The sequence below is a fragment of the Haliotis rubra genome, unplaced genomic scaffold (assembly GCF_003918875.1).
Source record: "Haliotis rubra isolate DU_JTF1 unplaced genomic scaffold, ASM391887v1 Scf601, whole genome shotgun sequence".
Taxonomy (NCBI): domain Eukaryota; kingdom Metazoa; phylum Mollusca; class Gastropoda; order Lepetellida; family Haliotidae; genus Haliotis; species Haliotis rubra.
In genome coordinates this window covers 361399-433487 of record NW_025767304.1, presented here as the reverse complement: position 1 = coordinate 433487, position 72089 = coordinate 361399, and the positions used below count along the sequence as shown (strand labels likewise).

The 72089-nt window shown below is 39.8% G+C and overlaps 2 protein-coding genes across 3 annotated transcripts; both read left to right on the top strand.

Annotated features, from left to right (window-relative positions):
- Positions 1-39113: 39113 nt before the first annotated feature.
- LOC124255520 (arylsulfatase B-like) lies at positions 39114-40580 on the top strand. The gene has a single exon (XM_046689456.1). It carries the CDS (start codon positions 39114-39116, stop codon positions 40578-40580), a length of 1467 nt encoding a protein of 488 aa, XP_046545412.1.
- Positions 40581-41900: 1320 nt separating this feature from the next.
- On the top strand, positions 41901-70077 carry LOC124255514. 2 transcript variants are annotated; one of them, XM_046689451.1, is made up of 7 exons: positions 41901-43446; positions 44104-44183; positions 45536-45652; positions 47063-47167; positions 65606-65818; positions 66760-66996; positions 68716-70077. In XM_046689451.1, the coding sequence occupies exons 2-7, from the start codon at positions 44123-44125 to the stop codon at positions 68943-68945; spliced, it is 963 nt and encodes a 320-aa protein (XP_046545407.1). In that variant the 5' UTR covers positions 41901-43446; positions 44104-44122; the 3' UTR covers positions 68946-70077. The 2 variants fall into 2 exon arrangements, with proteins under 2 accessions (XP_046545407.1, XP_046545408.1); XM_046689452.1 differs by lacking the exons at positions 41901-43446; positions 44104-44183; positions 45536-45652; positions 47063-47167 and adding an exon at positions 58973-59194.
- Positions 70078-72089: the final 2012 nt, after the last annotated feature.

The window sequence follows — 72089 nt, the reverse complement described above, 5'->3', positions numbered from 1 at the left end:
ACACCATACACAATTTAATAACTATGTACATTTCGTTTTAGAGTAAAATATAAGAGGTAGTTTAAATGAATAACATTTTTACAGGAATAGGAGTCGTCTTCTAAACATGTTATTCACAGTGGTTGATAAAATTAGCGGGTCTGACGACATTAAAATACTTAATAAATGCACATTGTTATCATACTTAAAATCACCATTTATAAGATGATATCTAAGATCCTGATAAAAATAACAGTGCAAAAGAAAATGTATCTCGTCTTCCACACAATTACAGAAAGGACAAATTCTCTCACACAGAGGGTTGGGGGGTTTGCTGTAACGACCTGTTTCTATACGTAACTTTAGATTACCGCAGCGTAGTTTGGTGTGTCTCCTTTTGGTTGAGTTTTGATTGCATTTCTTCTGTAACAACTTCTATCATGAAATCATAGTTCATATCCAGGTCCTGTTGTTGCACAATTTTTTTCTCTGTATGATCGATCCATTCCTGAACTTGTTCGAGGTGTTTGTTGTTCACTAAGAATTCTTGCGGAATATTGTTTACATCATATCTGGAATGCTGTTTGACTTGGAATTTCGGTTTCTTTGAGCTGTTTTCTGTATCACCATGGCTTGCTGGCATGTTCAAGTTCAGATCCCAAATCAAGATGGAATGGTCTGTAAGACTGTAGGAGGGGTGAGGTTGGTTGTCGATGAAAGTTCACTAATTCTGTACACATTAAAGTCCCTGACATATTGCAGTTGTTCATACGGGGTGACGACATAGTCTACAATGGACTTTCCTTGTCCGCTGACGTACGTGAATTTTGTTTCCCAATTCTTCCATTTAACATACACAACCCACTTGTTGATAAACAGTCAATGACAGCTTTACCGTTGGTGTTTAGAACAATATCCATTATTTCTCTGGGCTTAATGTCGTCAACTCCCTCTATTATGTCTTGTAAGGAGCCACACCGAGCATTAAAATCACTAAACAGGTAGATTATTCCTTTATTTTGATATGTATAGAACTGTTGTTGTAGATCTTGTAGGAACTGTTCTGTATCTGTTGTTCTAGATGATCCCATTGGGGGGAGATAGCAAACACATAGATAAAGGTCAATATCAGATTTTCTATTCACTTTAATCCACATTATCCCTTCAGTGTCATAGTCTCTAAGTCTAATTATGTCTTCTTCTGGCTCTTTTTTCACTAGGAATCCAATACCTCCTGAACCGCGTTTGGCACCTTTATGTAAATTCTTTCTGTTTTGGCCATACCAACAATAACCATTCATGCAAACTACCTCATCTCGCTCAAGAAACGTTTCACAAATTCCTAAGATGTGAAGATTTACAAGGTCAATTATATCACATTTGAAATTAAAAGCGTCACAGTTTGTAGCGTTTCGTATGAAGCCTTTGTTTTGAATGTGTCAATATACACTTTTCCTGTTTCTTTACTAGTTTTAAGTTTATGTTCTGACTTCAAAATCTGTGCCACTTGAGAATTATTTTCAACCTGGCATTCTATATGTCCTGGGTTTTCTCTGTAGCCTGGGAGTCGATCACACTTCACAATCTTGATCCCATTTAAGTTTAATGTTCTGTGTATGAGGTTTTGTACATTTTGGTTCAATAGTTCTCTAGTCTCATTTCTTTGCTTTTCTTGTAGGCCTTTAATCACTACTTTGTATTGTTCTGTTGTCATTCCTTTGTTTTCCGTATTTTTCACAACTTCTGCATAAGATTTTTCAAGGTCATTGACTTTTTCTTGGATTTTGTCAAAGTCTCTTTGAAATTCTTGCTATACTTTCCCCACTTCATGTTCTATTGTTGTTGCAATTAGTGCAGTGAGTTTGGATTCTAGGTTGTTTTCCAAGTCATCCATGCGTTTCCTCAATGGAGAGACAGCAAAGCCTAATTCCTTTGATAGTTCAGTGACTGCACTTAGTATAACATTGTCTGTATGTGTCTTTTGGGTACTATCACTTTGTTTTGATTGATGATTTATCGGCGTTTCAAGCACTCCGTTGTCTGTTGTGTGTACGTCTATCTCTACCATGTGAGTTGAACCTGAGTTTTTTAATTTCTTGTTTGCAGTCAACACTTTGCTTGGATTAGAGTTACCTTCATCAGAGTCCTTAAGGAAACTTCTTTTTCTGCCAATAGTTTCATAGTTGTCCGACTGCATAGGCTCAACTCTAGCCGGGCCTGGCGACGCCATTACACTGTCGACGAATTCGGTAGCCGACATCATTTTCCTTGTATGTAGGTATTATTGTATATATCTGACTCCGAAACGAATGAGTATAGTGAATTTTGGTACCTTACCATTGTATATATCTGACTCCGAAACGAATGAGTATAGTGAATTTTGGTACCTTACCACTCATAAGTCGGAATATTTCTTCGGAGCTCTGTACTCGTGCTTCTTGTGTTAGGGGAGGTAATCGATGATATGATAATTGAAGCTTCGAGGCAAACAGCTTCCAAACATAGAACACTTGCCATATATGGAATGTAAACAATTGCTCCGTACATCGAAACCTGTCGCACGTGGTGTTGTCGGTGTTTGCCGAACTGGTTTCAATCACAACTTGTGCGTAGGATATTCGTAAAGAGCGCTCCAAGGGAAATAACTCTTTGAGGATCGCTTGAAATAATGTTCCGCAGGTAGAGGGCACGAGAGTTGATTTCATGCAACGTTGCATTAATTCATTCAAACTTTTAATTTAACATTGTAATCTAAATACTTATTTTTTGTGAATAAATTATATGGTAGCTTCCCTGAGGGCTGATAGTATTGTTAAGAAAAATGCATTATTTATTTTAGAGAAGTGTGGTGTGATATGGTGCCTTTAATATATACCAATAGTATGCTATGTTGGATATAATACGTTTCGGGTGAAAACCAGTGGCAATCATATTTCGACAACCCCAATCAATGCATCCATTGTATCCAAAGGAAATATTCTGTGAAATACTATTGATTCCGTGAGCTTACGCTCTTTCTAGTTTGGGGAAGTGAAAGAATCCGCGATTTAGCTTTTCGGGCAATAACCTAGTTCTACGCGGGTCTATTGTAACACAAGATCAAAGACTATGAATCTATTCTATCATTATGTTTACTCAGTTCATTATGTAACACGTAATGGCCACATTGCCAGTTGCAAATTGATTTGGGGATATTGATTGGATAGTTTAAGGTCTAGCTGGTCTTTTGCAGTCCAGCTGGCAAACATGTAACACTATTGACAGACTATCTTGACTGAGAAATGTATTATTTGCTGTGTACTACATTGCACAAGACATTTTGTAAGGTCTGTGCTTTGTTTCATAATGTGACCCCTGGTCACCTTGACCATCGCCTATATATCAAAACAACTTGAAAGTAATGAAGATCACACACCTACCATGTTAAGTTGGATCTTAATTGCTTTAAAAAACGAATTTGATTAAAGTTACACATCCAAGACCTGTGTATAATTCCCCAGAAAAAATCATGGTTGACATATAGAGGGCGTACCATTTCTGACACATGAGTAACACAAACGACGGCTAGTGCTATTCCCAACTTCCACTTGTACAATGGGATTTTTTTTCAGGTTATCAACGAACCTCCTCTGCGTATATTTACGCCTATCGCACGATGATCACTTGGTATCATCCCCATCTTACAGTGATTCATGAAAACATGCTCACGATACAGTCGAAATCAAACAATAGAACAGGTTCCAACTTGGTGTCGAAAGGGTTTTGTTTCCTCTATCGAAGATAATTTAAGTGGATTCATATATTTATCGGTGACCATGACCTTTGACATACAGAATATAACGTGTGGCGTGGGTCAACATTAAGACAAACAGATTTCTGTTTCAAATTCGTCATTCGACCTGCTGTGATGTGTTAATATTAACACGTCCTGTGCTATTTGTATTCAATATGTCTCAAGACGTTTCAGTAATTTACACCACTTGTCATTTTCTCGTGATCCCCCCCCATCATGTATGAAGAAGAAGCAGAAGACTAGATTACACAATTACATTCGATTACAGTGAAGTACTTACCAAGCTTTTTCATGCATGGAGCACATGGATTTACATATATGTACATTCCTTGATCGGGATGTATGCACACCCAATTTCAATAGTCTGATTGGAGTAAAAAGCCGTTGGCGACAGATATGTGAAAGGCATAGAAAGAGCTTATTACATGTATGTTCACATCATAAAAAGCCAAGATCTTGAGATCGATGTATGTTTGAAAGAAAGGTGACGTTTTGGTCGAACATGGAGTGTTTCGACAATACGGTCTTATTGGCAATATTATATGGTCATCCGCAATGCCACCTATCTGTCTAACTATTCCGGTCAAGGGGAATTAATTATATTTTCGGTGGTCCTCAAAACTTGATGTCTAGATGTTCCAATGTAGATCTCTATCGTCTATACACCATGGTCTCTGTTCTTCTGTATTACTGGCGTAACAATTTTACCAGAGTCTGCTCTGTTAGTACTAATTTCTGCCAAAGTACAATAAATGAACAATTATTTTTTAGAAAGAAATATTTTGTTTGCAACACGAACAGGAATTCTGAAACCAAATTGACAATAAACTCAGCTTCATGTTGGAAAGGAAATTCTACATTTTCTGTAAATATATGACTAGCTCTTTGTTTTATAAAATACTAGTTTGAATTCAAACATGTGCGACAATGAAGTGATTACACAATGTTGCAATACCAGCTTTGTTCTAGTATTTCAAATCACCTGCATTATTGCATTCATATGTCTTACATAAAAAGTTCAATAACAAATGCACTAAGAAGCCTTTCACATTTCATTTTATTAATATTTATTTACAAACGTCAGTTATATTTTTTCATAATGCTTGTGAAATACCAAAGCTACGTTCAACTGATAAAAATGATAATGGTGTTTTTGTTTCCATCTGCAATATCAGCGGAAGGAGATACTGACGATGGCTGTGAAAGAATAATATTAAATTCTAAAAAAGAATTGTTAGTCGTCTTACAGAAATTGCCTTCCGGAAGATTATGTCATCAACTCCTTTACTTAAGTATGTTTATGTTAATGGGAAACATGTAATGTTGAGCTGGAGTAAGTTTCAGTTTTATATTTAGGTACATCGAGGTTTTCTAATTTTGGAGTATGCCGAACATGGTCTTTGTCTTGTAAGTAGGAAACGTTTAGGTGTGCGTGCATAACAGCAGTCTGCGCTAATAAATACGAGATATATTCGTCAACAACTGCAAAATGTATTTTGGGCCGAGATCAAACGTGCGGGTAAATAATATAGTCACCACAAGTTCCAGAAACCTATGATTATTGGTACTGGAATGTTGGTTCGCTATAATTACGTTTCTAGGTTTGTTAGCTCAATCAATACCGGTGCTCGTGGGTTGCACCCACATGGTAAATGTTTCCGACCAGCATCAGGCTTGTCTGTCTAATCAAAGGTTTCGGAATTCAAAGAAAGGGGTTTGGTCCAGTATTTAATAAATATTGTACAATAGTTACGAAAGAGTCCAGATTCAAATTTCCTGAACACCTTCATGACGTTACAAATGACATCGAAAGAATTGATAATTGATCACAGGGACATGGATGAGTTTTCCGCAGAACAAATTTCACTGGGCGTAATAAGCAATTTGGCGGTGAAAATAGATTTCCTATTAATGCAACACCCACGTTTATGCATAATCACTCGCAGTGAAGTCTATTTCTGTAACGGAAAACACCGGCGTCGATTAAATGGTCAATCATGAATTGATACACTCATTATACGAATATATATATGATTGTATTTATCTCCGTTAGATTCTCAATTTCGATTGAGGTTGTTTGTTAATTGTGACTGACGATCATCTACCCAAGTATTTGGAACGTGTCTGAGCCAACGGAACCATCGTCTTTGTAATTACCTTTCATATAGGATGCCATTGGTGCAATACATCGTTCTATTACCCTAATGGAAAATAGGTGTAGAAATAATCAGTTTCATTTTAAGTGACTGACTAAATAATATACCCGTCAAGTACTTGGTTAGCACTGGTCTTCAGCAACCCGTGCCTGTCGTACATGTGTCGTATAGCGATCGGCTGGTCAGGCTTGAAGACTAGCTTGGTGCATGACATCGTATCCCAATGGGAATCGATTCGTATGATGTCGGTCACTGGATTTTCTGGCCAAGACTCGATTCTTAGGAGACCTTCGCCCAATAGCTGGAATATTGATGAGATAAAGCAAAAACAAACAAAGCGACTAAATGAAAGTTGCCAAGTTCCTTCTCAGGGACAACACAGCCTCTAATACGAGACAAGCGATAACGGTGTACGCGTAAACGAACACAAGAGGTAACGTCCTAGCAAGAAACAAAGTTGGCTTTGGGTTCAAAATAATAACATTATTCTGGTGCTAAATATAAGATGAACCACAAACCATTTTGAATGCATCGGTTAAGCTTACAAAAACGCTTAACCAACATCGGCAGAAACATCTAATGTGGTTTTCTTGTCTTTATCCAATTCCATTAAATCTATATCCAATGCCAGTACACTGAGCCAACCGGAGATTGTTTCCTCCCCTAGCGACGAGTTCTAGGCAAGGTAACAACAACGCAACCAATATTCTTGACAAACATATGTGAATGAACCATGAATTCTCAAAGTGGACGAACACTTCGAATACCGTAGAAGGTTCCTTCTTTAATACACAGAATGATCGTCAACAGTAGTCTACTGTATCAAATCTACAAGAGTCCATTGCCAAAGCATCCGGGATAGTATTAATTCTACTTGCAGGTGTAATTATATTTGCTGAATACCCACTGTGTTAACTAACTAAAACGCTGCCTTTGTATTTCTGGAATAATCTTGGTCTTTATTCAGATTACAACATTGTGACTATTTGTGGTAATGAATCGCCATGAGTGTGGATGTAAAACTGTAGATATTAATAAACTGTACGGCTCTGAGGAAGGTAAATGTACATTTGTACAGCTGAATGTTCATGTTATTATTGGGGCAGGGGCACATGTATACAGCACTGTAAAGCTGTTCTGCCTCAACGGAATCTTACTAGAAGTGAGCACTTGTTTTGGTTGATCTAATGTGACATGAAAATATGCAATAAATACCTTTCCCTTTGAAAGTATTTAATTTGCTTATAAATAAAACATGATGACACTAAGTATAATTGAAGCTTCCTAGAAGTGACAACTTGTTGTGGTTGATCTCTTGTCAGAGTGGTACAACCATATGCAATAAATACCTTTCCCTCTGGAATGTACTTTTTTGCTTATAATTAAATCATGATGATATGAAGTATCGACATGAGAAGCGACAAATTACAGGTTTTCTGTGGCGAACGAAAGCTATTCAGATGCAAACGACATTTATTTCATTTACAAATTAATATGCAAAAATATATATAAAAATATAAGTTATTTTGCAAAAGTCACGCTATCCGTTTAACGTTTTAAATATCTACATATGATTCATTCTACCGTGTTTTGTGAAATCATGAATTTATTATTCAAAACATGCATATCATATAAACTTTTAAAATCATAAATACCTTTTGTTTAACGCATAGGATCCGATGGAGACCATCTACTACCAGTCAAATGTTTAGACTCACGTAAAGCACTCACTATATGTTATGTATATATATGTGGTTACATCGAAGATGAATTTATCCACTAACTTGGGGGAACCAACTTCAAACCTTATGCAGATGAATTGCACGAGGACCATGCATCAAATTGCTGAAAAGCATGTACAAATATCGTGCATGTGAACTGCTGCGTTTTGTTGAGAATTCAACAATTTTCACTGAGTTACATCATTTATTGAACTCATTACAATAATCTTTTCAGCGTTACGAATTTGTTTTACAATACATCAGTTCATGTGTAATCAGTATCTTTAAACAGTAGGGAACATTTTGCAAAATCTAGTTTAGAATAATTGACTGAAGTAAGTGGCTACATTTACACTAGTGAGTCTAAACTTTTGCTGGGTAGTATATATGTTAATCTCATGGGAATTTGAAAACGAATAATTGGACACATTATTCATCATGAACATAACGTGTCTGTGCGCAGTGTTGTCAAATGACTATATTACAGGTGTGATGTAGAAAAACAGCAGATGATAAATGGCCATCTGAGACTGATATTTCTTATTTACAATTTATACATATCGTTTATATCTTCTCTCTTCTTGCATAATGGCTAAATCAGTTTGACAAACGGGCTTATGGTAGTTAAAATGCAAACTGCTTATGCCTAGCGCTAAAATGAATAATTCAAATCTAAAACTGTTTAAATAAATGTCGCTTGGGTAGCAAAGAGATATCAAATATAGTTATTTTGTTTTACATCATAGTTATAAGGACACATTTACAAGCCGTTATTGTTTTAACTTTTAATTTAATATGGCGTGGCGTGTTCCTTATGTAAAGACAAAGACCTAAAAAACAATGGTTTTAGGTTTCTGTTTAGGAACAATCGAACAGAAGCATGCGAAAATGATGCATTTAGTACGCTGCACATTTTGTGTATGTTATCTACTGAATAAGACTTAGTGTGCTTGTTTGGTTTCACCCTGCATTTTGGCAATATTTGTACACAATCACTCTTAGGAACCCGAGGAATTTGGGAATTCGAACTGGGGCTTCTGCGGTGGAGACAACCCAGCACCTCCCAAATACCGACGTAAATAGAGCATTACCAGAATGAATGGTCACAGTAACAACTTGTGGACTAAGCTATGTGTTCATTCTGTTATAAATCAACCCTATCGTTCGGGTCAGTAGCAAGGGTCACATTCTATAACAATGCACTTGGTAATATTGCTGACTTGGTTGACACATGTCATCGTATTCTAGTTGTGTATAGAGTTGTTCATGCTATTGATCATTGGATTGTCTGGTACAGAAACGATTGTTTACAGGTCGACGTCATATAGCTGGAATATTGCTGAGTGCCAACCAATCAACTTCTATTCCTGCAAGAGTGGTGAGGTCAAGAATACAACATCTACATAGCAACATGTTTGTAAGTTTGTGTGTGTGCGTACGCCTTAGTGCGCGTGTGTGTGTCTGCGTGAGCGCGAGTGTTTGGGCTTGTTCAAGTGAAAAACTATAACTAAAATATTCACTAAAATATAACATCCCATGCAGCAGTTTAACATTCCGACATAACGTATTAATTCTTTCATCCCCTTAACGGCGAGCTCTGGAAACGACGGTAGTAGCATCTTTCAACGGCATGGGGATACAACCTGCTGACGAGACCACAGAGGCGGTCCGTTTCCAGTAAGTGTTCATAAGACAATAAGGTTGCATTTTACTGCACACAGTTGAGATGACCGATCAGTGGCACACGATCAGTGGATCCTAACACAAGTGAGGGATACAACCATGCGATCGAATTTACAGACTTCCCCGCGTCTTCAATAAAAGAACATATGTGGACAGCTTAATTATATCATTTTGGCTGTAACACGAATTATTAGTTCATATTTTACATGATAAGATCTAATTGGATAGAAATGCCACATGCAACTGTATGCACGAAACAGACAGCTTAAGAGCGTATCCTTTGTGCAAATGAAGACGATAGAACATGTTGGAATAAAGTTTTACCTTCGTGAGATTAACATTTATTTTGCTTTGCTGAAGTGCGATGGTTAATTTATTTGAATGTCTTCATACAAAGAACGAAGAAAGCTTTAACGCTGAGTAATCCAGATATGTTTTTCAGAATGTCTATCCATTATAAACAATTACAAGTCTGAACTCTATCTGGAAATTGCAAAAAAGTAGGGCTAATAAACAAGTAGACCGTTAAATAAATCAATCTGAAACCGTCGGGCAAAGGTACAATAATGGAAGTTTGGACAAATTGAATTGTTCACGGAAACTGTATGGCTGTTCAATCTACTTTGAAGATCTTCTCCAATGCGAACAGCTTCCTCTTCCGTAACAGACAAGGCAGTAACGATTGCATTGTCTGAGGCTTGGGCGGATGGAATACCATTCTACTTTTCTTTGAATACGATTAAACAAATAATTTAAAAAAATAATAACATAATTTTGACAAAGAAGACACAATTTAAGGATGATAAATTTTCTGTTTCAACACTATACCGACGTTTCGGGTCTGTTTTTCCATCTATCAAATGCCAATCGAAAATACATTACTGTGCTGACATTGGCGCACGTGGTTAATTCAAACAGGTTTAGATACTAATCGGCAATGTATACATTTACGGACAGTGTCATATGTAACATACGTGGGAGAACGATAGACATACAAGACAGTAAAATAGACATAACGTTCCAAACACAAACCTACGGGCAAATGGATAGGCAGGAGGAGTGAGTGAGTGAGTGAGTTTGGTTTTACGCCGCTTTTAGCAATATTCCAGCAATATCACGGCGGGGGACACCAGAAATGGGCTTCACACATTGTACCCATGTGGGGAATCGAACCCGGGACTTCGGCGTGACGAGCGAACGCCTTAGACACTAGGCTACCCCACCGCCCACTAGGCAGGAGGAACAAGATATGACAAGGGTATGAAACAAGAAGTGACAGACATGAACAGCCATTAGAGAAGGGCTGGCAGCCATTCTCAGACACATCAAAGGGCAAAAGATAGACATTTAGTGGCATACATGTGAGACAGAAGGACAGACAGGCGGAAAATGGGAGTCGGAGGGTGGAGTCGGACATTCCAGTGGGAGTGTCGGACATGCGCATATACGGCTTAAGGACACACATATAAGACAGAAAGATATACAGGTAGTGTCAGACAGGACAGAAGAATAGGCAATGACATAGACAAAGAGGCATGGAATGATAGATAAGCGTTTCTATGCATAAACAAACATGACATAAGGATAAGGAAAAAATATAGAAAACAAGAGAAGAACGAACTTGCAGGTGGAATGGCGTTGAAAACTGACATATCAACACAGAAACCTATATGAAGGAACACAGAGAGAGAGTGAGTGGGTTTAGTTTCTCACCGCAGTCAGCAATATTCCAGCTATATGACAGCGGTCTGTAAATAATCAAGTCTGGACCAGACAATCCAGTGATCCACAGCATGAGCATCGATCTGCGCAATTGGGAACCGATGACGTGAGTCAACCAAGTCAGCGAACCTGACCACCCGATCCCGTTAGTCGCCTCTTACGACAAGCATGGGTTACTGAAGATCAATTCGAACCCGGCCTTCATGGGTGAGGAACATAGAGACAATATGGCCTTTCAAAAACTCATAGCTCTTAAATTAATAGCTCAGGCCGTGTACAGTGTAATTAAGTACATACGCCAAATGTATATTGATAAAACATCTATCTTCTATGAAGATACATAGGTTTCAAATATATGACGTTTTGTTGCGCTCATCTGTGTTGTCTACCTGTCCTATTTCCGAATGTTGAGCAGAATAAATTAAATTGGTCTGAAACCACCTTCAGTAAACGAAATTTAAAATAGCCCGAGTCAATGTCTGGATAAAGCCCAAATAACAGACAGCAACCGCAATAGTCAACAACCATCAATTAGAAGAAACAAGCGTTACATGGTCGATTGATTTATTTGCCATGGGTTCTGTTACGGTAAACATCAATTCAACACCTAATAAAATAAGATCAACGTAAGCACCAAATTCACCCAGTAATGAAATGGATTACTGTAAACATCAATTTCACCAGCAAATGAAAGGGATTAGTTGTGTGGGCCATCTTCAAATGTAGCTTAAGCGGTATTGATGTTTGAGACATGTTTAAGCGTCCATTTGGGTCGTCAGGTTTCTCTTAATACAACCCAGTGTCCACCAACTAACGTTTTCAAGTCAAGGAGAATTAGTTTTGGACAAGATGTGCTTGGTTATTACCTCACCTTTGTCTTTTCTAGCCGACAGCAGCAACTACAGATAACGCCGGCTTGACACCAGGGGGAATTACAGTTTGCCGTTCTGTCGGAATCAGTTTACTGTCGGAAGGCTGACTCAACGCCTTTGCAGAATAAAGTCGAGTATTGGAACAAGTCTCAACATGGGAAGGAACGAGCGACAGTCTTGTTTAAGAATGTTCTTTCTGTGTTTAGAAGATATTAAGATTGGTATCAACTTTTAAGAGTTTCTGGAAATGTGACGCGGGAAGAGCATTGCATTTTTATTGAAGGGAAATGAGTGGTTTTGTTGATATGTTAAAAATGATTTGACTTATTCCCTCGATATGGCAATGTGTACATATGTATGTGTGCGTGAGAGAGAAAGAATATATGTGTGTGTTTATGTGTGTGTGTGTGTGCTGCGCGTGTGTGTGTGTGTGTGTGTGTGTGTGTGTGTGTGTAAGGAGGCGCGGTTGCTTTCCACTTCACCGGATCCTATCTTGTAAGTCTGAAGGGGACTGAGGTTCACAATATATAACCTGTATAAAGGGGTTTCATCATATACATATGTGGCGTCGTAATGATTAATGACTGTTTTCTTTAGGTTAAAAACAAGCTGGAATATTACTGAGGCTTCAAAGACAACATGATCACATTTCTGTAATAACACAATTCAATGACAAATACACGTCTTCATTGCTATTATTCTGTTTCATCTGTTATTAGCTGTATACAAGCGCACATGGGTGACAGCGATTGATACAGTGAATCATATATGTATTTTAAATGCAGATTGGTGGTGTCTTGGACATTAATAATGCATCCTGAAGAATTTGGAGACTTGCCATGATGCAAAGTTCTTTGATGCGAATTCGATATTGAATTATTAAGGGATATGTGATCACCAGGGCGTCGTGTTTCCGATAGTTTCTTACAGCCATCCAGATGAGTATAAACACAGAATACAGAAGACGACGTTGTTCTAACATGAACATGTCTCTTTACATAATCAAAAGATATATCTGCTTATCGTCGAGTCTGCTGTATGAGTCCGAATATATATATCATGAGAATGTGTACATAAATCACTTTCAAATAGTGATAGTAAAATACTTGAGCGAACAAACAGTAAACAAGAAATGTTTTGCCTAAATTTCATTTTATAGGTGGAGGCGGTGGGAAAGCCTAGTGGTTAAAGCGTTCACCGAAAACCCTTGTTCGATTCCGAACATGGGTACAATGTGTGAACCACACTTCTGGTGTCCACCACCGTGCTTTTGCTGGAATAGTGCACAAACGGTGTATAACTAAACTCACACACTTTAGAAGGAAAAATACGAACGTCTTTACTCCCATTCTATCTTTATTCCAGTTTTCTATAATCGGATCGAGATACCAAATGTGAACAATCAAAGCGAGAACAACACATCAGAAATATTTACCAGTGTAAGTTGTTGAGTCAGGAGGCAGGTTATAGAACCAACAAATCACTTTCTACGGCTAAGTTAAGGTGCATGTACCATGTGACCTCAACATGAAAACAAACATGTCACTGAGAACAGTTTTGGCAGTTCATACTGTAAGTGTACTCAGAGGAACTTTAATGCTGTTTTCGCAACACATTGCAGAAGCAACAAAGCATAAAGCTAGTTACATTAATAACGTAAGAAGTTCTTCAAATACTGCAGCAATAAAACACGAAGCTAATTAGATTAATTACTTTAGAAGTTCTTCAAATAATTATCTTCATAATAATTTAAAACCTATGCTAGCTTGTCTATGATTTGAATCGGAGCATCCGAATGCCCCAAAATGAAGTCAATATACAATTGTGATTACATCCACAACGTTAGCAAGTGAGTGCTGAAATGGAAAAATATTGTTCCTTAATGACTCATGGGATTACAAATTTAAAATATGATCGTAAAACCCTGTCATTCGCAGTTCAATGTCACTAGAAAGGTTCTTACAAACAAATCGTGTCCTTGTATAAATATTGCTTCCCAAGATTGTGAAATCCTTGCATGGTAAACGATACGGTTTCGTTTGACGGTGTATCAGTACTATCCCTCGATGAAAATGGCATATATGAACATGTAAATTACGGTACTATAAATCATAAAACGCATGATAAGCGATGGTTTAAAGCGTTCGTTCGTCACACCGAAGACCAGGATTCGATTCCCCAGATAAGTACAATGTGTGAAACCCATTCCCTCGCCGATATATTGCTGGAATATTGCTGAAAGTGGCGTAAAACACAAGTCACTCACTCAAACACATGAAAATAGATCAAGCTCAGGGTCCGCATATGTTCCTGTATTCTTGTAGAGAAAGTCGTGTTTAGATTAAGGGTTCTGTCCCAGAAAGCAACTAGAATAACATTGAATGTTTAGCCTCGTATCTACAGTAGTAGTTTAATCTGTAACAGTTACACGGGTAAAACATTTTGTAAGATTATCGTTGTGGAACCATTCATATACTTCTAAATGTGAAAACACATTCAATAAATAAGTCCCATTTTGTTCTTTCAGTACATTCACAAGGGGCGGTGGGGTAGCCTAGTGGTTAAAGCGTTGGCTCATAACGCTGAAAACCCGGGTTCGAATCCCAACATAGGTACAATGTGTGAAGCCCATTTCTGGCCCCCAGCCGTGATGTTGCTGGAATATTGCTAAAAACGGCGTAAAACCAAACTCAGTCAGTCAGTCAGTACATTCACTGTAAAAGAAATCTAGTTAGAAAGAGTCATTATGAACATCTTTTTCGATGATTAATAACAATATTACCCTAAATTAACTCAACTAAACTGTTGGACATATGTCGTCAATAATCTAGCACTTTTTCTCTGCTCAATAAATTTCCATCCATATTGGAAATAGAATTCTAGTAGTTTTGTTTGGAAACAGAAATAATGAGAAAGTTGAAATGGAAGCTGTCATATTAACATGAAGAACACTTGAGCATGATCTTTCTTCCCGATTTCAATGAGCGTCTGTGACTACGGATTCATTACTACGATTACTACGCTTCATGAAAAATAACATAACTACGTGCAGAGAATATCTCAAAATGTTGACGCATCGGTGACAAAAATGATGTCCGATGTCATTCCCTTACTCCAACTTGCACCCTATACCCGGGTGGATTTTGTGACAGGTGCCAACGGTGAGACACGATACGCTCCCCTTGTCATGAACACCTGGTATATTCATAAACACATGCTCAATACAATCGGAAACATAAAACAAATACCATAAGGCTATACGTGTGTTTGTAACAGAGAATATCTCAAGATACGCTCATGTTGCTAACATCGGTGACAAAAATGATGTCCGATGTCATTCCCTTACTCCAACTTGCACCCTATACCCGGGTGGATTTTGTGACAGGTGCCAACGGTGAGACACGATACGCTCCCCTTGTCACGAACACCTGGTATATTCATAAACACATGCTCATGATACAATCGGAAACGTAAACATGGTTCTGCTTTCAGCCATGGAAACTGTTCTGTCGATTGTATTTTCAACTTCCCCTGCATGTGTTTGTAACAGGTCCAACAGTGAGACAAGATACGCTCACCTTTTAGCTAACACATGGTATATTCATAAACACATGCTCATGATACAATCGGAAACGCAGACACGATTCTGCTTTCAGCCTTGGAAACTGTTTTGTCGATTGTATTTTCAAGACGTATGAAACTTTGTGAATGAGTGAAGTGCTGTCGAGAACCTTCCATTTGCAATACAGGTTTCTTTGGTCTTGGGCACAATTTGAATTTGAAATAAGACTGCTTTGAAAAGGGATCTGGCGAGAGCTGAATGATTATCCCTAATTTCATTAAAGCGGTTTGAAGAAAACCGGGGAAATAACATTGTGTGCCATCAGATTCTCAATTCCAGTCTGTAATTCTATTGTATTTTCACACGTCCATTGAAAGGCTTCCTCAGACATGTCTAGACAGCTGATATGTTTGCATCTTGCTTCAATGTGTAAAAAAAACAGAAAATGTTAAGACATATTTTGCTATTATATTCACCAACTATTTTAAAAAAACCCCTCTGTATGTAGGAATGTTTGATCGTGACAATATTGTTACTTTTCATATATGAGAACGAAACAAGACGTAATGGACTCAGTATGTGAGTTTCCAGTAACATTTCAGCCATATCGAGACAGGGCAGACACCAGAAAGAGGCATTAGACATTGCGGATTCATGGAAATCAAGACCCAAGTCTATCGTTCAATGACGATAAAGTGCGTGGGTGAGAAGGTGATTGCTCAGGATCAGTGTAGGCAGTGTTGGAGCCACATTGTTACTTAAACAAGCGATATTTTCTTCTTTTCCTTTTTTTAGTTAGTTTATTCGAGAGAAGAAGCCAGGATTATACATTAATTCTAAACATAAAAAGCAAACATAACAGATATGCAATTACAGTATTTTGATAATTATTAAAGTATGAAATTTCTAAGCAAGATTACAAAAAAAGATCGAGTTGTAAAAGCATTAAGCCAGCAGTCACAGTCGACATGTAATTCGGATCATCAGAATATATCCTCCACGATACATGTCACTTGACCATTCTGCAGCATGGCTGTGCATGCAACATACGCAGAGATTGCTACACGACTGTCAGCCAGCTAGCATTTACCTTTGGAGTAATCTTAATGCATTTGCATTGTTTCGAAACAGAGACTTGTGAACTAATTGCTATCTCATGCGTACGCGCAGTGTTTCCTAATCATCCTTAAATTGCACCGTTTCAGCATCGATTTAGCGTCATGATCTCATGATCACAGAACCCGTGAAGATCCGGGTTAGAATTGGTCTTCAGCAATACATGCTTGTCGTAAGTGGCGACTAACAGGATCTGGTGGTCAGGTTAGCTGACTTGGTTGACACATGTCATTGTATCCCATTTAGATCGCTGCTCATGCTGTTGATCACTGGATTGTCTGGTCCAGACTCGATTATTTACAGACCGCCGCCACATAGCTGGAATATTGCGATCACATGATCACAGTAGAACATTATTACATAACACAATGAGTCATTTGCGACTTCATACGGAATACTGTCTACTATTCATACACAGACGTTTCCGTTGGATTATCAAGACAAAGATGAACATGAAAACGAGACAAGAGCTAAGAACATATATTAACTCTCTAAGACCATAACGTTTCAATAGAGATGTAGTTGACTGGTGTACGACGACTTGTTAAAAGACAGTAAAATAGTCTGCCGTAATCTGACCACAGATCATCACAATGGGCATAGCCGACCACGCACTTTTAATTCGATCTCGCCACATGTTTGATACGACTTATCTCACGTAGGTATCTGAACGATTGGTGAGTCAGAAAAGCTAATCTCGAAGGCTAGAAAAGACTATCCATGATGGTAGTAGTCCAGTACCGCTGCACTGAATTCATGTTTCTATGGCACTGGTCTCTGCAGTGTAAGGTGTGCAAACAGCCTGTGTTTATGTTCATATCAGATTGGAATTTGTTTAGAGACAAGGCATTGTTTCCAGCCACTGAACAGCTGAGAAACAGGCATTTCTTTAATAATTATTATAACTATAAGCCTAAATATGTATCTTGTTTAAAACCATATGGCAACAATGATACTGTCTGGATAAATATTTTCTAAATTCTTAAAGCATCATTGTTATTTTCAAGTCTCTTTGCCAATTTATTCCTTTCGATATCCAACCTCCCAGAACATCACACGGTCGTTGCTCTGTTAACATATGTGAATGTGACATTATGCTGCGATACACTAATCAAACAAAACCCAGATGATATCACATTTTTCAACATTCATAGACTAATGACATACAACCCTTCTTGGGTAAGTGAATTTGGCTCAAAACCTTCCCCATTTGTTTCAGTTATTCTGAACTAGTGCATGGTATATTTTGTCAACACCCAGCTTCATTTGATACATTTGACACAGATTGATTTTCTTGCCAACGGAGTAAGTCATACGTTACACGAGGGATTGGCCACTGACTAAATTGGAATCCGTCATTTAGTTAACGTCATCATCACGATAGATACAGGGTTTTTACTGTTACATTTTACCACTTTCACGGCGAAGTATTGCCAACTTTCACATTTGATTTGATTACAGTGATAGTATGATCGAAATCCACAAATATCACAATAATTCTGGTGCGGTGAATTTGATTTAATCTGACACTGACCTTAGCTTGTTCATTGCCTGCGAGGTATTGAGCAATTCTATTGTTTATCAACTTCAGGCTTCATTCTAAAAGTTGGTCAAAGTCAATCAATATTTACTGAGGTTGTAAATCTGGAGACAAACAATGGTAACGTGTCGACAGAGACAGCGATGGATTTGACGGTCAAAACCGATTTTTGACCATTGGTTAATGATGTTTCCGGTCAATGAAGTGACAGTTTGTGACGGGTAGGACATTTGATGAGCTCAGCGCATGTCGATCTCATTGTCAAGACGTCAGACAATATAATCAGCATTCCATGTGATAGTTTATGTGTTTGTCAATAAATCGACAAACATGTTATTTTGTCTGGTGGTTTCTTCCGACAACTGCCTGCACCTACATCCACGCCAACAACAATATCCACTCCAAACCAGTACTTAGCAGGTGGCGCTGTCTCACACGATGATGATCACGAATTACTCTATTTTCTTGTCAACTACTGTTATCTATCATTGTTTATTATCAGTGATTCTACAATGTATATGTTTAAATTTCCGTCCGGTAAATATATGCACAAAAAGATAATATAATGTTCGATAGCACATCCAAAGTAATATATTTTTCCGAAAATATGATTTTTCTCAAGGTTAGTAAAACATGCCCACATATTGAGATGTCATTGTTATTGGGGTTTTTACCAAAGAAGATGATAAAGGCACAACGAATGACTAAAGTTTAATAAGATAATTTCTGTTCTTTGAAAGAGCCATTGAACAAACGTTGACGCTCAATAACAAGTAGGAGATTTCTGACACACAAAACGTGGATGCTGTTTGCTGAAAGTGTATCGACATATTTTATGTGCGGATCTGTCAATGTATATTCTGCACAAGACATGACAGCCACTCACATGTTATATTGTAGGTCGCTTCGGTCACTTTATGTGTTGAATAAAAAGCAATTTCAAAATATTTACTGCATACTGACCAGGTGAGTGGTGTGACTGTCGCATTGCACTGTTAACATAATGTGAAGGAAGTGGACTCCAACTTTCTTTAAGGACGTGTTAAAATAGCAGGGGAGGAAAGCTGAAAATATAGATGCTATACATATGTCATAAAATATCATAATCACAAGCATGGTTACTGATCAGTTCTCTCAGTGATCATCACAGGTCTTTGGGTCCGCTGAAGATGAAGCCATGGTTCAAGGGTGACGTCGAACAAAGCGATCTTCGGGCAAAGGTGATCTTAATTCGCACCCTTAAACAAAGACAGCTTAAGAGACAGTGTGAGTTAACACTTAAGGTCACATCGGAAATATTTCAGGTATATCGTGAGGACTGACTGACTGACTGAGCTTGGTTTTACGCCGCTTTTAGCAATATTCCAGCAACATCACGGCGGGGGACACCAGAAATGGGATTCACCTCAGTTGACTGACTGACTGAGCTTTGGTTTTACGCCGCTTTTAGCAATATTCCAGCAACATCACGGCGGGGTACACCGGAAATGGGCTTCACACATTGTACCCATGTGGGGATTCGAACCCGGGTCTTCGGCGTGACGACCCAACGCTTTAACCACTAGGCTACCCCACCGCCCCATATATCGTGAGGAGAACAAATGTGACATTGATAAGGAATACATGTATATGATAAAACCTGTCGTCAATGGCCAGTAAAACAACTAGAGTATCATCTATGGGAGAATTAAAACTAGCGTTAAAATAATGTCACTATTCTATGGAATCCTGGAAGGGACATTGTCGCGTTGTCGCATTGTCGCATTGTCGCCCTCTCAAATAAAAGGAAAATTAACCAAAACGCGACAAGCGACATCGCGACATTGCGACAAATGGGCGAAATGTCGCGTGTCGCGATTTGGTTTATTTTGCCTCACTTTACTTGTTTTTGAGAGGGCGACAATGTGACATAGCGACAATGTCCCTTCTCGGATTCCATACTATTCTGACAATACACAATATTAAGACAGTCTATGAATCGCCATGGCCAGCACTGGAGGTAACTAACAAAACTAGGGACCTTGGGGACTTACAGTACTTATACCCGCATGGACCAAAGCTGGAATTACACCATCCTTTCAGATGCTAGCGATTGAAGACAAATCTAGCCATTAATAAAAATAATATCTATTCTACGATTAAAGAAAGTGGTAGAACATCGACTTAGGCAGTCGTAGCGCCAAGATTGCTTTGTACAACATCACCCTGGGTAATTTAAAGTGAGATGCGATACACTTGACGTTACAGGGTGATCATGATCCCACCTGTTACCAGGGCTAGTGGAACGCACTGTGGTTTCAGTGTTGTCACACCACCCCAAAGACCCGGGTTTGATTCCCGTTACTGAAATGGATTATTGGTTTCGCAATGGCGATACAGCCTCGGAGAACCAGACTCGCCCACTCATTTATTGTCTTCATGAAAGCAGATTGTTTGTACCGCTAGCGGTTCGATGGATATCGATGTTAATCTCTGAGATGGTAGAAAGACGCGCATACATGTCTGTAGCAGGCATCATTAATGATTATTCGACGGTGTGCTTCGATAAGCATAACCGTTCTCGTTGTCGTAAAAGAAGACACTTTACCCTGAGTAAACGAGTTAATGTTAATGCTTCTTTGAACACAGTCTTCCAGTTATTTGACAGCGTGTCAGCTTAAAGGTAGGTAGGAGGGTAGGAGGAAGAAAGCCTGAAGGGGAGAAGATCGGAGGCAATCACAACTCTGTAAATCTCAGAGCCCGGTTATGGTGCCGACAAAACGGGGATTCGAACCCGTAATCAAAAGTTTCTGACGTGTCCAAGGGACGCTACTCTGCGTATCGAAATATGAAGGCCACATATTGTTCAACTTATTTAAAAAACATTTCATTAAAGCAAATCGATACGCATATCATGATATAAAATAGAAAAGCTCACACTGTTCAATATGAAGATATTTATGACTGACTGACTGAATTTGGTTTTACGCCGCTTTTAGCAATATTCCAGCAATAACATGGCGGGGGACACCAGAAATGGGCTTCACTCATTGTACCCATGTGGGGATTCGAACCCGGGTCTTCGGCGTGACGAGCCAACGCTTTAACCACTAGACTACCCCACAGCCCCAGATATTTATAAAATTGATGGGAATTATTAAATTGAGTACAGAACAACTGACTAAATTCTGACAACTATCATATTCATTCATTCATTCATTCATCACATAAATCACTTCACTGTATTGCATAAAGTGTAGAGGGTATGTCAGTTTCACATCATTCGAAGTATTGCTATACATGCCAGACTTTTAAACCAAGTATATTCGTCATTTTAAATTTTGGCAAAACCAACTAAAGCCAGTGACTGAGGGGTGGAGTATATTCACTCACTCACTCACTCACTCACTCACTCACTATAGTGTGTGCATAGAGTAGTTGTAACATGTGTTATACTTTACATGCCATTGTTTCTAAATAACAGGGCGGTGGGGTAGCCTAGTGGTTAAAGCGTTGGCTCGTCACGCCGAAGACCCGGGTTCGAATCCCCACATGGGTACAATGGGTGAAGCCCATTTCTGGTGTCCCCGCCGTGATGTTGCTGGAATATTGCTTAAAGCGGCGTAAAACCAAACCCGGTCAGTCAATCAGTTTCCAAATAACAAATGTAAGGACTACCAGCTGCAGAAGGAATGGAAACTTGTGTAATTACATTAAAATTGAATATGAATTAAAGTTTCTAGGATATCAGGATATTTGCGTTTTAGTGATGGAAAGCACTGGCAACAAATTTAAGGACAGCCCAGGCAAACACCGTTGTGTCGAATTCTGATGTGTCGACCTTACGGTTGTCTCGAAGCAAAACATTTATATCTGCGTATTCCTTATCTTGTCATCCTTTCGCAGGTGAGGCGATCCTTGTATAATTCAAAGCATTGTTTATTTAAAATGAACCATCATATCTTATTCCGAGAAATTAGGATTACATTTGTCGTAAGTGCTTTCTATCATTACAGTGTTTACACAATTTTGTGGAAAAGGTTTGTTGCAGTAATGTTCTGTGGAAAACATGATGGAAATATGATTCATGATGGTATTGACGCAAGGGATATCTAAAATGAATAGTTTTATGTATGGAGTATGGCCAGTAATTGCTTTGTAAAAAGGATTAGCCTAATGGTGTTGTTCATCTAAAATACAGATTGTCCAACTCCTCTGCGCCGACTGACCCCACGTCCGGTCGTTATCTTAACTCTTTATACCAACATGGCCATGGGCCACTTGCGTTGTCGTGATTGTAATCAAAGTTTGAACACACTGGTTGGGGTTAACTGTGCGTGATAGGAAATATATATAATCACACGAATTGTGGAAGAATTAGTAAATATAAGATTAGGGTGCATCGCTGATAGAGGAGTACATGTCATATAAAACCCATATACCAGTTGCACGGACATACATAAAGACGAGCATCAGTCACAGAAGTAACATACTGAAATGTCTCAAATGTTTGTATATGTGTGCTTCGTGTTGTTAACTCTTGGTTCATTAGGTAAGTCACTGGTGTGCTGTGTGTGTTAATATCAATGAAGAAAAGTTCATTTTCTTAACAGACCCATGAAGATCCGGGGTAGAATAGGTCTTCAGCAACCCATGCTTGCCACAGAAGGCGACTATGCTTGTCGTAAGAGGCGACTAACGGGATCGGGTGGTCAGGCTCGCTGACTTGGTGGACACATGTCATCGGTTCCCAATTGCGCAGATCGATGTTCATGCTGTTGATCACTGGATTGTCTGGTCCAGACTCGATTATATACAGACCGCCGCCATATAGCTGGAATATTGCTGAGTGCGGCGTAAAACTAAACTCACTCACTCCCTCATTTTCTTAACATCATGTTATAGCAATACGGCCAGCCTGTTAAGTTAGAATTGGTCATAAGAATGTTCGCTGATTTGCATGATGCAGGTCAACGCATCTCAACTGCGCCACAGATCCATACTCATGATGTAAATCACTGGTTTGTCTGGTCCAGACACGATTATTTCCAGACTGCATTCATTTAGTTGTGATATTGCTATCATATATGGGGCAATCAAATAATATCATTGGGAGCTGTAAATAATCGAATATGGACCAAAGAAACCAACAGTGCTTTCATCGGAAATTTAATTTGTGGTCCCTTTGATCAGGTTTTAACCGTTGTTTCCTCATGTTTTTTATGTTTAAAAGATGTATGAATCTCTGGTGCTGCATATGACATCTTTGTAATCTTATATTGGATTCAGTGCCAGCCGAAGTGATCACAGATACACGCGAAGAAGGATGCCCGTCTTCAACAGAAAGTAAGTTGCAAGCTTAACTCGACGTATGTATATATTAGAGAGAGAGAGAGAGTGGGGTGGGGGTGGGGGGAGGGATATATATATATATATATATATATATATATATTATATTGTATTATAGACGGTTCCATAGATACCCAATTAATTAGAAAAATTACACTTACTCAAGAAAATTGAGTATAAATTGCACAGTGGGTTAAAAGCCGAATGACGATTAGAATATTGATAATCGATATATGAGAGAGAGCGAGAGAGAATAGCTATACATCCATTTACAAGCACACACACGGACACGCACGCACGCGCGCGCACACGCACGCACGCACGCACACGCGCACACATACGCACGCGCGCGCGCACACACACACACACACGCACGCACACACACACACAGTTTAGCAATCCAGGTGCAATTCACCAGCGAACAATAGTTCATATAAAAATAAATACCGATACACCCAATGAATTGAAACCGGGCGAGCATGACAGCAGTTCATGTTGTCATAGGTTTGTGGACAGTCTGTTGCAGACTGCATGGTAGTGATAGTATATATTGTATTAGCTATAAGACTAATAATTCAGAAGGTTCATACAACACTGCGTATAGTAATTTGATATTGCTAACGAGATTGGAAATATTGTTGGTGTCTGGTCAGGACGTCATCAAGTATCCTCGGTTGCTGTGCCACAGATTACATGGCTGGCGATCTTGACATTCTTGAAGCTGTATATTGTATATTATACACATGTTGATTGTCCTTCTATGTGCCTCACAGTTGTAGAGGCCCAGCTACGTAAGACTGTTTTGGATGCCAGAGATACTGAGTACTAGTAAATACAGTCAAATCCCGATGAGTCGAATGCCGGTGTCTCGAATATTATGCATAACTCGAAGTACCTGTCGGTCCCGACCATTCCCTGTTATACTTTTCATCATTTGATTTCCAGTTATTTAGAATGATCGTTATTATACCACCCCACATCCACTTTAATCTTATTATACATAGCGTGTTTGTGAATGATATATATGAAAATCTAAAATTTAATAAATAAATGTTTATGGCACATCAATAACCGTATTTGGGAAATTAGTATTCCTCAATACTCTCTGATGATTCTTTTGATCTAAATATACAGAACACAATTGGTACAACAGTTGATTTGAATCAGATCTCTTATGCATTCTATACATGGCGACCACTATTATTTTTGGTACTCTGTTCTAATTAATGTTGCTTCTGTCGTGAGCAGAGCAATTACATTTGGTACATTACTATGATCTTGAGGAAAGCTACAGGCGCTTTTTCGAAAAAGTATCTCAAATTGATTAAACGGTTTTTTTATGCTCTAAAGTTTTGCTTTAACTACAAAAGCATGTATCATATATGTTTTATACTTGGAACGTATAAGAACAGAATAATTAATATTCCTTACGACATGGCTTAGTCTTTGCATTGTGTTATTTTAGATATGGAGTAATCATTATGTAATATAATCTCTCTCTCTCTCTCTCTCGCACACACACACACACACACAAACCACACGCACACACTAACTCCTCACACACACACTCTATCGCACACACACTAACTCTCTCTCTCTCTCTCTCACACACACACACACTATCTCTCTCTCACACACACTCACACACACACACACACACTATCTCACACACGCTATCTCTCACACACTAACTCACTCGTTTTGTCACCCCGCCCTACATGTAGGTTTTCAAACTTGGCCTGGCAGAATTACTTTCGATTGGAATCTGCTGATTTTATTTGGAGTCACTAACTGAATTTGGTTGATCATGGGGCGTCAGCTTGATGTGTGAGGTCAGTTCGAAGTGATGCAGGACACCAGCACGATGGTGGAACTCGTGAGAACGGAGAGGTGCTGACAAAACACAGAAACATAGCACCACCCTAAATCGATTTCTGGGACGATTCCTGATTCAGGGACACAACACAGAAGAACGAATTGACACGCCTTACAGAACTTGTGCTGCGGATTCTACATGACGAGTGAATGAGTTTAGCTTGACGCCCCTATCAGCAATATTCGGCTTGACGATCGGACGCTTTTACCACTATCCCACCCTTCTTTAAAACGAAACATATGTCTCATGTATGCCCTACGTACATACAAGGGTTTGTTAATACTTTTCCTCTAAGCCATTCCAATTCTCCACTCCTCGCTTTTTGGCTGAAACAACGCCGATGTGACGTCAGAATTGAACTCAATCCTATTCTCCGACCAAGGTATGGTTGGGAAATTTTAATTTCTTTTACACTTGAATGTCACAAATGTAAAATCTATTTTCTCTCCGGTGCCTTATTGCCTCCAACGTTGAACATGACGTTAACTACGCAGAATGCCTTCAGAAAAGACATAACGCACACAATTCCTACGTTGTTTTCATTTTCAAAAACTATAATATAAATAGTTTAGAGCCACGAATGTACAGAAAGTTTTAGGTTTAATTAGCTTTTATGAACAGAGAGGACAAGGTGTTTGTGTGGATGACAGCATGTGTATTCTGTCATGATGCGACAGTTCAGTTAAGGTCTTTATACCGTTGTCAAACAAGAGCGTAGTACAGACTTACCTCTAACACTCATGTAACCATATTATTGAACTTCCATCCGCGACAGATACCAATCACTTATCAGTTCATACTCAGCAAACTAAATTGCTACGTTAAACGATGTATTACGAATTAAGATATTTCAAATAACTTAAGAACTTAATGATGTACATTTCACGAAGTCACGGTGCATAAATTAGATTGCAGAAGTTTCAGTTCGTGTTTTATTAATGTCAAACTAGTTTGTTTCTTTGATAAGTTTGATCAAAACAGAAGAAATCACATAATATACATGTAGTATCCCTTGGGTTTCACTATACAAGTTCGTCCAGAGGGTGGTCTTATTAAATCCAGGGAATGAGAAACGAATAGCAATATCATGCCGACATCTTTATTCCCGCTCACGATACACATCTCCACCTGTTGGGGAGGTAACTCTGCCTGACACTTTCGTATTCAAGATTCGTGTGAAGCGTCCGTATAATATTTCAAACACAAAAATACACATACAATCTTTTTTTATCAGTAGAAATCTTGAGATTCTAATTCAACGGCGATACACCTGAAATCTACAATCACTGTACACGGTAAATATCAAAGCCGGAATAATATGATAATATGGATGTAGAATGTAATCTGAAGTTGGGAGGGGTTGTGGGGTAGCCTAATGGTTAAAACGTTCGCCCGTCACGATGAGGACCCGCGTTCGATTCCCCACATGAGTACAATGTGTGAAGCCAATTTCTGGTGTCCCCCTCCGTGACATTGCTGAGATATTGCTAAACGCCGCGTTAAACTAAACTCACTCACTCACTGAAATCAGGAATAGGACACCTGCAATTATTAACACCTAATCACAACAGGAGTTATTTCATTTAACTGATTCAAATTTACTAAGATACCACGACATAGACAGGGAAAACACAATCCGCTGAAGCAAGTACTCCGATAAGTCATTCGTCCATACTCGTAATACAAAACAGATCCTCATTCGCCAGTATCCGAACTGCTCGAACATCATGACGTCACAAGTATGACGTCATCATCTAATGTCATACTCCACCTTGTTCAAATATTGAGTAACAGCACCAAGCCCACTGTCATATGTAAAATATTCGTAGAAGCATCTTTGTACCAAATCTGAATCTTGCAAATTAGTTTATGGTGAATTCGTTACAGAATCATGTCAAAATTCATCTCACTGTTCAAAACCACCCACGCTGCAAACCAGTAAAGTGTATTATTAATAATATAATTTATGCTCCTGTTTTAAAATATTGCATACACAGATTGTGTTTATAACATGAACATCTGGATGATCTATGATGAATTATTCAGAGGGGATTACGTTTTTATCAACTGAACGTAATCCCAAATTGTTCCGTGAATATTTGCTTTGCCATAGGTAAGGCTTTTAATCCCATGGGTTTCACTATACAAGTTCGTCCAGAGGGTGGTCTTATTAAATCCAGGGAATGAGAAACGAATAGCAATATCATGCCGACATCTTTATTCCCGCTCACGATACACATCTCCACCTGTTGGGGAGGTAACTCTGCCTGACACTTTCGTATTCAAGATTCGTGTGAAGCGTCCGTATAATATTTCAAACACAAAAATACACATACAATCTTTTTTTATCAGTAGAAATCTTGAGATTCTAATTCAACGGCGATACACCTGAAATCTACAATCACTGTACACGGTAAATATCAAAGCCGGAATAATATGATAATATGGATGTAGAATGTAATCTGAAGTTGGGAGGGGTTGTGGGGTAGCCCTAATGGTTAAAAATCGTTCGCCCGTCACGATGAGGACCCGCGTTCGATTCCCCACATGAGTACAATGTGTGAAGCCAATTTCTGGTGAGATATTGCTAAACGCCGCGTTAAACTAAACTCACTCACTCACTGAAATCAGGAATAGGACACCTGCAATTATTAACACCTAATCACAACAGGAGTTATTTCATTTAACTGATTCAAATTTACTAAGATACCACGACATAGGGACAACACAATCCGCTGAAGCAAGCAAATGTATTCCGATAAGTCAATCGTCCATACTCGTAATACAAAACAGATCCTCATTCGCCAGTATCCGAACTGCTCGAACATCATGACGTCACAAGTATGACGTCATCATCTAATGCCATACTCCACCTTGTTCAAATATTGAGTTACATCACCAAGCCCACTGTTATATACATGTAAAATATTCGTAGAAGCATCTTTGACCAAATCTGAATCTTGCAAATTAGTTTATGGTGAATTCGTTACAGAATCATGTCAAAATTCATCTCACTGTTCAAAACCACCCACGCTGCAAACCAGTAAAGTGTATTATTAATAATATAATTTATGCTCCTGTTTTCAAAATATTGCATACACAGATTGTGTTTATAACATGAACATCTGGATGATCTATGATGAATTATTCAGAGGGGATTACGTTTTTTTATCAACTGAACGTAATCCCAAATTGTTCCGTGAATATTTGCTTTGCCATAGGTAAGGCTTTTTAATTTTATTAACCATTTTCACCTTCGCTAATCTGGAAGAATGCACAGCCAGTTCATTCAAGATGGCAAATGTGTAAAATTGGTATCCTCTGTCTTATCTGATTGGCAATTGTCCTTGTTGTAAACCCCATTTAGGTCGGCTGGTCAGTATGTTTGGTCTACATGACATCGATGTAGTGAGGCGTTATTGTCATTGTCCCGTCGCAATAAACAAGGTTCGTATTTATAGTTGCCATACAGTGAGCCTGAGGACAGAAAGGGGAGATTTATATATCACACAAACGTATCTGATATGTCAACATGTTGGTGAGTGCAACTTGTGAATTTTGGCTGCAAAGATCAGAGAATGATTATACAACCTTAAAGTCTGTGGACATCCCTCGCCATTGCTTGGAACACAAGTAGATTCTGCAAAAAAATCGTTCACCCAGCTTTGAAACAGATATTGACAAAAAAAACTGATACATGCATAAACAAAAACAGTTTATGATCTAAGAATGAGCGATATATGAAAGAATTACGGAAGACAGTTCAAAGAAACGTGGAGAAACATATTGGGAAGAAAGCTAAGGTCACTCGATTAACGCACGAGGTGCTTAAGTCCTAACACCTTCCAGGAAATTTAAACTTACCGAATTTTTTAAACTTAGCATTTTGTGATTTTAAATTATGGCTAAATTTTCCTACAGTCGTCAGCGACAGAACATATGTAAATCCAGCTTGGGCACATGCAGGTGTATATTTATACGGCTATGGCTGATATATTGCCGATGTGACTGTAAGTCTTATCTCACCCGATTAACCGGTTATTAAGGTATGGGTTAAGGTTATCATATCAGGCGATCGTGTTAAATGCTGCTTTTGAACTTTTAATTTGTGCACAGCCATAGCTGTTGGTGTCTATTTAATCAACATACCACGTTGTGATAAGAATGTCTCAATTTCAGATTTGGATGTGTGCAGGTCTGTTTCGTGTGGTACGTTTAGCGCCTGCGTTGGATTGGATGACGGTACACACACCTGTTTTTGTGACGTCGAAATTTACGCATTCTTATGTGGAGGTAAGAAGTATACATACTTAGTGGTTGGTCGGTTGATATCTGAGAAAGGGTGAGAGGAAGAGGGTAGTAAGTTCTTGTAATATGTATCTGTCATTTCTGGGGATTGCAGTGGAACACATTCAATGTTTTCTAAAAGGTTATGTTGTTCAAACAACCTGGGCCTTCTTTCACAAAACACTAGGGTGATCGTAAGTCACTAAGGTAACCTTAGTACAATGTTAAAGAATGGGAGTTAAGGTTAAACTTAATAAAGGTTGCTTCGTGAAAGGAGCCCCTGGTCAACAAACATAAACATTTGAGTGAGTGAGTGAGTGAGTGAGTGAGTGAGTGAGTTTAGTTTTTCGCCGCACTCAGCAATATTCCAGCTATACGACGGCGGTATTTGAGTCACAATCCAGTGATGAACAGCATGAACATCGATCAACTGGGATACGATGGCATGTGTCAACCAAGTCAGCGAGCCTGACCACCCGATCCAGTTAGTCGCCTCTTACGACAAGCATGGGTTACTGAAGATCCATATTCTAACACGAATCTTCACTGGTCATAAACATTTGAATATGTGAGACAACTAGAGGATGGGAGAGGGATGTGGAGATGTACTGCCCTGACAACGTGGATGAAGCTCTCAGTCATTGGTTATACATGTTTACCGTTATTTAATTGCAAACTTATACCCAGGAGCAGCTTTTTGAGAGGGGTGTGTGGGGGGGGTGCGCACTATTGAGAAAAGGAGGGGTGCACACTTCATTTTCACCCGAGTTTCAATGGTCATTTAAAAACTTTCAGCATAAGGGGGACGCACCCAGCATACCACCCAGTAGGGTAGATTGGTGGCTATACTCAATGCTAGAGTTCCAAAACGTCTCCCAATGCCAGATTATTCCAGGTAACCTGAGGTTGTGTGATGCCTACGACTGTAACAACGCGGCACAATGTGAGGACGCCCCTGACGGATCAACTTTATGTAACTGTCTCCCAGGAACAGAAGGGGATCGGTGCCAGTGTGAGTAAAATGTATATGTCGAACAAGAATTTGTTTGTTTTTGATGATCATTGTTCGAGTTAAATGATAAATGTTAGACAGTTTTATCTCCAATTTTCAGATTTTACAAGGAAGCTAGGCGGCAGTATCCGTGGAATCCAAACTCGTGTAACTAATGGCTCGATAAAAGATGGCGTGCCTTGGAGTCAGGATGTGTGTTGGAGGGTTCCCACTGGCCAATCCATAGAGATCGACATTGGACAAAGCTATGCTGTCAGCAGCGTCAAAGTCGTCGTCTTCAGTAATGCTGGTACGTAAAGCATGTAGCGTTTAGTAACAAAGTTACTGGTAAACAAGGATAAGTAGGACCGGCGAAGAGAACGCGTTTACGAGAAATAGGCTGTGTACGGCAACGAGCAAACCCATTTGGTTTGTGAAAGGTAGATCAGATGTAGACTAGTGCATGCCTGCACACGCCTTGCGCCTTGCTTCACCCATCGCACTACACTTGATCGCGGACAACCTGGGTCCCCTTCGCTAACAATGGCAAGCGCCAGTGGGCGGCACACATACATGTTTATACGGGTCAGTTGTCAGGTCGGCGCTCAGCTTATCCTTGTTTGCCAGTTAACTTTGTCTTCTCCTTCCATTGACTTGCCTTAACAAGTCGGTTACAACGTTTCAGAACGGGATAGGATGCACGTAAAATATAAAAAAAAACACTAGCACATTGTTTTGTTATTATTGTTTTGTTTTTAACTTGGTTGTCGAAAACGAGTGATTTTATGACTTTTTATGCGTCAACGGGGTACTTGAAAAAGGGGCTGCCCACCCGAGAAGCCCATCTTCTGCATCCTTGTATACGTTCTTCTTTGAGTGGCATTTTAGAAGTTGGAAAGTACAATATGGAACAAACTTTATGGATAACAACTTCTTTTATTCGTGAGTGCGACTTCTTTTATTCGTCAGTGCGACGTTTCGATACAGATTCGATACAACGGTACAAGAATCTGTATCGAAACGTCGCCCTCACGAATAAAAAGAAGTTGTCATCCATAAAGTGTGTTCTATATTATCCGTGTATACGGTCAAGCACTATTATGGTTAACTTTGATATGTTAAGCTTACTGTTGTTCTAAGTAGTCCTTGGAAATGCTATATTTAGTCATTAGGATATGGTTTTGTCGAACCTCGGTTAACTCGAATTATTTAAGTAGGTCCCTTCAAAAGTGACTGTATTCAAATAACCATAATGTTCAACGAAAATATTCGGTTAAAACGCTGATAGTGACATAATCGAAGGAAGTTGCTTTTCTTCAGAGTAGCAATCTGACCAGCCGGATTTTCATATTTATCAAAAAAAGTGCATCCTTTGCGATAACTCAACAGTAATAATTATTTTAGTATCGTTCTGAAAGCAACTTAGATGAACTGATGACAGGATCCTTATAGCTGCAAAGTTAAGCTGGGCATATTCACGTATCCTTCGTGCACTCGCATCTGAGCCCTATTATAATCCTTGATGTGCGGGTAAGTGCTTTCGCTATAATATGCGTCTTGTAAGACCTTTATCAGCTGGAGTGAATATTTTTAGCACTATTCCAACAAAATCACGGCGAGGGACATGTGAATAGGCTTCACACGTTGTACCCATGTTGGGAATCAGACTCAGTCTCCGGCGTGACTAGCGAACAGAACTTCATTGTTGCATAAGAAATACATATGAGCATTTGCTGTGTGCTAAAACTGTATGTACCTAAGTAAAATTTCAGATTCTTCTAGCAATGGCAAAATAGGGTTGTTTAGTTTACAGATTAAAAAAACCCCAAATGCCAATTTTTAATATCATACGTAATAGTCGTCTTACTTTTTATATGAAATGATTAAATATCGAGTTAAAAAACACAGAAATGGGATCAATTTGGATCAGTCATTATACAAAAAAGGCCTAACGACACCAAGCGATTTTGACAGAATCGTCTACGAAAACAAGTTGTAACTCGGAAACTAGGCAAAGCAGGAGACAAAATTATATGACAGTAGATTGTGAGAACATATAGCTTTCATTTTCCACAACAGTTGTCACGATTTCAGGTCTATACAAACCTGTAAACAAGATAATTTATCCGCTGAAATGTAGATAAATTCTGCATCGGCCCTCATATCTATTCCTCATATGACGTCACAGAGACGCCCCGCTCTGATTGGTTGAAATTTCGTTCGCGGGTGAGAATTGTGCACTGTTGTCTATAAGGTCGACTTAAGTTGATTAAAGATCGAAGTGAGTAGTTTTAATGACGGGGTTTCATTTATAGCGAGGCCAGTTAGTGATTTATGTATTTGTACCCCTAGAGTATATGTGATCTTTAACCACCAGGCTACCCAACCGCCCCTCACAAGCTGGACCAACAATGAAATGGTAGAACTGAAATACTGTATTTAAAAATTGACCTTTAATCCAAAACTCCCTCACTCACACGCCTCACTGCTGTTTTTCAGCAAACCTTACTCTGCTGGCAACGCCGGGCCCTGGTGACAATGGTGGTCAGTTGTGTTCACGCCATGCCGGCTTTTATACCTATGCGGCCGCTCGGACATTCCCATGCAACGGGCTGTCCACGCGCTTCTTGCGACTTGATGTCCAAAGCACCCTGTATATCGTTTCAACTTCCTTCTTGATCTGTGTTGGTGGGGTTGTACGACAAGAGACGAGAACAGGTAAACAGATGCATGGTTGTTTTGTTGTTGTTATTGTTGTACGCCGCACTCAGCAATATTTCAGCTATATGATGGCGGTCTGAATTGAGTCTGAACCATATAATCAAGTAATCAACAGCATGAGCATCAATCTACGCAATTGGGATACCATGGTATGCATCAACCAAGTCAGCGAGCCTGACCAGCCGATCCTAATAGTTGCTTGTTACAAGCATGGTTTACTGAAAACCAATTCTAACTGGGCAGTGTAAGAGAATATATACACTTAATACTAAAATACGACGGTGCACATGGTGTTCATCAATGCTTTGTCTGAACCAGACTCGAGAATATTTACAGACCGGATCATGAAAGGCAATGTGTGGTATCTCTATTCCGGTTGTCCCATAAAATTAAACAATGCCAAAGAAATGTACATCGAAGCTGCAACAAGAAAATAGGACGTGAAATACCCTCCCTCCCCCCAAAAAAAAACAACAAAAAAACACCAAAAAAAACAACACCAATAACAAATCAAATTATAACAAAACATACCAAAATAGAACAGGGTTGGTCCATCCAAAACATTCAGCGGAACTTTGACCCAAATAACTTTTTTTATTGACTCGAGACCTCGCAAACATTGGTTCATTTCAAATATCATCACCTCACAAATGCGGTATATGACGCCAATATTGTGAAACACGGAAATCTGATAGGTTTAATTATTAAGTTTGAAAACGAAATGTGAGAGATTGGTAATATTTGACTTTTCCAGGAATGACCAAGTACGTTCCACAGTCAGGAAGACAACAGATCACAACTCTGGAGTCTCCAAGTGCCATCCACTGTGCTGTAACCTGCATGGAACATGGCAGATGCGTGACCTTCACATGGGATTCCAACTTGTGTTACCACTATGAAACAAGCACTGCCAGCAGTGACGGATCTGTGTTTGAAGGATTCAGCTTAACACGCACTGAAACAACAGGATGCTGAGATACTTCAGCGTACATTTTCAGAATCGATTCTACTGCTAAGACAATTGAAACTTTCAGCCTTTGACACTGACCTTCCCTGATGTCATAAGAAGCAATGTAAAATTATTGGGTAGTAAAAATCCTGATGACTTGGTATCTGAAATATATATTAAACATTTACTGACTTTCGAAATTCGTAGCTCAAAGATCACTTTCCAAATGCATATCCAGGGTCAGAACGACAGACCTCTGGTCATTTCAAACTGATGTACTTTCTAATAGGAAATGAAAATATACTGTCATTACGATGTAACTTTTGTGCAGATGACAAGAAATTGCTGGGCAGCACTAAACTTTGAAATTGAAATTGCAATTATCAAAAGTATTTAGAAATATATACTTATTAGATACTGGTAAATCCCAATTAACATGAATGCAATTTATATCGTAGATGAAGACGTGGTCCTGTGATAGGAGCAGCGATTCACTGTGCAGAGTTGTGCCCCATGGGTCCCGACTATGTTTCCAAGTCTGGTTCCACCAAAGTGGCAACCATGTAAGAATCACTGTCGAAGAGTGATAAGGTGTATGCGAAAGGATAAGCATATCAACCGGTGGCACCCGTCACAATTACATGCAAGTTGGTTGTTCACCTGCAAAACACACGGGAACTTATGGTAGGCGTCAAAACTGGAAATGGATAATTTTTGTCACTTCTGAGGCAATTTTGTAGATTGCCATATCTATTTTGAAGAATGTGTCATGATTCTACATACTGTTAAGGTTTAGAAATTGCTGTGATAAAAGGCGTGTAAGTCCCCTTTAAACTAGCAAAATAAAACACAGATGAGTCTATAATAGTCTATTATTTCTTGAATAAACAAGGTTACAATGAATGACAGCACAGATTTCGAATACAAAACAATTGGGTCACAAATCTAAAATATTAAATATATGTCTATAGTAACCAGAGTCTAGATTCTTGATTGAAGTTTGTTGTCAGCTGTTGAAAGTTCAATGTAGACAAGGCCTCTTGAGTGGTCGGTCTTGAAACGTTGATGTTAGCAGACAGATGCGCGTAAGTCGTTCCCCTCATACATCTCAACAACCAGCCCTTATATACCTATCATACAGTCCTGGAAAGTTCTAGCAAAACACATGCCACACTACGATCTTCTCATAGATTACAGGATCATATCGAAGACCGGAAGCAAAACAAACAAAGGGGAGGTAACTCCTCAGCTTACTCGTAACAGGTGAAAATACATAGCCTAAGTTCAAGATGTGAGTTCAAATCCACATTCAGTGCCTCAAACTTTTGCAAGCCACAACAAATCAAAGTTAATTAATGTGACATTATAATTAACAAAAACACATCCTCTAACCAATGCTGTGATCATTCCAGTATGAAAAGTGATGAAGTCATTACGACCATTTTCCCACACGTCTAGTAACTGATGTCAGGAGACTGCAGACAAATATTCGTTTTTAAGGCAGTCTGTCCTGCACTAGTATCCGAATGTAGTTTTGCATATTGTCATTCCTAGGAATACAACGTCTTTCTCTGTGACCTGTTCTCATTTCCAGCTGATTCAGAATTTCATAGCAGTGATGTTAATCTTCTGTAACCTTGCTATCTTAATGTCATTGATTCCATGTTCGTGTACTACCTAGCGCCCATAGTATTTCATGTCAGTGATTTATCCGGTATTACCAGCTGTCCAAACATTTGATTTTGGTGATTTCTATTCTCTTACACTACCTAACTGAGTCAGACATTCATATCAGTGATGTGCATTCGTCTATAAAGAGAATACTGAGTATTTCATGTCAGATATTTCTATTCTCTTACATTACCCAGCTGAGTAAGACTTTCATATAAGTGATGTACATTCTTCTATAAAGAGAATACTGAGTATTACATATCAGATATTTTTATTCTCTTACATGCTTGTAAGACTTTCATATCAGTGATGTACATTCTTCTATAAAGATAATACTGAGTATTACATATTCGATATTTCTATTCTACACTACCCAGCTGCTTTCATATCAGTGATGTACATTCTTCTATAAAGAGAATACTGAGGATTACATATCAGATATTTCTATCCTATTGCCAGCTGTCTAAGCATTTCATATCAGTGATGTACATTCTTCTATAAAGAGAATACTGAGTATTACATATCAGATATTTCTATTCTCTTACACTACCCAGCTGAGCAAGACTTTCATATCAGTGATGTACATTCTTCTATAAAGAGAATACTGAGTATTACATATCAGATATTTCTATTCTCTTACACTACCCAGCTGAGTAAGACTTTCATATCAGTGGTGTACATTCTTCTATAAAGAGAATACTGAGTATTACATATCAGATATTTCTATTCTCTTACACTACCCAGCTGAGTAAGACTTTCATATCAGTGATGTACATTCTTCTATAAAGAGAATACTGAGTATTACATATCAGATATTTCTATTTTCTTACACTTCCCAGCTGAGTAAGACTTTCATATCAGTGATGTACATTCTTCTATAAAGAGAATACTGAGTATTACATATCAGATATTTCTATTCTCTTACACTACCCAGCTGAGCAGGACTTTCATATCAGTGATTAATTCTATAAATACACTAAGTATTACATTTAACCAATGTTCGTTATCTTATATCACCAGAAGACTTTGTATCTCATGTGAAGATGATTAAAAACATTGTGTCTGATACTCTGTTTGTCTTCTTCGTGGATAGGCGACCGTGATATGCCATGCACATATGCAGTGAAACGTGATCTGGTTGAGAGCATCGTCGTCTAATTGGCTGACCATCAGAACAGGAAGAAAACAATATGATGATGTGTTTGAATCTTTCATTCTCTCTGACAGTGTTCATAGAGTCGTACTCCAGGAATCTACCAAAGCTTCTACACCCACATTCTTTTGGTTCCACCTATCCTCCAATATCTACATGACAAACCATGGTATACTATAAGTTGTTCACTGGTCTCGATGGGGACATGTGCTGATGTATCCTCGATGTTTGTTTATGTTCCCTGAGCCTCGATGGGTACATCAACCCATGGGCCTCGAGTGACCAGTGAACAACGTATTTATTTTACCGAACACCTCAATGGTAATTTTGAACTGTTTGAAGCACGGGTATCGGATCACAGTATGGAGTACCAGAGTGAGTGAGTGAGGTAATATTTAACGTCACATCGGCAATAAAGACCTGCCAGCGAAGGACAGTATAACGTCTAGAATATCACAAATCGATTAAAACTAGTTTGAGTTCAGTGTAAAATGTTAAATCATTTTAAAACAACACAATATAAAATCGGGTTATAGAAGGTAGATCACCATACTAGGGCCATGGGGACTTTCAGTACATTTGCTTCCTGCATAGGCCCTAGCTGGATTTACACCATCCCCTCAGCCGCTGGCGATGGAAGGGAAATTTAGCCATAATTTAAAATAGCAAATAGTCTACGTTTAAAAAGCATGGTTGAGCTAAATTGACCTTGAAAGTTTTGGGACTTACGTATCCTCTCAGGAGGACAATAATTGGAGTACCAGACGACAAGGCGACAAGAAAAACAAATTTAGATTTATCTCCTTCCCATCGATTTGCATTCGCAAAACTTCGGTAATTTCCGTATATGATAGGTGATTCAATGTTATTCGAGATAAAGAATTACTACTACGAAGTACCAAATGAGTTCGGCATTCCCAGCAGGGTACATAGAAAATGTTACTCACTTGTAAGAGGGGTACATTGAAAATAACAGAAGAGCGCTCAGCCACTCAGAAACATATGTGTGAGGCTTGATAATGTAAATTACACCTAACACATCGCTGTAATATGAACGATACGTCAGCAAAACAATCAAACTAACACTTGATTATTAGTACTCAGCACATAACGTAGGGCTCGGCCACAGTTTGTATGTATCGTCTGTATTAGTATATTACTTACAAACAAGCACAACTACCAATATATACATGGTAATAAATCATTGTTAATTACAAATTCCTACTGATGAAGAATTGTGATCTGGGGGATATTAGACATGTGTGAGTGGGTAGTACAATGTACATTCAGTAGTAAATCCAATAAAGATTAGCCTGCTTCTTACGAAGGCTGAGATTGTGATATTATATTTTGATTAAGTGGTGCAATCATTTGGTGCTGCTAAAAGTATTGGAAAATAACACAATTTATATCAATTTCGAACAAGAAGCATATTTACACACAATGCAGATGGCACAATATACATTGTTGTAAAATGGAGACAGATGGGACATCAATGTAAAAACAATATTTAATAAATAGAATTGTCCCAATGCTACTTTTTATCAATTTATACATCAATGACTACTGATATAAATAATCAATGCACACAAAGCGAAATTATTTATTAATGTCGAAATATTGTTTGGAATATTGCTTAGTACACCTCTATAGCGAATGGTGTGGAGAACATTTCGAGTACATTAATCGTATGAGGAACAAGGAAAGTTGCTGTTTCTGAATGCTCTTTCTATACACGTGTTCCTCAACAGTGAACAATAGTCCCGAAGAAGCATTTCCACCAAATATTTTTTTCCTGAGTCCTGAGATGAGAATACCGAACGGGTTCTTCAGTAGCTTTAACATTAACTGAGACAGACGACATCTCTTGTTCCGGTGAACGACCTGTCAAGGACATGTCTGATATTTCTATCCTGATGCAGTAGTGTATATAACGGGCTCAACACACACATTTAGTGCAAAGTGGCAGATGACAACTGGTTTGAGATCCATCATGGCGAAATGCTTCTCCTTCTTGCTCCTCTGTGCAATCATTGTCAGGATCAACAGTAGCCCAAAAGGAGCAGCTCCTCCAAATTACATTTTCATAGTGGCTGATGACTTGGGATGGAATGATGTTGGGTTCAGGAACCCAGAGATGAGAACTCCGAACCTGGATCATCTTGCCCATGAAGGTGTCATCCTGAACTCCTCCTACGTCCAACCTGTCTGTTCTCCCTCCAGGAATTGTTTCATGTCCGGTTACTTTCCCTACAGGACTGGACTCCAAGATGGCGTGATTACTGTTGAACAGCCGAAGTTCTTGCCACTTAACTTCACTACACTTCCAGAAGAGCTAAACCAACTTGGATACGTGAGTCATATGGTTGGCAAGTGGCACTTGGGATATTGTAACTGGAACTATACACCAACTTACAGAGGTTTTGAGTCATTCCTCGGGTACTATTCAGGACAAGAAGATTATTACACCCACTATCGTTCCACAGACACGTTCCAGTACAAAGGACTGGATTTCAGAATGGACAAGGTACCCCTAAAGACATGCAGAGATGAATATTCAACTCATGTTTTCGCAGAAAGAGCAATTGACATCATCCGTTCACATAAACAAAACAAACCTTTATTCCTTTACCTTCCGTTCCAGTCTGTGCATGCACCTTTGCAGGTGCCAGGGGAGTATGAAGAAAAGTGTAGTCACATACAAGATGTACAAAGAAGAATTTTTTGTGGAATGGTCAATGCTTTAGATGAAGCGGTTGGCAACATCACGGATGCTTTGGTTGAGACTGGCTTGATGGAGAACCTGCTCATGGTGTTTACTACAGACAATGGTGGCCCAACCTATATTGCGGCGAATAACCTCCCACTACGAGGAGCCAAGACCACTCTGTGGGAAGGTGGTACAAAAGGCACGGCCTTCATTTACAGCAAGAACCTCCTAAAGAAAAAAGGGTACCTGAACACCGAGATGATGCACGCGGTGGACTGGTACCCTACTTTGATTCAGATTGCTGGAGGAGATCTGAGTAAGATTATTGACAGAGATGGAGTTGGTCAGGAAGACATGTTGGTGAATGGAGGTCCTAGCAAAAGAGAAGGTTTTGTGTATAATTTTTACAGTGGAGAAAGGAATGCTTCCGCGATTCGGTATGGTCACCTAAAGTTGATTGAAGGATCCCCTGGAAAATACAACGACTGGACACCTCTGCCGAAGATAGGACAAGAACCAAGCGTAATGGAACAGGATGAGGATTTCCCTCCATATATGCTCTTCAATATCTCCTCCGACCCGACTGAGCACTTTGATCTGTCGGCCAAATACCCTGAACTTGTGGAAGAGATGAAGGTTAAATTGGAAGAATGGAGAAAACGAGGAGTACCAGCTCAAGATCCACCAAATGATCCTAAGTCAAACCCAGCCAACTTTGGTGGAGTATGGAGTCCTGGTTGGTGTAAGTGAGGCGAGTATGGTTGCCTGGTTCATAATGTTGATGTGTTCCACCATGAATCGTGAAAATGCTTGATATTGAATTGTCAGATAGATATTTCCAACCATCATAATCGCGTCTGATTAAAATAGCCGATAATGACTACACGGCCACATCGCCCCTGATGCTAATATGTATACAAACGTACACAAATTAAAACAGTTACTGATCACCTTTAATTATATATGAGTTTAGATTTCAGGTTTTGGGATATCATGGCTTCAAACCTGACGCTTTACATTGGTTTCGTCTTAATGGCGTCAGCAAATGTTACCTTTGCAGGGTTGACATTTTTCTGTGCCCCCCATATCATGGGTAGAGTAGCTGTAATCTACATTTTCAATGCCTGTCATATATACTTTTAAAGGCCGGTATGATCCAACTGGAAAATTGCCTTGTGCAGCGTTAAACAATTCCAGCTATGTCGCTTCATATAACACGAAACCTGAATGTTGTCAAGGTTGAATTGAGATAAACATAATGTATAGCGAGATGTTTATACAAATACAAATTCAGTGACAGGCTGTTAAATCTACAGATAACTTACCTTTACCTTTAAAAAACATTTCGTTTACCTTTCTAAGTGGCTCGCTTTTGTCAAACACCACACGTGAGATATTTAAATTACCTTAGACATAAAAGTATTTGTCACGTTTTCATTAATGACGCTGATCGCATTAATGTCATGGACGAAATAAAATATTGATCAGCTTACCATCATGTCACTTCCTCTGATATAAACATTGTCACCTATTATATGATAACATTGCTGTATCTCCAACTACTCTCTCATTTCATTTCCGGTGGAGTAGCTCAGTGGTTATAGTGTTCACTCGTCACGCCGAAGATGTGGGTTCGATTCCCCACATAGGTACAAAATGTGAGGGCCATTTTAGGTGTCCCACGCCGTGATTTTGCTGGAATATTGCTAAAGTGGCGTAAAACTAAACTCACTCATCTCATTTCTGAATATACATCACACGACGATCCTTGTCATTGACATACTGATACATGGGTCCATCTTACATGCCATCCGATACGTGGGACGGTGAGGTAGCCTAGTAGTTAAAGAGCGGGGTTTGGTTTTGAGCCCGAGTCTTCAGCGTGACTGACTGACTAAGTTTGGTTTTACGCCGCTTTTAGCAACATTCCAGCAACATCACGGCGGGGCACACCAGAAATGGGCTTCACACATTGTGCCCATGTGGGGATTCGAACCCGGGTCTTCGGCGTGACGAGTCAACGCTTTAACCATTAGGCTACCCCACCGCCCCACTCTTCAGCGTGAGGTGCGGACGCTTAAAATATTAGGCTACCCCACCGCCGCTTTATATAAAAATACGTCATACCCAATAGGTGCTGATTCTGAAATTGGATGATGTCAAGATTTGTCCCACTTCACGCTATCCCACTCGCCATCTATACATGGGCCTCCGCTTGCACAGCGCCCCCTACATAGACTATGTACATGCACGCACATCAACCCTACGCCATATCTGACCACTGCACACATGCGACGTTATGCAACAAACACCATAGTCCCTAAAACCCTTGCTATGGTACGCACTAAACCTTAAAGGTCTAAATCGCAGTAATTTAAACCGTGACAACTGTACAAGCATTTGCTTCACACTATTGTCAGTCTAACGCCAAACTGGACTAACTGTGCACGTCAATCCGTTGATCACACCCTGTAGTTATTAAGGCCATTTGACATGACTTCCACTGAAGTGAAGCCTTTCACACAAAGCTGGCTGTTTCCCCTGTAATCATGCTTCTACTTCCTGCTTATACTCATATTTCACAGCGGACATGCTTGCTGTAAATTGCCTGGTCTTATTCACCAAAATATCACATGCATTTCGATGATCAAAACACTGCCTGTTAACAGCTCTAATTTATCTGGTATTAACAGTCAGCGCGTAATGGAAGTGATGCTAAGTTCGTACGTTTTAGTAGTTGTGAAACCGATCTGGCACGAATTGCATCATTCATCAATAGCATGACAAACATCACAACTACAGATGCTGAAGGGTAAATGTTCACTGGACACATATTTATAGGAGCCATTGTGTCGGTCAGCAGTTTGCAGCGATCTGGCAGTATGCACAACAGTAGGTGAGTGCAAGTTGAAATTGTTTCTAAATTTATGCTGCTATGAAAACGTCTAGCACCCTTGTCACTTCATTTGAAACCTCACATATCTCACCATTATCTGATAGTGACTTGTAAACATATACGTTGTTTTGATGAAGTCGGATTCGTATTATCAATTCTGGTAAAATATACAGTTTCTTGTGGCTATGGCCAATGTTTCGTCGCTTTTGATGTTCATCGTTATGGCACATATACTGAACAAAAAAAAAGAAACTTCCAAGCGCTACTTACCCCACACATACCCCTTCAGAACGAAGTGTGTTGCTAGTGGATAAATCTGTTTAGATCTGGCCATTTTAGTATCCGCCCATATAACTACCTAGCACCACCTAATATAAATATAATTCATTTCTCCTAATTTAACGTTTCTGTTCAGTGTACTTGTAATCTTGTCGCTTTTGGTACATGTAACCCAGTGAATATCATTTCACAATTAGCTTATGTCATGGTTCTTTGTCATATGCATCTCCCCGTCAGTTTCCGTCAGCCGCCTTTTCATACTGCATCGAAACGCTACATCTCTAGACAGTACTGATGAGGAGAATACCTCCTTTTTGTTTCATGTAGCCAGAGAGTTGACAAGTATAGACATTCCAGCTACGTCAAGAAAATGTACCAACTATCTTCATGAAATCCTCTCTGAAACAATTGCGCATACTACAGCATCTAACAGTACATAAGGTACAGTATTTCCTCTAATAAGCGGCCCCACGCTTGTTTTTTACAACGGGCTTCCAGACCCGGCGCTTATTAGAGGAAACACGATATTCATGTTCCCGTCATGGCATCTTCAGATTTGCACGCCAATTCAATAAAACAAATCACGGCATGATCATTACTGTATCATTCATGTATGCACATCTGCTGATCATAAGTTCGAGCCCAGGAATCGCCTTGATAACGTGTTACTCTTTGTCATCGTCATTCCCGTTTCACTAAATTGTTAAATGACTGCGAAAGCCTCTAATTTCCACATCAACTTGACATACTGTGATATAACTGAAGCAAATTGCCAGGCAAACTAAAGTATGCACTGGAAAAAAAGATTTGGCCAGAAAATTACAAACCCAAACGTTATTAGACTGAAACCAATTTCGGAAACAATGCAATCGTTAATTATTGTTTGCTTAATTTTCAGCCACAATAAGAACAAGGTAGAACAATGCTTATTATTTGGTGAAGTTTAGATCACTCACCCACTTAACGATAAACCTGTATGTCCCGGACCCTCAAAATGTTCATATAGCTGCACTCTTAACTATAAACCTCGATTTTTCACTGTCTCTAGTCTTCTCTGTATTCCGTTCAGTGAAATTGTCACTACTGTTTCCTTCACAGTTTCAGAAATCGTGTCAACATGATGCCCACAGTCTGGATCCTTTGTATCGCAAGCATTTCAACCTTGGCGTCCACAAGCCGTAAGTGCAACTTCAGGTTTTATACCCAATGCACGCCTAGAGATGCAAGTGCAATGATGTTGGACATTTCTTTAAAACGTAACCACTCGTATGATGCCCGGTGTCGTTAAGCTATATAAATACCATCGAGTGAATATTTGAAACCAAAATCCACACAAAGATATGTGAATACGCTTGCTTGACTTAAAACCTTCCGTACAAGCAAAGATGTATCACTGTGTTCAGCTGAACTATCCCCAGATACTCGGCTCATGCAAGAATAATCATAATCGTTTGTACAGTTAAAGGGCTAAAAGGGGATGAAGGAGTAAGACTATATTCACAAACGTTGTGTTGACATCCATATATTCTCGCCTTCGTGTGTATCACTTCTAAAATGCCGTTCAAAGATAGATAAGTTGTGATCAACATGAAAATATACCTATTTTTTCTTGCATTGTACCATGTAGTTTCCAAGTCAAAACAATACAGATATGACAAGTAACTAATTCTGTTTGTGCATTTTAGGACAAAGATTAGAACCATCCCAGTAGCCAACAATTACAACCCCTTACTTACTAAACTGTTTTAATGCATATGAATCGTATTTCTGGTAGGTTGACGTAGTCAACCAATTATTAATTTCAAGGTACTTTACAGAAAATGTCAGGGTTATGGAAAGAGAAGACATTGTGTTTTGAATGTAGTGTAAAACTTCTTTCAATTACAGGAACTGTGTACTTCTGATCGGTAATTTAATACACAGAGTGTTTGAACTAATTTTAATGTGTGTCCCTCGTGACGCAATATAATATTCTTTACTGCGTCAATTCCATACATTTGTCATTTGTGCGAACATGGCATTTGTTTATTCATTCAAGTCAAAGGCCACAGGCCCATAGGACGTACATTAACGGCATGTGCACATTTTTGTTATGCATCAATATATAAACGATGAATAAATTTCACAAGGTACTACAGTAATAATGCATGATAATAACATTATTGTTGTACCGATGGGTAAAGTTTAAATGCTAAGAATACATACTTACTTAGATTTAGCAATGTTTGAGGACATGAGGAATTGATAAGATTGACAAATGCTGCAACAGAGGGGTGTTCATGGTATGCAGGGTGAATATATGATTTTCGTAAATTTGAAAAAGCTTTGCATACAAGTACATGGCATTTCACCATAGCGTAAAGCACTGTGCACTAGAAGATTCTAGAATAAGCACATTCAGGCACTGTGTTAACCGTAAAATAGTTTTCATGTTTCATGTTTACAAGTGGATATGGCGCTTGCTTTATCTACAAATATGCACCCACAACATATCTACATTTATTCAGACTGAGTGCATTCTTTTCTTCAGTACATTCTCCGCAATCCTATACCACTACTCCACCATATTGCTTAAACGGTGGAAAGTTAAAAGTGAACACGACACTGTGTCAATGCAATAGCGGATTCACTGGAAATCATTGTGAAAGTAAGTACATATGAAGTGTCAGGTAGCAAGATGTTGTATCAGACAAATGTTTGTTTGTTCTTTAACACTGCATTCAGCAATACTCCAGGTAATATTAAATAACCGACACTGGGCCAGACACTCCGGTGATCAACACCATGCGCATCGATCTACACAATTGGTCAGACAAATGGAAGTTTGAAGACACGGTTGAGTGAGTTGGGTTTTACGCCGCTTTAAGCAATATTGCAACAATATTACGGCGAGGGACACCAGAAATGTACCCATGTGGGGAATCGAACCCACATCTTCGGCATGACGAGTGAACGCTTTAACCACTGGGCTACCCTACCGCCTCGGAGTCACGGTTGAGCTTGAAATGACACCTGGTGTTATCGCCGATTTTCACAGATCCTTTCAATTCGTATATTTTCACTAATATTTGGCCTTTTATACCCCTTTATAGCAAAACCTCGTTCACGCAAAATCCACAAAACAAACGAAATCTTATCGGTTTACCCACATTTTGTAACGGAGTTTAAACATTTTTGGAAACCGAGTTTAACCGTTTTTGTCTACTTCTACAATATATATAATGGAGACTGATCATGCTCTAAGGTTGACCACCGGGTTGAACAGCCAGGTTGGAATTGGTCTTCAGCAACTCAAAGCTGTCGTAAGAAGCGATTAACGGGATTGAGCGGTGAGGCTCGCTGACTTAGTTGACACGTGTCATCGTATCCCAATTTCGGAGATCGATGCTCATGTTGTTTATACCTGGATTGTCTGGTCCAGATTCGATGATTTGCAGACCGCGGGCACACAGCTGGAATATTGATGACTGACTGAGTTTGGTTTTACGCCGCTTTTAGCAATATTCCAGCAACATCACGGCGGGGGACACCAGAAATGAGCTTCACACATTGTACCCATGTGGGGATTCGAACCCGGGTCTTCGGCGTGACGAGTAAACGCTTTAACAACTAGGCTACCCCGGAATATTGATGAGTGCGGCGTTGAACAACCCGATCCTGTTTGACACCTCATTGGTTGCTGTAAACCAACTTTAACCCGGATGCTTAATGATGTGTACCCTTTGTCAAGATGATTGTCAACGGTCCAAACTTTAATGCATCTCTTTTGGTATGGGTGAATGAAAATAGGTTTACGCCGCTCTTAGCAATATTGCTACGATATCACGGCGGGGGGACCCATAAATGGGCTTCACATATTGTATACATGTGGCGAATCGAACCCGGATCTTCGGCGTGACGAGCGAACGCTTTAACCACTAGGCTACCCCATCGCCCCTTGTGGTAGGGAGCTTGCCTGACTTTCTAAAACGAAAGAGTGCATCACATGCCATTGTGGATATTATGTATATATAATGTGCTGTGTTTGTGGTGAATTGGTTTGCGCATCCTTTTTCAGCATGCATCGGTGTCCAATGTCAGAATGCCGGTGAGTGTTCACAAGTTGCCCAGGGAAAGTTCCAGTGTTCCTGCTACTCACCAACAAGTGGAGACTCATGTGAGAGTAAGTTATACAAACTAGACTAAATCTGTAATCTCTTTCTGAGGTTTTTCATTCTTCAACGCTGCTTTAGGACGCATATATCTAGTTCGTATTCCTAAAGTATTATGACACCGCCTCCGTGGTGTAGTGGTTAGAGCGTCCGCCCGGAGAGTGGAAGGTCGCGGGTTCGATCCCCGACCGCATCATACCAAAAGATGTTAAAATATGGTACTTGTTGGTCCCTGTCTGGCGCTCGGCATTAATGGGTACAATAAGGACTGGTCGGCACGGTGTCAGTATAATGTGTCTGAGTGGGGTATTCATGCTTCACTGCGGCATGGTATCTCAGTTGGCTAGCACTATAAAACCAGCTTCAGTCTGCACAGCTGTTTATATCTGGCCCAGGCAGACTCTTTAGCCTGCCTTCTGCTGAGAGTGAGGGGAGTGATGAGTCATGGCTTGCGCATGCGTACTAACTGTTGCTAAGGCTCGAATCATCATTTAAAGATGGCGGCCACATTAGCAACCCATCCCACCTCAAGCTTAACTCGCACTATTTCTCCTCTCTAACATTGTTTGTGTTAACATAATTGGTGTTATCCTAACACTTAACTTTGTGGCAAACCATAAATGAAGATTAATGACTGTCTGTAGAAATCTTGACAAGGGAGGTTACAATAAACAAACCCAGTCTGGAATCCCGCAAAACTGAAAAATGTTCTTAATTAACGTGTCACAATTATCTTATCTGGGTTTTCTGGGGGGAAACTGTTTACATTATATGACAGCCCCAACTTTCCTCTGTCAGATGAAATTAACAGAGTTTATTCAAGCAGGGTCTGTTTCACATGAATCTGTTGCAAACATAAGTTTCATTCATACAGTGTATCAGAGAGTGTAAGGTTCTTGTTGATGATTCTAGTAGTATTGCCGTGAAAGTTTGAAGCTGTATTTTGTGTATTCTAAATGGAGCAAGTTTAAGTGTTATTTTCGTTGGAATTTGTACTCAAAATGGAGAGAGTATGTGAAGATCACTTTAAAAAACTGGAATTACTGTGCCGGATATGTGCTGGGAGACTTACACCATTTGGTAAAAGAGTACGTCTAAGCCATGTAAGAAGTTCACTGAGAGACTGTATCATGTCTATGGTATTGATGTGTTATCTGACAATAGTTTCCACCCACAGTGTTTCTGTGCGACCTGTTACAACAGGACATTCACTCACAAACAAAGGAAAATGCAGGATACTATCAAAGGAGATAAATTTGAAAATGTTTGGGAGGTTAAGCAATGTGACAATGACTGTTGGGTATGTGTACAATTTAAAACCCAAAGTAAAGGGGAAGGCCAAAAAATACAGACAGAAAAGGGCAAATGATGATGAAACATCGATTCTAGGATTAGAAATCATGGAACACGGTGCATGTGAGGGTTCAAGTTCAGTGGCGACACAGCATGCTACACCACCCCGTCCCATGAAGGAATTTAAAGAGGCTCAAACGTCACCATTCCAGTTTCAGGACAATCCACGTGAACAGTCCTTAAGTGAATGTTTAAATAAACCAGTTATGCAACCACTTTCGAAATTTGAAGAAAAATTACAAACCCATTTAGTTCGGAGAAAGCTAAATACAAGCAGTAATCAGAGAACTCTAGAATGTAAAACAAAAAGGACAGCCCTTGTGTTTTCAGCGTGTAAAGAAAGCACGGAAATTGTCTTCAGAGGCCAAAAGCCCTTTGAAAAGAAGGCGCTCTCAGGAACTTTCAAAATTAAGATTAATTTTAACTGGTGAAAAAGACCACACAAGCCAGTTTTCATCCGAGTTGAAAAGCGTTCCCATGAAAAAACGTGAAACTATTTGCCAAAAAGCAGGCATTAGAAGAAAACTGAGAGCTTCCTCCAGATATGGGCTTGCAATCAAGGCTTACTTGGGACTTTCCTGGACGCAATATCGAAAACAAAAGAAACTAATGTCAAAACTTGGAGTGAAATTTGAAAACGAAACATTTGAGAGAAAAGAACAGTCTCAAATTTTAAGTTCCCACATTGACTCCAAAATGATTGAAATGGAAACAACCAATGAGAATGGTTAACGGGTAAAATCAGATGTCCCGATGGCATATGTGAAAGATCTGCCGACATTCGTTACAGAACTTCTCAATAATTACCTTGAATCTGGTCAACTAACATGGCACTGCAAACATATTCCAGAGGATGAAATTTGGTTGAAAATTGGTGGCGACCACGGCGGTGGTTCATTCAAACTCTGTTTACAAATAGCAAATCTTTCACGACCAAATTCAAAACACAATACTGTCATTTTCAAAATGTTTGAGGCAAAGGACACCAGAAAAAATCTAGAAATAGCACTTTTAACATACTGTGGGCAAATCAAACAACTTAAAGGACAGACTTGGCATGGAAAACGCATTAAAGTCTTTCTCTTTGGTGATTATGATTTCTTATCCAAGGTCTACGGCATTTCTGGTGCAGCTGCCAAATTTCCATGCCTGTGGTGTCATGCTTCAAAATTACAGATACAGAAGGACCCCGAAAATCGGGAATATGTGGAAGGTAGAACACTTAAACGCTGAAAAGAGATCACAAACAGTTTGTAGAAAAGGGACAGGGTAGAATTGGAAATGCCGGGACATACCACAATGCTATCCACCAGCCTCTATTCCCAGTGCATGTCAACAGAGTATGCCCACCATATTTGCATATTTTACTGGGAGTAGTTAAATAACATCATGTAATGCTGGAACGGGAATGTCATGAGCTCGATATGCTCATCGGAGCACATGCTCTCATGACTGATGAAGAAAGTCCAGATACTGAATTTGGAAAGTATGTTTAGAGAAGTCGGGAAATACAAAAACTAGAAAAGAAGGAGACAAAATTTACTAACGTTTTAGAAGAAATCGAAGACAATACACCTCTCGCCCATTTGGAACAACGGGAAAAGAATTTAGAAGACACATTAAAGAAACTAAGGAAAGAAATATCAAGAAAGACTCAAGAAAACAAACTTAAGGAAAGAAAAGGCCCAGTTACAGCAAATTTGGACAAAGTGTTGAAATCGCACAAAATTGTACCCCAGGCCTTTCATGCACGGTCCTTTGTGGGGAATCACTGTAAGAAATATCTCGAGCCACAGGTGTATGAAGACCTTTGCAGGAGCATTACAACCGTCACCTGCAAAATGACAAAGCATGACGGAACACTATTACGGGCATTCTGTATCAGGGAGGTGTATGAGGAACTAAACCGGAAATTTTCTGCTGTTCATCAACTTATCAGTCATGACAAGCCAATCGGTTGTGAAGAGCCAACAATCCAAAAGAAGATAAAAGAGTACATGTCCTTTTATCGCCGCAAATTCCCATCCAGTAGCGTTACTCCCAAAATGCATTTTTTAGAGGATCATGTGTGTGACTGGATCAACATCTGGGGTTTTGGATTAGGTTTGCATGGGGAGCAGGGAGGTGAACAAGTCCACGCTACCATCAACCTGTTAAAACGGCGTGTATGGGGGGTGAAATCTGACAAGATGAAATATGAAATTATGCTGAGGGAACATCACATGCAGGTATCACCATGTGTCCAGGCCGTACTTCCAGTCCCGACCAAAAGAGTGAAAAAATCATAAGGACTCTTCTCATTGTTATATTGATACACATGGATATGTGCCATCAATAATACATTGTACCGGATATCCAAATAAATGACATAATCGTTTATACCAGGTAAACGGTGAATTGTGGATAACCTGTATACCCTGACAATGACAAAATACATGTACATGTATATATAATCTGTCATTAAGAATGTGGATACCCTGCTGTTACGGCGACCTAGCCCCTCACAGTATACTGGTGTACTGCTGACATAGTTCCCGTACCATAACATAAAAATAGCAGACAGAAACGTAGCTTTAGGCAAACCAAACTTCCACACTAGTGTCCAAAATGACGTTTTCACAAACTAATATCCATTGTACTAGGAGTCAAATATGAACAAACACAGGTTGGGTGAGAATGACAATATATTGTTATCTTCAATCATAGCAAGTACAAGGCGCAATGGTCACTGCCATACAATTACACAATAGTGGAACGGGGTGGATCAAACACAAAAATATATGATGGACTAGGGAAGCACGGACTGGGGATAAGTCAAGGAACTAGATATACTTCTACATAAGGCTTAAAAGAAGGAATAGACGTAGACCTACTCTTTGGAAGTCTAGCTAATATAAATCCTGACAGTTGGCTTATTCAAAGCAACCCCATAGAGCACATGAAGGAGGTGTACCATAGTTACCCAGGTCCGGCTTCCCGAGGTCCTCCCCAACGTTCCTTAGAGCAGTGGCGATGTTCGGCACTGATGGGCTTGACCATGGTCTAGATAAGGGGAATGGGCGGACGTCGGAGGAAGCAATTAGCAGGACACCCTCTCAGACCCGCCAGTCCCAAGGAATTGTGCTTTTGCAATTTCGTAAACATACTACATTACTAACTAAAGTGATGGTAAAGTTATAAATCCATACATGGATGGAAAGCTGAGAAACTTCCCTATCAGACTGCCTGGGTATTAGAATCATAATACGAACTTAGTATGAGATATAGGGATTTAACTGATGAAATTGAGCTACAGGGAGTACGTTGGTATACTTTGTAGTGAAGGTATGTTTTCAAGATTATATATACAACAAAACAGATTACTCACTAAGAAAGGTGAGAACATGATCTTTCAGATGATACCTAATGTTAATGATAAACGTTTTGCAGACATGAACAATTAAGTAAAAAGGGCGCGTACATAAAAAACACATAACACTCGTTACTCTCACTGGAGTCCATATTCCCGCAGGAATGGCATGTTACCGTTACACGACCCCACCAAAAAACAAAGAAATTTGCAATACAATGCATTGAAAATTTTTGAGACAATCACAAGTTTTTTAACAAAATTACTGCAACAAGGCATTGGCATACGGTTTCCGAATGTCCTTTTATACAGGTGCACGTGACAAAGCGTCCGCAATAACATTTTCACTTCCGGGAATGTGTTGGATGGATAGGCTGAAGTCCTGCAGGAGGAGACTCCAACGGAGGATCTTCTGGTTGGAGGCTTTCATTCGGTGGATGAAGGTCAGCGGATTGTGGTCTGTAAACACTACCACTGGGTCTGTATGGGACTTGAGGTAGACCTCGTAGTGTTTCAGAGCTGAAATGAGCCCCAAGGCCTCCTTCTCCACCGTTGAATAGTTCACCTCGTGTCGGTTGAATTTTTTGAGTAGAAACTCACGGGGTGATCTACTCCATGGGTATCCTCCTGGAACAGCACGGCACCACATCCTATCCCACTGGCATCCACTGCTAGCTTGAAAGGCTTCTTGAAATCAGGGCCTGCCAAGATTGGGGAGGAGCAAAGCATCTTCTTAATCTGTTGAAATGCAGCTTCGCATTCCATATTCCAGCAGAAGCGGGTGACTTTCTTCAACAGATTGGTGAGTGGTGAGGCCACGGCGGCGAAGTTCGGGCAGAACCGGCGGTAGTAACCGGCCATTCCCAGGAATCGTCGGACTTCCTTCTTGCAGGTCGGGGTGGGAAAGTGGTGGATCCCTGTGGTCTTGGCTTCCACTGGAGCGACACTGCCGAGTCCGACCATATGTCCCAGGAACTGAACTTGGGCTTTCCCGAACTCGCACTTTGAGAGGTTGACTGTCAGGTTCGCCGCCTTCAGCCGTTCAAACACAGCCCGTAAGAGGTCTAGATGTTCCTCCCACGTCATGTTGCCCAGTACTCCATCATCGAGGAAAACATGCAGGTCCTCCATATCTCCTAAGACGCAGTTCATTAGGCGCTGAAAAGCTGCTGGGGCTGTTTTCAGGCCGAAGGGTAGTCGTTTGTATTGGTAGAGACCTGTCGGAGTACAGAATGCTAGAATTTTCCTTGCTCGCTCGGTCAGGGGAATGCCGTAGTATCCCTTCAAGAGGTCGATCTTGGTCAAGAACTGGGCTGCTCCAATCCTGTCAATGCAATCGTCGATGCGTGGCATGGGAAAGGCGTCATCTACCACCAACTTGTTCACCTGTCTCAAGTCTGCACATAGACGATAGCTGGTACCCCCATCTTTTGGCACTAGGACACATGGAGACGCCCACTCGCTGTTAGACGGTTCAATGATGTCATTGTCGAGTAGGTACTGGATCTCGCCGTCGAGGACAGTTCTCTTGGTTAGGCTCATCCGGTACGGGTGCTGCTTGATCGGTTTGGCTCCTGCCACGTCTACATCGTGTTGGATCAGGGAAGTGACGCTGGGACTATCTGGGAAGATACAGGTGTACTCTAGGATCAGGTTCTTGAGTTGCTGACTCTGTAGAGGCTCCAGATGACTTAGCTTGGTGTCAAGATTGGCCAACACCTCAGAGTTGTTTAGCTTCGCAGAAACAACTTCTTCGTGGACTGGAACATCGTCTTTAGTCACACAGCCAACAGGTACAGATGTCGGACGCTCATGGTAGGCCTTCAAAAGATTAACATGGCAATACCTGCTCTTCCTACGCCTGTCTGGGGTAGCAATGACATAGCCAACGTCCCTAACCTTCCTAATTACTTCATACGGGCCAAAATATCTCGCTTCCAAAGCAGATTTCTCAATGGGAAGATAGAGTAACACTTTATCCCCTAGTTTGAATTGCCTGTTCTTGGCCTTAGCATCGTGATACAATCTGGATTTTCCTTGCGCTTTTTCCAAATGTTTCCTAGCTAGCTCTGTGGCTTGAAATAATCTATCCTTAACCTTAGAGACATAGCCTAGCATGCTGTTTTGGTTGTGCTCTTCAATCCAATTGGCCTTAACTAGTTGTAAGGGTCCCCTGGGCTTATGGCCATACAACAGTTCAAACGGTGAGAAACCTAATGATTCCTGCTTTGCATCCCTAACAGCAAAGAGCACAAAAGGCAATCCTGTGTCCCAACTCCTTTCATTTTCGAACACATAACATCTCAACAAGTTTTTCAAAGTTTGGTGAAAACGCTCAATAGCACCTTGACTTTGGGGATGGTAAGCGGAGGACAAAACATGCTTAATGCCTAGCAAATCAGCGACTTGGGAGAACAATTTGGAAGTGAAGTTTGTACCCCTGTCTGACTGAATTTCCCTAGGTAGTCCAGTCATTGTAAAATATTTGACTAAGGCCTTTGCAACTACAGCTGCAGTTACTTTCCGAAGAGGAATGGCTTCTGGGAATCGTGTAGTCAAACACATCACAGTAAGGATGTATTGATTTCCTCCTGAGGTCCTTGGCAAAGGCCCGACTACATCAATTTGTACTCTAGAAAATACCTCCTGTACAGGAATACTTTGAATTTTGCTAGGTGGAATAGTTTGGTTTGGTTTGCCTACTACTTGACAAGTATGACACGTCTTGCAATACTGCTCAGTGTCGGCATAAATGCCCGGCCAGTAAAAATCCCTCTCTATCCTATCATAGGTCTTAGTTCGCCCTAAGTGCCCAGCAAATAAGCCACCATGCGCTAATCCCAGTAACTCCTCACGTAAAGCTTGTGGTACAACAATTTGGACCCGTTCCTCAGTGAAATCATCACCATGCTGAAGGTGATGCTTCCTAACTAGCAGGTCATTTCCATAGGCAAAACGACCCCCATCTCCTTCCCCACTGTTAGCTAAGTCCTTAGCTCTATCTCTACACTCCTGAAGTGTAGTGTCGTGTAGTTGTTGCCTTATCAACTCTGCCCGATTCCAATCTATGCTGAGGTCCTTACCAAGAAGATCCCTCTCAACTGGGTTTTCATTCACTTTGTCCTTATCCCTCTCCTTCTCTCTGTCATTTTCAGTTACGATTTCACTTGGAGCCCTGCTCACTCTCTCACTCTCATCAAACAATCTGTCTAGCCCACTATCATCGGAGTCTAGAACAGTCTCACTAGGTTGCTTCTGCCTAAACATAGACCTAGTTACTGCGCAAGCTGGATAGACCTCCTCATCCTGAATCTCCTCTGACTCCAATGGCAGCTCAGATACAGTTAGACACTTGCTAGCACAACATTTGTCTGTCAAGTCCGAACCTAACAGAACATCTACCCCGGGAATGGGTAAGTCGTCGATCACCCCGACCAGAACCTCCCCGGTGACATAATCTGAGTCTAGATACAACTTGTGTAGAGGCACCGCTTGGTAGGCACCCGCGATAGATTGTATGATAGCTGAGCGACCCACAGCCGTTCCTTTCCACCCCTGAACTACCTCTCGCCTGACCAGCGAACAGAACGCCCCCGTGTCTCTAAATATAGTCACCTCACTCTTACTGCCTGAACGGTTGGGACCTATCCTCGCCTCCGATACGTACCGAGACTGACTAATTGGTTTTCCAAACCCGGTTTCTGTCCTAACAAAAGCCACTGCCTTTTCCTGATCCCTTTTTCTCAAATAGCAGGTTACCGCCAAGTGACCTGGTTTCTGACAATAGTTACACCTGGGTGCAAAGCTACGTGCATCAACGTTCAAACCTGACTTCTTAGATTCAGTCTTACTCTGCCCTTCACTAGTTTTAGAACTATCACCCTTTTGCGATGTCCTAGGATTTTGCCCCCTTTGTGAACTGAACTTCTTGTTCCGAAAGAAATCGCTATAGGTACCCTCGGCTGTCTGGTCTTTATGAATGAGAGCATACTTGTCGGCCAAAACCGCCGCTTCCCTGACTTCCTTGACATTCTTATCTTCCAAATGTATCCGGATATTGTTAGGTAACTTGTTCTTGAAGTTTTCCAAGATTACTAATTCCTTCAACTTATCATAGCTTCCATCTACTTCTTCTGCTTTTAACCAAAAGCCAAATACTTTACTGGACCTCGCAGCAAAATCACAATAAGTTTCTTGAGAAAGTTTCTTGACATCCCTAAACTTCTGCCTGTATGCCTCAGGTGTCAAACAGTAAGTAAGGAAAATACACTCCTTAACCTTTTCGAAATCAGCCCTATCAGGAATGCTAAGTCCGTTAAAAGCTGTGCTGGCCCTGCCTTTAAGTTTGCTCTGAAGAATCAAACCCCATTGTTCTTTGGGCCACTTGAGCGACTCTGCTACATACTCAAATTGAGCAAAGAACTGATCCAAATCGTCTTCGTCAAAGTTAGGCACTGACCGATAGCACTCACTAAGGTTGACCCTACTATTTTCGGTTGTAGCCCGGTCCAACTTTTCCCGCTCTAAGTCTAACTTCTTAGCCTCCAGTTCTAATTTCTTGGCTTCTAATTCCTGCCCTTTCTCAAACTTCCTAGCCTCTAGTTCTAATTTCTTTAGCTCTAGCTGCTGTTCAAAGGTCAAGCCTTGGTGGTCCGATTCTATGTCATTTGGGGTATCGTCCCCACCAGCTGACTGATCATGAGATAATTCATTAATCAGTAACTTCCTAACTTTCTGAGCATTCTCTCTTATGGTTTCAGGAATTTCAATTCCATGCTCTTCAGCCAAACTCAACAACTCGGGTAATTTAGCCCGTTTCGCTTGAACAAGAGTATGCAAAGACATTTTGTTTCACCCCTCCAATTAACTACAGATTGTGATCTAACTGACACAATTACCATCTGCTAAAATACACAAACCCGGCTCCCGCGGCTCTCGCCGCTGCTCACATAACCCAACAGTCAAACCTGACCCCCTTGTGACCTTGTGTGTGGTCATAAAACAAGAAGCCTAATGACAGGTTAATGAAATAGGATCCCGGACGAGCCCCCAATTTATGTTACGGCGACCTAGCCCCTCACAGTATACTGGTGTACTGCTGACATAGTTCCCGTACCATAACATAAAAATAGCAGACAGAAACGTAGCTTTAGGCAAACCAAACTTCCACACTAGTGTCCAAAATGACGTTTTCACAAACTAATATCCATTGTACTAGGAGTCCAATATGAACAAACACAGGTTGGGTGAGAATGACAATATATTGTCATCTTCAATCATAGCAAGTACAAGGCGCAATGGTCACTGCCATACAATTACACAATAGTGGAACGGGGTGGATCAAACACAAAAAAAATATATGATGGACTAGGGAAGCACGGACTGGGGATAAGTCAAGGAACTAGATATACTTCTACATAAGGCTTAAAAGAAGGAATAGACGTAGACCTACTCTTTGGAAGTCTAGCTAATATAAATCCTGACAGTTGGCTTATTCAAAGCAACCCCATAGAGCACATGAAGGAGGTGTACCATAGTTACCCAGGTCCGGCTTCCCGAGGTCCTCCCCAACGTTCCTTAGAGCAGTGGCGATGTTCGGCACTGATGGGCTTGACCATGGTCTAGATAAGGGGAATGGGCGGACGTCGGAGGAAGCAATTAGCAGGACACCCTCTCAGACCCGCCAGTCCCAAGGAATTGTGCTTTTGCAATTTCGTAAACATACTACATTACTAACTAAAGTGATGGTAAAGTTATAAATCCATACATGGATGGAAAGCTGAGAAACTTCCCTATCAGACTGCCTGGGTATTAGAATCATAATACGAACTTAGTATGAGATATAGGGATTTAACTGATGAAATTGAGCTACAGGGAGTACGTTGGTATACTTTGTAGTGAAGGTATGTTTTCAAGATTATATATACAACAAAACAGATTACTCACTAAGAAAGGTGAGAACATGATCTTTCAGATGATACCTAATGTTAATGATAAACGTTTTGCAGACATGAACAATTAAGTAAAAAAGGGCGCGTACATAAAAACACATAACACTCGTTACTCTCACTGGAGTCCATATTCCCGCAGGAATGGCATGTTACCGTTACACCTGCCCATGACAGTCTGTGAAATTCTTTATGGACACTAGATCTCATGTACCAGTGTGATATTGACACTCACTTTATCTGTGTGTACATATTTCTTATATTAACTGCAGTGGATGGATTTAGCAGTTTCAAAACAGTGAGTCCATATTCCTTATCATTTTGAAGTCATATACCCTGCTTGAGTATGATTGCATGACTGTATTGGTAGAATTAGATATCATACTCAGTGTACATATATATTGAATTGCAGGAATAACTCTACAAAGACCTCTTAAAGCGATTTGAAAATGGACAAATTGTTCTTATTATAAAGTTTAGAAAATGAATGGAATGTGAACTTTTTGACTGAATATATCCACCTCATATATATATTTCTTAAATATCATTAGATAGCAGTGATGTATGTCACAACCTTGACAAAATTCCAATTTGTATTAGTACCGCAAGGGAGCACACGCAACACACGCGCAGGTTTAATATAGCATGTGCGACCTAGATCTGGGCTTTGGTATGTACAGCCCGACCGCACTGCCTTAGCTCTCTCTGCCTTCCCGACTCTGCCAGCTACGCTGTGTGTACCAGCAAAGTTGCCTGGTCCTAAACAGCTGTGTCTGGGCTAGTACAAGCAGCCGCACATACACATACACACGCATGCACGTCGTCATATGAGCGAAATATTCTCAAGCACGACGTAAAACCCAATTTCACCTCACCTCCTAAAATATTACATTCTGATTCTGCCTCACTGTCGATGCATTTGTCATCCTGAATGCACTTGGTCCAAAATGTGCTGATGATTCCCGATATACACGTAAACGGGTTTGTTTGTTTGTTGTTTAACGCCCCTCTCAGCAGTATTCCAGCTATATGGCGTCAAAATAGAGTCTGAACCAGAAAATCCAGTGATCAACATCATAAACATCGAACAGCGCAACTGGATACAATGTTATGAAGAGTTACGTCCCCTGAACCGAGTGGACGCACTGAAAACGCGGTCCGCCGACAACCAAGTTAAATTGCACAGGGAAACACCTAGACATAACCTATAGCATTAGGTATGTGCATATACATGTGAAGAAAGTCAATGAACGGACTAACTCACGATGGGAGTATCGCTGACGCTGTGGAGGGCGAGAATTGGCGTCTTCACCCACCCACGAGGGCTTAGACAAGTCCATATTGATACTCGGTACACGCCATGGACGAAGTGGACACAGTGCAACAAGGTGGGCTCATAGGCGCCTGACTCTGATATATTTATAAGTATGACGTATATATATATATATAAGATATAAGAAATATGTGTCAGTAAATCGAAACAAAATGGCGGCCCGGCTCGGCTCGGCTCGGTTTCGGTCTGACAACCGCTTCCATCGCTTAGACCGTTGAATAAACTGCACAATTTATGCTCAAATGACCTCTGTAAAGTATCTTGCGTATCACTAAACCTGGTGATTTTATTCGCATTTAAAGCTTTCAATAATTTTGCCGTCCATTCTCGCACGAAGTCAGGACATATGCCCGGAAGTAAACAAATCTCAGGCTACAGACCCGCACCGAATAGTAGAGCGAGTCTCTGATTTGATAGCATCTTCTATTATTCCCACCTCTTTTAACGAGCAACTATATTATCCAATAGTTCTTATACGTGATAATTTACTCCCTTATGTGAAGGGCCACGTGTTATCCTTGAATGCAATCTTCATTATCTTAGATAAATCTCTTTTAAAGAGAAACAAATATGTGATTACAGCATGTACTTATATCAATCCGGAAGGGTCGACGTGGTACCAGAAAAAGCCATCCAAATCTGGCATTAACATTATGTCTGATTTACTTCTCGATCCTTTAGAATCATACCGCGATTGCGACCTTATGCTAGGTGGGGACTTTAATTCTAGAACAGGTACTGAGTCTGATGAGCTAGAATGTGACTTATCTTAACGACTAGAAATTAATGACATATACGATAACACTAATTGTGTACCAACTGCACGTGTTTCCCGGGATACAGCACTAAATACATTCGGCAAATCGTTATTGCTCATGCGTGGAACACTAGACCTCCGTATCTGTAATGGTCGCTGCGGCTCTGATGCTGGCAGGGGTGATTATACATTTATCAGCCATACAGGCACCAATTTGGTTGATTATATCATCATGTCGCCGGATTTGTTTACTTTCCGTACCACATTTGATATAATGTCAATGTCAGACTCAGACCACCTCCCACTGTCATACTCATTTCAGTCATGTGACTTGTAGGGCTGCGCGATATAACCGGTTTACCGGTATTTACCGGTTCAGACATGAAAATGATACGTATTGCAATACGCTGGTCGAAAACCGGTATTTTGCCATGCCTTCAGAAAACTTCATAACACTCGGAAATCTTCCGATATTTCCATTTTTCACATAGAAAATCAAGTTCAGTTCGGTTTGAAGTTGTGTTCTTAATTTTTGTTCAAGTGTTTCGCATTGTTTTGTTTTTTATCTCAATGTTTTAAATATTTACTCATTAATGATTAGTGATATCTGTTATGTCCTTTTCCTTGTTTCGTTTGTGCCAAATATTATTTACATTTTTATTTTGCCATGATTAAAAGTTTTTATTAAAGCTTAATCAAGCATTGTGATTTATAAATCAAGCACTAACTTAATTATACGGCAATATATTGCAATACATATCGCAATATATGCTTTGGCATCGCAATATATCGCAATATGAAAATTCTCTGCAATACCCATCTTTAGTGACTTGACTGGTGGTGTTAGAAAGCCTGATACACGTGACACACCGCCCGATTGCCGTTTTGTTTGTGAGGAAGGCTGCGTGGAGGTATTCAGGGACGCGCTCATGTCCCCTCGCACTGTCTCTAACCTCGATAGCTGTATGAACTCTGCTCTGTCGGGTGATATAGAGGATGTTTTGTCTATGTTTACAAACATTCTGTGTTCGGCAGCCGATCCTATGAAGTGGAAATGCCATCTCACTGACAAACAACTACCTTGGATAGATAAAGAATGTCAATTTCTTCGTTCTGAGAAACAAAGACTTCTCAAAGCATTTCGTATGAACAACCAAAGAGAATCGCTAGACAATTATATACATGCTAGAAATAGATATGCTAATGCTTTAAAAACTAAGAAGAAGCGTTACCAGGATAATATTATGGATTGTATTTCCAGAAACATGAATAATAGTAAACTTTTTTGGTCAAATGTCAAAAACTGTCAGGGCACAAACAAAAATTAAAACCGGATATAAACATGAATGAATGGTTCTTGTATTTCAGAAGCATGTTCTCTACTGATGTGGACAATGAAGATTATATACATAATAGTGACTTTGATGACGTTACTCAACATATCCTTTACTCTCCATTCTGTCATGGTGAGATTGTAGTTGCCATCAATAAGCTGAAGAATAACAAAGCAGCTGGTAATGACCAATTAATAGCAGAGATGTTTAAATGTGCAAGCGATTTATTGGTACCTATTATTACTCTACTGTTCAACGCCATGTTCGATGTAGCTTTTTTCCCTAGGGCCTGGACAGTAGGCCACATTATCCCAGTCTTTAAAAAAGGTGATGCTAATTCTCCGGGAAACTATAAGGGTATTACATTACTTAGTGTTTTCAGCAAATTGTATATCTCGGTTATAAATGCAAGGCTCCAGTTCTGGTCAGATGCTTATGATAAGGTGGTTGAGTCTCAGGCGGGATTCCGACATGGATATTCGACAGTCGATTATATGTTTGTTCTATATTCAATCATTGAACGTTATCTGTTTAAGAAGAGGGGTAAAATATATACCCTATTTGTAGACTTTTCCAAGGCGTTCGACTCAATAAACCGGTCTAAACTCTGGGCGGTGCTTAATACAAATGATATATCCCCAAAAATGTATAAGTGTATCCAATCTATTTATAAGAATGTATATGCTTGTGTAAAATTTGATAACAGTTTGTCAGATATTTTCCGCTGCGACCTTGGGTTAAAACAGGGTTGTATCTTAAGTCCGCTATTGTTCAGTCTGTATATTAATGATCTGGCTTCAGCTATAGAGTCGGAGTGTGACCATGGTATGCAACTCCACCCAGATATAATACAAGTGTTTCTACTCTTATTTGCTGATGATGTAGTTCTTATTTCTGACACCATATTTGGATTATAAAAAGAGGATTGATACTCTCGAAAAATATTGTAATAACTCTTCTCTAGCTATTAATATGGATAAGACAAAAGTTGATGTATTTAAAGGTGGTGGTGTTTTGTCTAAACACGAAAGGTGGTATTATAAGGCTGTTCAGCTGCAATGTCTCCCTTCATATAAATATTTAGGTGTTGTATTTTCAAAAAGCTTATCCTGGTCAAGACACATTGACAATATTGTTTTACAAGCAAACCGGACTCTCTTTGGTATCTTACGCTCTTTTTCACAAATTAAACCATTGCCTTTGAGATTCATTTTTAGTATTTTCGACTCCAAGGTTCTTCCAATCCTGATGTATGGTGTTGAAGTTTGGGGATTATCTGTGAGTTAAGAAATTGAATCAGTCCATGTTCTGGCCTGTAAACGTGTCTTGGGTGTAAAACAGGAACATCTAATGACGTTGCGCGAGGGAAATGTGGCAGATACCCTCTCTATATCACAGCCTATTCACGCTGCATCAGGTATTGGGTAAAACTTATCAGTATGCCAGATCACCGCTATCCTAAAAAGAGTTATGACATGCTTTTGCAATTGACGTTGAATAGGAAGACAACCTGAGTGTCTCAAATAAGATCCTTACTTTATAATCATGGTTTTGGTTATATTTGGGAAAGACAACAAGTAGACTGTGTTCCCTCTTTTATTGCTGAGTTTTCCCACAGGTTAAAATGCACCTATGAACAGAAGTGGCACGACAATATCGTTAATAGCCACAAATATTATAATTATTCTTTGTTTAAGACTGTTATCCAACCTGAGTTTTATCTCTCTGCTATAACAATAAATAAATTTAGAATTGCACTTGCACAGTTTCGCTGCAGCTCCAATAATTTAGCCATTGAAACTGGCAGATATCTCTAAATCCCAAGGCTGACTGAGTTTAGTTTTAAGCCGCTTTTAGCAATATACCAGCAATATCACGGCGGGGGAAACCAGAAATGGGCTTCACACATTATCTCCATGTGTGGAATCGAACCCGGGTCTTTGGCGTGACAAGCCAATATTTAACCACTATGATATCCCAAGGAATGAAAGACTATGCAAAGTTTGTAACACTGGACACGTGGAGACGGAATACCACTTTTTGCTGACTTGTGAAGTCTATGATAATCTTCGCCAGAGATATATACCCCTTAAATATTCTTAATTTCCAACTCTGGCAAAGTTTAATTTACTCAAGTCTTCTCAACAAGAATCGGTCATTAGAAATCTGGCCTGCTACATCTTCCATGCCTCAAATCTTCGCCTCAAAGTTCTTGTATAGTATAAGTACCTTGTAAAAGTATATATTACTGTACGGGGACTGGTATATCTTCCTTGTCCCTTGCTGTACTCGTACTCGTATTATGAATCACATTATTAAGAGAGGTATATTTTCCATCCCTTAAATCCTCTTTTTTAAAACACTTGCATAAAATTTATGTTTAAGTATATATGGAATGCTAGGTCTTCCATGTCATGATGCACTTGTATAAGCGCTCGGTATAACTATGTATCACTGAAAGTGGTCTGATATATCTTCCATGCTCCAAATCTCCGACCTTCAAGCACTTCTTTATATACTGTGTAAAACTAATATCTCCATACCATGATACATCTGTACTTTGTTAAACCCATGGGTTACTGGATATGGACCGTTCTATTCTCCATGTCTTGATGTTCTTTAATAGGTATCATTGTAACAGGTAGCATTGGATATGGACTGTTATATCCTGTAGGCCTCAAGACCTTGCCTTAAAACTCTAGTATAATTACCTTGTAAAACTATATAGCACTGTATATGAATTGGTATATCTTTCATGCTCTGAGGCACTTATATAGTGCCCTGTAAAACTATGCATCACTGTACATGCTGTTACATCTCCCATGCCTTGATACGCTGGTATATGGTCTGTTTTATTTTCCATGCTGCAAATCTCCGTCTTTAATGTACCTGTTTATTTACTGTGTAAAACTACTATCTTCATATCCCGATACATTTGTACTTTGTTAAACCTATGTATGGGTATCATTGTAACATGTAGCATAGGATATAGTCTGTTATATCCTCTAGGCCTCAAGACTTTGCCTTAAAAAGCTTGTATAATTATCTTGTAAAATTATGCATCATTGTTCGTGGAATGTTATATCTTCCTGCATACACCTATATAAGTATTATGCAAAATCGATTGTATCGTCACATAGCCTTGCTGTACTTGCATAAGTTCCCTTATAATGTATGGACCATGTTGTTATGGAGCGGGTATTTTAAGTTGGATTACTTGTCCCCAATCCCTTTCACATTTGTGAATAAAATATGTTTAAATCAAACCATGTTGTACATAGGGCTGATGGCCCACACCACTGTACCGAATACAGAGATTTCGACTTTCGACATGTGTCAGACAATTTAGCGAGCCTAACCACCCGATCCCGTCAGTGCCCTTGCGACAAGTATGAGTTGTTGAAGGCCAATTTTAACCCGGATCTTCACGGGTCACGTTATCGGGGTTAACACCTCAAACAAGGCCGTGCCCTGATTTACTGTGTTAATATTCTTGGGACAACAAAGTCCAACCTGTTTCGACGGACCTTTCAGATATTGCAACTTTATCTGTTGTTTTGCACTCTCACTGGTTGCTGTGCAACAAACATCAACCAATGTTTAAATTCGGATAAAACATCACTTATAGCTAACGGTAACTTGGTAGCGAGTATGGTAGTAGTGCCACACTCAGCAATATTTCAGCTATATGGCGGCGGTCGGTAAATAATCGAGTCTGGACAAGACAACTGAATGATTGACATCAAATAGGATATGATGCCATGCAGTCTGACCATCTTTGATAAGCAGGGTTGTCTGGACGCTAAGTCTGGTCCGTGACTACTAGTCGCTACGGGTACAAAGCAAGAACCAAAGGTCCCTTGGAGCATTTACCCCACAATCTCAAATGACTTGCAATTGATGTTTCAAGTTCTGTTCATGTCTAAGCACTTGTGGAAGTAGTAGATGGCTTCGATTCCGATCACAGAGGTTGAGTTAATAGCATGGTCGGTTGTGATCCAGGTCCCAGTTTACCTTTTTTGATCCCTGATATTAATTATCCATATACACTGAACTGTTCTCCGTTATTATTAGTTCTTTGTGGATTAATGCCTCAGCACCTTTCTAGCTTTAAATGAAGGCGGTCTTTAAATAATCAAGGGCATCGATCTAGGCAACTGACACATCATGACATGCACTCGTGAGGACTTTGCTTTTAATCCCGATTTAACTCTTGGAAAAGATGGCTTGATTGGTCAGCAATAGTCTATGGAATACACTAACTTAAGACATGACCTCAACGAAAGCTGAGGCTAAGTGAAATACCCTTTTCACACAGTTGGTTACATTGTAAACCTAAACAATCCACAATGAAAACACTTTTGACATATTCCAGAAACCAACACAGGTTCAATCTCAAACAACATTGCCAGGAACAGGAAAGCGTTCCATTGTAGAAGCGGGGAGGATTCCACTAATTATGGCAACGATACCATCTGGACTGATGATATCTGCTATGACCTCCATGTGAACAATGTAATCATCATCGACCTTGGTGGACACTATCGAGTACAGAAAGTGTCTCTAAAGAAACATGGTTACCAGGCTGGTAAGTTGTTGGGCTGTGAACATTGTCATAGTTAGATTATCACTTGAAAAATGCACTCGATTAAGGGATGGAGTCTGGCTGTTGGTAATACGCATATAACTCCTCCAATGAGTTAATGTTAATAGGGGAAGTAGGGTAGCCTAGTGGTTTAAGCGTTCGCTCGTCGAGACGAACACCCTGATATATTGCTAAACGTGCATAGAATCGTAGTGACTCTTCAATATTAAAATTTAACATTTGCAGTGGATTACCGGATCCATATAAAAACTCCTGCTACATGTTCTGATATTTTTTCCCAATTATTTTCATTAACATAATCAAAAATTGTCAAATGTGATGAAACACGTTACTCTAGCTTCTAAGGAACTCCGTTAATTACAGATACTTTTCGTTGGCCTTGTGAAAACATTGTGAGGATTTATACATCGCACATTTTCCTTGAACCACAGATCTCAAACAGAATCGCACATATAGGTGTCACCGCACCTCACCGCTCCGCACCCAACATAAGCTTTTTTATTACTTCCGCTCAAGGGACGCAACTCGCATAGCCGCATACCACTAATGATAAAATATGGTCACACTAAACATAATCCGCCATTAATTCTACCAACATTACAATAATGTGTTGCATGTGCTGAGTCACTTAGTATTTAGACCACCTGGGAGTGAGTATTCCAGATATATTCCAGCAATATCACGACATTCGAATGAGTTAATGTTAACAGGGGAAGTTGGGTAGCCTAGTGGTTTAAGCGTTCGCTCGAAAGGAACACCCTGATATATTGCTAAACGTGCATAGAATCGTAGTGACTCCAGAAATAGGCTATACACATTGTACCCATGTGTGGAATCGAACCCACATCTTCGGCGTGACGAGTGAACGCTTTTACCACTAGGCTACCCCTCCACCATGTAGACCTAGACTTATGTTTGAACAGTTAACCTGACCATCCGTGTTGGCTTGCACCTTGCTGACCAGTGCTCCGTCATGAGAGGAGTCAGCTGCATGGCATCTTATGAATACTGGCCAAACGGAACTGCGAAGGATTTAGCTTGTGAGGGGAATCAAAGTAAACCAGGACGCTACATTGTGATTGAGAACAAAGTCAAGCAGAAATCCATCTTCTGTGTCATGAGCGTGGAAGGGATCGCTGCATCTGTTACAAAACGCACAGGTGAAACGTTTTCTTTATACTTCAAGTTAATCATATGGCTCAACCCGCTAATTGACATCTACATGTATGCACTTATTATGGTCACAGGCATAGTACTGAATGATGCTTATTTTAAAAAAATGACAGTCACATAAAATATTCGGCAATATGTCCTTGTGCGATAACCAATATATGAAGACTATGTGTTTTAGAGCCTACTATTAATTAGTGGCAGTTGGCAAGCTTTCTAGTCCTTGTGTTGGCACCGTCATAAACACATGAAAGGACAAGTTAATGTCTTAATTGAATCTGGAAGCACTTTGACATGTTTACTTTAAGGCCACCAAAGAAGAATTGTTAAGAATACATGATAGCTGTACATGTTAATTACTGGTTTAAGTGCTTCCAGTAAACCTTGTAGCTTGGACTACTTGTTTGTTGTTGAACACCGCAATCAGCATTATTCCAGCTGTGTGATGGTGGTCTGTATATGATCGAATCTGGACCAGACAAGCCAGTGACTGATATGGACATCGACCTATGTTGACTTGTATCAGCCAAGTCAGGAAGTCTTACCACCCTATCCCCTAAGTCACTATATACAAGCATGGGTTGCTGAAGACCAATTCTAACCTGAAATTGTACGGGTCTTGCAGCTTGTGTGTAGTTTGGTAAGAAAGAAAATCAATAACATTTCATTCCCTTTAAGTTGGCGAAAACGGGGAATGAAATTAGATATGACCAGATATTTTTCAGTAAGTTGTGAAAACATAACGTCAACATGATTGAATAGGCAGTCTCGATTGATCGCAGAAGCAGACAACATTGTTTTAAACTCGCTACTCTATTTGTTTCAAAATATGTATAACCCGATATAGTTTCGTTTGTTCGTAGAACCTCGTATCAAAGAGGGCTTAACTCTAACAACAACTGTAAAATGTGAATTCGAATATCAGGAAATAGTCATTCAGCAGAAGCAAATTTACTGATTCCATTTTGTTTAAAATTAAAGAGTGATGAAAATGTTATTATTAGATCATTGAAAATTAGTTATGACACCAGGTAAGTATGTTTCTGTATCGGCTGTGACCCTCCCCACTCGTACAGGTTTTTACCCAATATCCTACATAGAGAATCTCACCCAAGTGTCTACTGATATCAAATATATCAACACGAGTTGATAAAGTTACAAATATCCGAGGCTTGCCGAGGATATTTTTACCTTTATCAACGAGTGTTGATATAATTGATATCAGTAGACACGAGGGTGAGATTCTATTTATCATCCAAAATCATTCTTCGTTAATTTTCAATGAAAAATGTACATCTCTGAGCATGGTACTGCCATTAGACTTGCAGTGCAGCGATGTCATAGCATTGTGACGTCATCAAATACATGACGTCATAGCATTGTCAGGGCATTGTACAAAATCTACTGTCAAAACGATATCTCCTAGGAGATATCGTTTGATCTCACACAAGCGATATCTACTGTGGAACACAGTTTTGGATGATAAAATGCAATATTCTGTCCAGGGTGATCTGTGAACATGTAAAATATGGACCAGACAATCCAGTGAAATATGAACCAAGCAGTTTTGTATCGTAGCTTTTTTCGGTTCACATTGGGTTCTTTTTGGCGCGAATACAATACTAGTTTTGTAATTTAAATCTTGTATTTGAAAATCAATAGAATAATAACGATAATAACAGTTATACTTTGAAATATATTTACTGCAGCCTTCTTCTCCAACGCAAACCCGTCCTCTTCTTCGGGATTCCCATCCTTCTACACCAAAAACACACAAAGCGAAATTGATTGCGCAAGATCCTGTCTCCAAGAACCAATATGTCTGAACTTCCGGTGGACCGACCCAGTCTGCTCTCTCTATGGCGGAGTTATCCCGAATCTAGAATTTGGTATCGGCGTTGGAAAACGGTTGCAAGATTTCAATCAGACTTGGCAGTAAACATCAATATGAAACGTTTATGCTGTGAAATGAGAAGGAATCACTATGAATAAGCCTACAGGTTTGAAAAGTGTTCAGTGTCTTAAAGGAGCTCCTCAGAGTATAGATCGTACCCTAGTTATGTGAATTGTGTGCAATTAAAATTGGAATTGTCATGTTTTCTCTTCTTCAGAGAACATCGTGAATTACGGACCGGTTATTTGATGATCTGGGTAGGGTGGCCACGAGATTATATTTTCCTAGTGTATCGTTTATACCCTGCCCATATTGTATCATCTGAGTTTCATCATTAAAATATGCATTGGAAATGACATGTTTGTTGTCTTAGAATACCTCTTTTCACTTCCACAAAAATGTTTCAGCACAGATTAATAGTATATTATTATCAATATGGCCAATATTTTTACTTTTCTCATAACAAACCATCAAAATCATTAATGATAACAGAGCATCTTAGAATAAACAGTTTTACTTGTAGTTTAAAGGTGAGTAACTTCACACACAAGGTATATATGAAGCACTTCACAAAGAACGTTGGGAAAATTCTGCTTTGATGTTAAACTACAGGAACATGCCCCATGTCTGTGTTTTCAAATCTGCTTTAATGACCTCGCTAAGTCCTACAGAGTTTTACCACAGGATCGTCTCAACAGCAAAGCAGTGCTTCAACATAATAACATTGATAATGTTCATTATCTGTAGTGACATGCATCCTAAATGTGCTTTTTCCAGTATGAAATATTTGTAGTTTAGTAATTACAGTATTTACCAACTTATTGACAACAAGTCATACATAGACTAGCATGGCACCAGTATGTTCGTGGTGTCCCGAGCTACAACGTTTACATCTTCAAAATGTACTGCGTCTTTAAACATTATTCCCTAAGTTGTAAACATCACCCAAATTTGCCAGAAAATGTTTCGCGTGTTTTGCTAAAATTCAGAACCTGCAATCATAATCTGTCCATTGAAACTGGTAGGTGGAAACCTACACCAGTCAATGAAAAAATGCCCAGTTTGTACATCAACTGATTTAGGTGCTGAATTCTATTACTCGTTCATCTGTCCAATTTGGGAAAACACCTAGCGCACAAATATTTTTACACAAAAGCAAACTTCTTTGAAATGAATTTACTTTTGAATTGACGAAAACGAGGAACACGAATTATCCAAAATGTAGAAAACCAGTATATTACTATCGAAAACAAACACTATGTATCCCAGTTGAATATTAAACTCTGGTATCTGTTGTCACTGCTTAGTGATGTTGTTGAAGCATATTGTATTCCTGTAAATTATGATGTAATAATGTAAATGTTGTACTTCCAAAGGCGCTGATAGCACCCAGAATGTAAATATACCTCAGTTCAGTCACGGCTACTGCCCAGCGTGCACGTGACCATAGCTGTCTGTCTGCCTGTCCATCCCCCCCTGTGTCTCTCTCTCAGGCGTCGTTCACGACCACCATTCCTCTTAGTGGAAATATCTCTCCGTTACTACACGTTAACATGCCAGCGAAAAAAACGCAACGTGTAAGAGAAACTAAATCGCTGTCCTCTTGGTGTTCCGTATTCACAGTTAAAGCCCAGCTTGTGTCCTATCTGTGACTGTTGACATGATGAACCCGTAAAATCTCTCTGGCGTCATCACCAGCCTTTGCATATACGTGTGCCACCGGTCTTTTCTCCTTACTACACGTCAACATGCCAACGAAAACGCTATGTGTAGAGGAAACTAGATCGCTGTCCTCTTCGTGTTAAGTCTTCACTGTCACTGTCACGGCCAAGCTTGTGTCCAATCGGTGACTGTTGAAAACGATGAACCCGTAAAATCTCTCTGGAGCCATCACCAGTCTTTGCACACATGTGACGCAGAATGAACCTTTCTCACAAACACCTCGAGTCATCACTATTTCGATAGTAATTCATAAACGATGCTCATTATATGTACGATCGACCATTTCTTTCTACAAGCTTTTTTATTGATGAGGAAGGGGTTTAGTCGCTTACATTATTATCATTGTGAAGTGTGTTTTTTTACGAAAGACAGGTGCAGATAAAACTAAATCTTGTGGTTGTAGCTTACGAACGCTGAGCAATGTCTCTTCCACTTCACCTTATGGTAGACTTATGGACAAAGTAACATGTTTGTGTAGGAAACTGCTAAAATATGTAATATTTTCGTGCTAATTTCCTTGGCGTCGACCCGTGAAGATCTTTGAATCGGTCTTCAGCAACTCATGCTAGTGATAAGAGGATAACGGGACTGGGTGGTCAGGCTCGCTGACCTGGATGATGCATGTTATCATTTCTCATTATAGGCGTATCACTGGATTGTCTGGTCCAGACTAGATTATTGACAGACCGTTAAACATCTGGAATATAGCTGAGTGCAACTTCAAGCAACAAACAAACATCATCGTACCCCGACGGTGCGGGATGATGCACAGATATGAACCACAGTTTCGTCTCACACAACAATACGTAGCTGATATTAGCGTGGCGTCAACAAGTAAATATACAAAAATATGTCATGAAAAACATGTACATCCTTTTGAGCAATCTGCAATCTGTATATCCAGTTAGGCTTCATCCGACGGCATCTTTCCATTTCCACTTTAAGATCCGGTGATGAATGAGTGAGCGAGTTAAGATTTTAAGTCACCCCCGCAGGATTTCAGCCATATCGTGACTAAATCAAGTTATAGATTTATAATAATTAAAGGTAAATTATAAAACAAAACTGTCAACGAAGCAACAGTAAAGCAACTAGATTATCGCATATATAAATTTAAAACTAGTAATTAAATCTAACAACTCAAGTCAACTATTCATGACAAGACAATATGAAAACAGGCCTTAGATTGCCAACAACTGAAGGTAGGTCACCAAACTAGGGACCACGGAGACTTACAGTACATTTGTTTCCTGCATGGAGCATAGCTGGATTTACACCATCCCTTCAGCTGCTAGCAATTGTTCGTAATCTTAGCCATTTACCTAAAAAGTACAAATATTCTACTTTTAGATCCGGATTAGAATAGACATTCAGCAACCGATGCTTATAAGAGACAACTGACTCGCTCAACTGGTTGACACATGTCATCGTATAACAATTGCGATTATTTACAGAAGACGGCCATAT

What these genes read in the sequence shown, in the direction of transcription:
- LOC124255514 (XM_046689451.1), top strand. Translation starts at nt 44,123, where the DNA reads ATGATGCCCACAGTCTGGATCCTTTGTATCGCAAGCATTTCAACCTTG. An exon ending in AACCTTGGCGTCCACAAGCC is followed by an intron (nt 44,184 to 45,535) that starts GTAAGTGCAACT and finishes TCTTTTCTTCAG; the next exon opens with TACATTCTCCGCAATCCTAT. An exon ending in CACTGGAAATCATTGTGAAA is followed by an intron (nt 45,653 to 47,062) that starts GTAAGTACATAT and finishes ATCCTTTTTCAG; the next exon opens with CATGCATCGGTGTCCAATGT.
- LOC124255520 (XM_046689456.1), top strand. Translation starts at nt 39,114, where the DNA reads ATGGCGAAATGCTTCTCCTTCTTGCTCCTCTGTGCAATCATTGTCAGG.